The sequence below is a fragment of the Schistocerca gregaria genome, chromosome 11, assembly GCF_023897955.1.
Source record: "Schistocerca gregaria isolate iqSchGreg1 chromosome 11, iqSchGreg1.2, whole genome shotgun sequence".
Classification (NCBI taxonomy): domain Eukaryota; kingdom Metazoa; phylum Arthropoda; class Insecta; order Orthoptera; family Acrididae; genus Schistocerca; species Schistocerca gregaria.
This window is the reverse complement of record NC_064930.1, coordinates 87,268,604-87,329,551: the sequence shown is the minus strand read 5'-3', so window position 1 is coordinate 87,329,551 and position 60,948 is coordinate 87,268,604. Positions and strand designations below refer to the sequence as shown.

At 42.9% G+C, this 60,948-nt stretch overlaps 1 protein-coding gene across 1 annotated transcript; it reads right to left on the bottom strand.

Moving 5' to 3' along the window:
* Window positions 1-3,999: 3,999 nt before the first annotated feature.
* LOC126295300 (poly [ADP-ribose] polymerase tankyrase-1-like) lies at window positions 4,000-46,457 on the bottom strand. The gene is made up of 7 exons (XM_049987737.1): window positions 46,387-46,457; window positions 39,636-40,197; window positions 34,485-34,634; window positions 22,350-22,496; window positions 18,282-18,428; window positions 16,412-16,558; window positions 4,000-4,559 (listed from the first exon to the last, which is right to left on the bottom strand). Exons 2-7 carry the CDS (start codon window positions 40,184-40,186, stop codon window positions 4,073-4,075), a joined length of 1,629 nt encoding a protein of 542 aa, XP_049843694.1. The 5' UTR covers window positions 40,187-40,197; window positions 46,387-46,457; the 3' UTR covers window positions 4,000-4,072.
* Between the last annotated feature and the right edge of the window lie 14,491 nt (window positions 46,458-60,948).

Here is a 60,948-nt window from a genome sequence, read left to right as displayed (position 1 = left end):
CACCAAGGGCAGACAAGTGGTATAAACATTTCAAAGCAGGCCTTAAAGGACAGCGTTATTACAAGCATGGACGGGATTAAAAATGAACAGTTAGGAGACCTATAAACTATCCCGAAGAAACAGATCTTAAAGTGTTTCGGGAATTGGAAAAAGCACTGGCATAAGTGTGTAGTATGTAATGTGAAATATTTTGAAGAGGATAACATTGCTAAAGATTAACAAATAAAGTTCTTACCAAAAAATAAAAATTAACATCTGAAAACACCTCGTATGTCAAGCTTTTTGCTTAGAAGTTCAGAATCGGTGTACATGTTTCACAGGAAATTTCAGCAGTGTTTAGAGTAGCTATTGCGCACATGTTTTAAGCAATACGTCTTAGAATCAGGTGAACAGTGACCGAGATAGAGATTTAGTGTTCCATAGGCATCAAAGGTTTTATGTGATTTTATGTGATTTTGAAACTGTCTATTACGATGGGTTTCCTCACAAAATCATTCCAGTAAACCATCAGGCTTATTTTTCCATTTCTTACTTATGCGTCCTATTAGGTGAGGTTAACGTTTGCATGAATTGCAGCCCTTTGATTGGGACTGGTATTATTAGGTAATAGTTTTTTTTGGGTCGCTTCCTTAATACACGCTGCAATAACATTAGAGACGATCAAACGCTCGTTACTCCCCAAATACCTCCTCTTCCTCGTATTCTGTACATTTTCTTTCAATGCTAAACGATTATCCATCACTTCCGGATATCGAAGTACACAACGTTAACGCACTGACACTTTCAACTAAGATCCCACGAACAGAAACGACGTATATCACTGCACGCCGATCTACACTGTTAGACAGGTCGCGGGCAACAGATTTTGGGTGTCCCTGTAGGCCGGTGGCAGCGTTCTTCCGGGAAAGGCAACTTCCCCCCACCAAAAGCGCTGCTCGCTCTTCGGTTCACAGACAGACTATAACACTGCTCCATCATCTGCACAGTTCGTGCGAGCCGTAGTTCGGCAGACTGCCGCCTGGAGCAGTGAGGGCGCTGTCTCCAGCGGCGCCTGACCGGCCAGAATTGCTGCGCGGCGTGTTGCGTGGCGGCTCCTGCAGGCGCTGGGTGAGGGAAATACACTGACTTCCGTGGGAAATGTAGAAAGCGGGAAAACTTTCCTTAGCGCCTTGTGATGTGAGACTGAAGGTGCACGCTCCCCTGAGAGATACTAGTTTGTTTTGTAACAGCAGCATTCCAAGCTTGGGAAAGGAATGATTTCACATGTTTCTTCGATTCTGTTTAACAAAACATAAATCAATACGCTGAAGCGCCAAAGAAACTGGTATAGCACTCCCTCGTCAGGCCACGAGTGGCCTACCGAGACCATCCGACCGCCGTGTCATCCTTGGTGGTGGTTGGGGATAGGAGGAACGCGGGTTCAGCACTCCGCCCTCCCGGTCGCTATGATGGTATTCTTGACCAAAGCCGCTACTGTTCTGTCGAGTAGCTCCACAATTGGCATCACGAGCCTGAGTGTACCCCTAAAAATGGCAACAGAGCATGGCGGCCTGGATGGTTACCCATGCAACTGCCGACCACGCCCGACAGCGTTTAACTTCGGTGATCTCACGAGAACCGGTGTATCCACTGCGGAAAGGCCGTTGCCCGAAAGAAACTGGTATAGGCAGAGATATGTAAACAGACAGGAGACAGCGCTGCTGTCGGTAACGCCTACATAAGACAATAAGTGTGTAGCCCAGTTGTCAGAGGGTTGTACCAAAAGTAAGGTTACCAATTAGCTACAGCCTCGAGGGAAGGTGCTAGGCTAAGTCCGACAACAGTGCCGTTCGCAATGGTTTCCCCCACTCTCCAGCCCTCCCATTCACGATCCGCTACGTCACTCATTGTTGGCTAGGCAGCCATCAGAGGTGGAAGCTTTAAAATCGCCGCTCCCGCCAACTGCGAGGTTTCCGGTTTCCGGTTTCTCCACCCAAGGAAGTTACTGCAGTGGAGATTCATCGGCAGTTGACTGCGGTTTATGGTTAAGAGTGCATGTCTGTTCAGCACATCCGCAAATGGTGCAGGGCTTTTGCTGGGGGGTTGCACGGAAGTTCACGATGAAGAACAGAGTGGAAGACCACCGGTTTCGGATGCAATTGTGCAGAAGACGGACAGTGAGCTGCTCAAAGATCGGAAGGTCACTGTCCGTGAACTTTCTGAACAAATTTCTGAAACTTCCCATGGCACAATTGAAAGAACTTTAACAGAAACATTGGGTTATCGCTGGGTCTCCCAGATGCAGACTGACAGACACAAGGAGCAACCCCTTGACTGTGCTTGCAAGTTTCTTCAACAACGTGAGGGGAGAGGCAACAAGGGAAGTTGTTGGACTCTATCGTCACGGGACACGAAACGTGAGTGTTCCATTACACCCACAGAACAAAACAACAATCTCGTCACTGCTGTCACTCCAGTTCACGGCCACCAAAAAAAATTCTGACAAATGCAGTCGGCAGGAAAGGTTGTGGCGGCTATGATACAAAGCTTAACACCTCGTCTGGGAGCGTCAATAGCGATATTGGACTGTTGATGACTGGAAACATGTTGCCTGGTTAGACAAGTCTCATTTCAAATTTATCGAACAGATATATGTGTGCTGGTATGGAGACAACCTCATAAATCCATGGGCCCTACATGTCAGCAGGGAACTGTAAAAGCTGGTAGAGGCTGTGTAATGGTGTGGAGTGTGTGCAGTTCTGAGTGTTATGGTACCCCGATATGACTCTGACGATGACATGTATGTAAGAATTCTCTCTGATCATCTGCGTCCATACAAATCCATTATTCATTCTGACGGGCAATTCCAGTAGGACAATGTGACACCCCACACATCCAGTATTGCTACAGAGTGGCTCCAGAACCATTCTTCCGAGTTTAAACACTTTGGCTGCCCACCAAACTCCCCAGGCATTAACATTACTTAGAATATCAGGAATGCCTTGCAACGTGCTGTTCAGAAGAGATCTCCACCCCCCTCGTACTCTTACGGATTTGTGAGCAGCCCTGCAGAATTCATTGTTCAAAATGGTTCAAATGGCTCTGAGCACTATGCGACTTAACTTCTGAGGTCATCAGTCGCCTAGAACTTAGAACTAAGTAAACCTAACTAACCTAAGGACACCACACACACCCATGCCCGAGGCAGGATTCGAACCTGCGACCAGAGCGGCCGCTCGGCTCCAGACTGTAGCGCCTAGAACTGCATGGCCACTCTGGCCAGAATAATTCATGGTTTCAATTCCCTCCAGCTCTACTTCAGACATTAGTCGAGCTGATGCCACGTCATATTGTGGCATTTCTGCATGCTCACGGGGATCCTACACAAATTAGGCAGGTGCACCAGCTGCTTTGGCTCTTCAATGTAAGTCGAATGTAGATAACAGGAGCACGACGTGATGTAAGTGCTGCTACCAGTGTGACATTGTAATTAAACATGTTATGTATTTGTACACACAGAGATGTGAGATCATATTCTAACTGTATAACTTATATGACAGTAATTTGAGTATGGGGCAGCATACACTAGTGTAACATGGCACCACATACACTACTAGCCAATAGTTTCCAGTAATTAGATAATTTAGGGGACTTGTTCGAACAGTTAACGTTAGTAATGCTGGGTGATGTGTTAGACAGCTGCCGATATTTCCGTGTTTGTGTCTTAAAGGAGGTTTGATGTTCATGTTTCGAAATACATGATGCTGTGAAAAATGTCAACCGCCTTCTTGTAAGCTGTCTGAATATTTTATATGCCATGAGATGAGGAACAAAAGGTTGAGAGACTATTTTTCAATTGTTATTGAACTTCTACACAAATTGCATATGAAATATGTTACAGATTGAAACCTCTCACATTATTTTTCAGATATATTCTGTTTTAGCAATTTTTGTGGTTTTAGAAGAGTAATTAGATGCACCAGAAGATGAGGAGTACAAAGGAATGGAGAAAGGATTAAATTTTCTTGTATTCTTTATTTTTAAATATTGAAAAAAAGTACGTGCCTAGTTTTATGTCCCTTAGTACCATGTATCAGTGTTGGCTTAGCATCTCCACCAGCTGCTGTTTATTGTTCTGCCTGGCGAGGTCCAGGGGGGTCCTCCCACCGTCGTCCCTGACCCCCCTGTCGGCCCCCACCTCCAGCAGCGCAGCGGCCGCTTCTGTGTGGCCATTGACTGCAGCCCCATGGAGCGGCGTCCACCCCGATTCACCCCTAGCGTTGGGGTCGGCGGATTCTGCCAGCAGCCGCCATACCACAGCCGTGTGGCCGTGGTAGGCTGCCCAGTGCAGAGGTGTGTAGTTCCAGCTGGTCCTGACGTCCACCTCCGCACCGGCTCCCACCAGACAGCTCACTGCCTTCAGGTGCCCCCTGTATGCTGCCCAGTGCAGGGCTGTCCAGCTGTCCCTGCCCCTCGCCCCCGTGTTCGCTCCTGCCGCCAGCAACGCATGCAGCTGCTCTAGCGCCCCCTCCTTAGCTGCCTCTATCAGCCTCCTTCCTTTCTCCTCTCCAGAAAGGGTCCTGCACAAAACATTGACATTCATACTCTCTACTATGAACATATACACACCAGATAAAGGAACTCAGATGTGAAACTGCGAGCAGTTCTGAACACATTTCTGCCTAGCAATAACTTACAAATCTGGAAATGACCCATGCATGCTGCAGATTAATCAATGCAACACCGTCAGATACATGCCAGTAGCCCATAATCAAAATTTTCAGCAACTTACCAATAAAAACTCCTGCATTTCCTCTCGTAATTCACTCCACGGAATCACCTCCTTTGTCCTCATAATGCTGTTGGTACCCTATCATTGACCTACACTGAAACATACTTCTAACTCTACCTTATGTGGGTAGCAATTTCTACTCAGACTTAGGAAGGAAACACAGGTAACTAATAACAAAATGGCTCTGAGCACTATGGGACAACTGCTGTGGTCATTAGTCCCCTAGAACTTAGAACTACTTAAACCTAACTAACCTAAGGACATCACACACATCCATGCCCGAGGCAGGATTCGAACCTGCGACCATAGCAGTCGCACGGTTATGGACTGCGTGCCTAGAACCGCGAGACTACCGCGGCCGGCAACTAATAACATCTCTAAGTAATGACAGAAAAACGATTCAGTCCTGTTATTCGTAAATTTTCTGACACACCATCTCCAGATACAGAAAATTACTGCTTTGGGCATAACAAGTCCGTCGAAATATTTCAGAAATAACAATGACTCCACATCAACCCTCCCTCCTAACCACCCACCCAGTCACCCATGCACCCAGCCACCCAGCAACCCCCACCCCCCACACACACACACTGTCTGTGTCTACAAGCCACCATATGGTGCGTGGCAGAGGGTAACCTGTAACACTATTATACTCAATGGAAGTAACTTCACAACAGAAACTTCCTGGCACATTAAAACTGTGTGCAGGACCGAGACTCGAAATCGTGACATTTGCCTTTCGCGGGTGAGTGCTCTAGCTTGAGTAGAGCATTTTCCCGCAAAAGGCAAAAGTCCCGAGTTCGAGTCTCGGTCCGGCACACAGTTTTAATCTACTAGGAAATTTCATTTCAGCGCATACTCCGCTGCAGAGTGAAAATGCCATTCTGGAAACATCCCTGAGGCTTTGGCTAAGCCATCTCTCTGCAGTATCCTTTCTTTCAGAAGTGCTAGTTCTGCAGTGTTCGCAAGAGAGCTTCTATAAAGTTTGGAAGGTAGGAGACGAGGTACTGGCAGAAGTAAAGCTGTGAGGACGGGGCGTGAGTAATGCTTGGGTCGCTCAGTTGGTAGAGCACTTGCCCGCAAAAGGCAAAGGTTCCGAGTTCCAGTCTCGCTCGGGCACACAGTTTTAATCTGCCAGAAAGTTTCATTTCAGTGCACACTACGCTGCAGACTGAAAATCTCATTCTGAGAACTTCATAACACTTTTCCAATTTTTTGAAAGTTCTGGACACAAAATAAGCTACACACATTGTAAAATTATACATCTATATTAACTGTGTGCTTTGAAAAGTGGAAATGTGCACCACCTATGTTAAATTCGAGTAAAATTTCTGTTATAACACTTGTACAAAGTTACACTATCGTTTAGGGCAGCTTTAGGCCAGTCTCAAAGAACATACTAATTGCTATGGGTAAATTAAGATGTGCCAGAAGGAAATCAGGTGTTAGTAAGAAATAGTAACAAATGGTGTAAGTTCAATACTGCATGTTTACTTTCGAATATCTCGATATGTGGATAGACCTGGCATTATTCCACTTAAGTCAATGTTGCAAGAATCTGTCTTCACAGTTGATGCAGTTTAAAGGATAATCCCAAGCCTGAGAGCTTGTAGGAAGCTGTAAAGACAACTGAAATACAAATTAGAAAGCACAGAGGGAATAAAACTTATTTTTAGTCCAAAAGAATCCAAGTAGATACAACAGCAGCCATTTGGAACAACAGTAGAAACTGCTGCAGAGATACCCTGACTGGTCGAAAGCTGTCCTGCTTAACTGTTGTCATTTCCTTCTCTGTTCCATTAACAAACAGAGTGAGGGAAAAACGACTGTCTGTATACCTCTGTACGGGCCCTAATTTCTCTAACCTTATCCTCATGGTGATTTATACTGGCGCCAGAAGATTCCATCTGCATTTAGCCTCGAATGTCGGTTCTCTACATTTTATCAGTGCTACTCCTCGAAAAGAACGTCGCCTTCCCACCAGTGATATCGATTTTAGTTCCTGAAGCATATCTGCAATACTTGTTCACACCTACTGGTAACTAATCTAGCTGCCAGCCTCTGAATTCGTTCGATGTCTCTCTGTAATCTGACCTGGTGTAGATCTCGAATGTGACCAGTACTCAACAATGAGTCGTACAAGTGTCCTGCATGTGGTCTCCTTTACAGATGAACCGCTATTTCCTAGAATTCTGCCATAGCTGACAATTCACCTTCCCTATTACAATGCACACATGCTCATTCAATTTCATACTGATTTGCAGTGTCACACCTGGATATGTAATCGACATGATTGTGCAACCAGGCACTGCTAATAATCTATTCTAACATTACAGGCTTGTTTCTCCTAATCATCTACATAAAACTTACATTTTTCTACATTTAGACCTAGCTGTCATATGTTAAACCAACCAGAAATTTTCTGTAAGGCAGTGAACGGTGTCCTACATGACAGCATAAGCAGCAAACAGCAGCAGTTTACTGTTTACCCTGTCCACCGTTGCATTTATGTATATAAAAAATACCAGCAGTCCCATCACACTTCGCTGCGGCACTCCTGACGACATCCATCTTTCCGATTCGCTGTCGAGGACAACATACTGGGTTCTGTTATTTAAGAAGCCTCTGAACCACGCCCATACAGGGGAACCTGTTCTGTATGTTTGTACCTGCCTTAACAGTCGGCAACGTGCCGCTATGTCAAATATTTTAAGGAAATCGAGGAATATACAATCTACTTGTTGCCTTCGTCCAAGGTTCACATGCTTTATATAACAGTGCTGATTTGTGGACAAAAGCTTTTCCTCCTCAACGGAATTTGTTATGTTCGAGCTGAAAATATGTTCAGGGGTTCTGCAGCACACAAATATTAAAGATAATGGTCTGTAATTATGTGGGTACGTTCTTTTACCTTTATTATACACAGGAGTCAACTGCACTTTTTCCAGTCCCTTGGGACTTTCTGCTAGGTGAGAAATTCGCGATAACTAAAAGCTAAGTAAGGAGCCAATGCTGTAGATCAGGGCCTCCCAACCTTTTCAGCTGGCGGGCCCCTAGTCAGTCAAGAGCACAGTAACTATAAATTTCAGGGCAAAACCCATGGGAAGTGAAAGCTTCTTAATGCAAGTGCCATGTTCCCAATGACCCCCTCCCCTGAAGTATCAATAGTCTTTGGTTTAGACATGAATGAAAACAACTTGAAGTTAACGATCCAATTTGAATTCCCACTGTATCCAGACACTTACTAGTGGATTTACTCCCTTTGCTCAACACACTATAGCCTGATTAATATCGATCGAATGTTATTCCCAACTTTCGAGTGCTATACACATGTTTTTCAAAGAAAAAAAAATAGTGATGAATTTGATTTTCACATTTTAATTCAATAATTTTACTCATTATTTTACACGATTTGGTGAAAGGTGGCCGTGGTCCTCCTAGAAAGAGCCGGCGGACCCCTAAGGGGTCTGCGGACCACACGTTGGGAAGCCCTGCTGTGGAGTACTCTTTATTAAACCTAAGTGGATTTCCATCAGGACCAGCCGACTCATCTGTTTTAAAGTCTTTCAGTTGTTTCCCTCCACCAGTCGTGCTTATTGCTATGTCCTCCATATGGGAGTCTTTGCGACGACCGCAAGTTTCTTCGATTCTCCTGCATGAACGATTTCTTAAGTGCGAAATTTAAAACATCGGCTTTGCGTGCTTTCTCCTACTACCACACTACATTGGTCAACGAGTGACTGGATAAAAGCCTTAGACCCTCATGGCAGTTTTACGTGGCACGAGAATTTTCAATGGTTTTTGGCAAGATCTAGGGCATAAGTATGACGGTGGCAGCTGTTGTATACTTCGCTCATCCAACTTTCTACAGACGGACGAATTTATCTTTTGCAAAGAGAGTGCAACAGCATTTGGCTTCACAGCATTTTTCGAATTTCGTTGTTGAACCATGGTGGGTCTTTTCCATCCTCAATCCACTTACATGGCACATACTTCTCCAGAGTGTGATTTGCAGTCCTTTTAAACTTTGCCCATAATTCGTCTATGTCCACTGTACTGTAACTAAATGATGTCAAATCATTGTCTAATGGGATCTAGCAACTTTGTTTCTGCTATTTGTAACAGCAATATTCTCCTAGCCTTCGTGATTGGTTTAATTTTAGTAACCAAAGTCCCCATGACGTCATAATGGTTACTAACCACAGTTTCTATTTTTATACGTTGATTAGGTCAGGTTTGTTCATAGCTAAGAGATCTAAAATATTTCTATTGTGAGTAGACTCTGTTGGACTAGCACTCTTCCATGCAATCTCTCACTCAACCATTGTAGTATGCCAATGGAGATGCTGCACCTGATGAACCTAGTTTCGCCCAAAAATACTTTTTCTTTCTTTAAGACATTATATACGCATACAGGAACTGATTTCAGTGTTTGAGTTCTAACTGAGCCTATGTCAGACCAGCACCAGAATTACAATTTCCTGTTAACATGAGCATTTACCTTTACCGTTTTTGTTTAATGGTTCACACTCACAGGTAAATAAGATGAATTTTTTGTTCCTGAACCATCAGTGTCTTCAGCATTTCTTTTCCTTAAAATCGTCATTTACTGTACTGGGGACTTGTCTAAAAACAAAACTAGGTCCAACTAAGAATGCTTGTAACTGCCATCTGAAGATGGGTTTGTAAAGAAAAATCCGAAACCGGTCATGGTCTGAAGGAAATAAACCTTTTTAAACCATACATGTGGCTGCTAGCTGTTTTTTATAAATTATAAACCTTGTCTAATTATATTCAAGAATTTGCCTCTGTTCGATGTGCTCTGGTGAACAAAGCTATTTTTCCTCAGCCAGTTCCATACAGCGTTCTGAGTGATAAACGTTATTATGGGCGTTCCAGACTTGGACTTTATAGAATCCTGTACAATTTCTCTCTGGCAGCGATCATGTTGGTAATTAGATCACACGAACTACCTCTAATTCATGTGGTCACCATTGGATTATATATGCTGTTCCTTGGTATAATGGGTATCCACGTAACACTGTCGAGTAGAATTTAGCTGATGGATTATTTAGCCGTTCCTAGGGACTCCAGTGCCACGAAGAGACATTTACACACAGAAATGTGGTGCGTTTTTGTCTTCTGCGATGTTCAGCTCCATTGGTTGAGCAGAGGTACTTCTGTGTGTTGCAACATGGTTACACTAAAGACAGCCTTGAAGAGGTTTCCACAGCATACTGACCAACGAACTGCTGTCTGGGTTCTCTTAGCAAATGCGTTAGGCAGTGGAAGAGCTTCTACTAAATATTTTATTTTATTAATGTCACAGGCGTTCAGCTTCGAGGTATCAAAAATTCTCGTTTCATGGTCCTTTATCGTTGCAAGCACTGTCTTAAGCACGTTCGAATTAGCGCATCCCATGTCTCCCAGTTACTTAAACCAATTCTAATTTAGCATATTAATAAGATCATCTAACTCTTTATTATTTGTAACTGTTTCTTGCATCTGATCTTCCATTCCATTCCGTGCACACGCGTTTAGTGTCCAACTGACACCTGCTTTGCCCTTTCACTTTTCTGCGAAAAGCTGACATTTGGTCTTGACTATAGTTATTTCCCACATCTACCAGGGGATACTGAAAAGTAATACCTGTGAATCTTTTATATTAAAATTCTTAACACCTTTAATAACTCTACATCTTTATTTTTCAAGTCTACATATTTACATCTGAATCCTCGCGGTGAACGCATTTTTCCCCATGAGAGACCAGTGTGTTGCTACCATCACTCTATCACAGTGGTTCCCAACCTGGAGTAATTATCCTCTGAGGGTGAAAATGATATTTTTTAGGGGTAAAAACAAAACGATTCTGTTTCAATCATAAAACTACATTATTTTCACAGTTCTTAAGACTTTAAGACCGATTATATAAATTATCAATATTTACATTTTCAGTATTAGTACCCTTAATGCGATGGACTTTACACAATCTTCACATTGAGCACCCACTACACACGTACACTATGAGCTCAAAAGTATCCGGACACCTGGCTGGAAATGACTTACAAGTTAATGACGCCCCCAATCGGTAATGCTAGAATTCAATATGGTGTCAGCCCACCATTAGCCTTGATGACAGCATCCACACTCGCAGGCATACGTTCAATCAGGTGCCGGAAGGTTTGTTGGGGGAATGGCAGCCCATTCTCCAAGGAACGCTGCACTGAGGAGAGGTATCAATGTCGGTCGGTGAGGCCTGGCACAAAGTTGGCGTTCCAAAACATCTCAATGGTGTTCTACAGGATTCTGGGCAGGACTTTGTTCAGTCCAGTCCATTCTATTACAGCAATCTTATTGTCGTGTAACCACTCCGCCACAGGCCGTACATTATGAGCAGGGGTTCAATCGTGATGGAAGGTACAATCGCCATCCCTGAATTGCTCTTCAACAGTGCGAAGCAAGAAGGTGCTTAAAACAACAATGTAGACCTGTGCTGTGATAGTGCCACCCAAAACAACAAGGGGTGCAAGCCCTCTCCACGAAAAACACGACCTCACCAAAACGCCTCCGAATTTTACTGTTGGCACTAGACACGTTGGCAGATGACGTACACCTGGCATACACCATAGCCACACTCTGCCATCGGATCGCCACATTCTTTACCGTTACTCGTCACGCCACACAAAGTTTTCCCACTGTTCAATTGGCTAATGTTTACGGTCCTTACACCGAGCGAGGTGTCGTTTGACATTTACCTGCGTGATGTGTGGCTCATGAGCAGCCGCTCAACCATGAAATCCACGTTTTCTCACCTCCTGCCTGTCATACTGCTGATGCATAGCATGTAAGCTTTCACGGCCTGCGTCTTCTTTAATTAAAACCTCCGGGCTGAATTGACGTGATCCATATATAAAACTTCTTCTCCTTCCTGACGTTTCGTTGCCGGCTGCGGGCATCATCTTCTGAGATGAGTCGGCGACTGGCTGCTAGGCGCTGGTGGTCCCACTTATATAGAGCGCTTAGGTGGCGCCACCACTCGTCACGGGCTTTCGACTAAAACTATCTCTGGCTAGTGCCATTTCTCTCGATTACAGGTAATCGATTGTCACTTCGTTGGTACAAAGTTGATCGCCATGTGTTGTCTAATTTTAATCCTTCTTTTTTTCTATTAAAATTATTTCCGTGCTTGTAGATCTCTATAGCTTCTTTATACATGCGAGTATAATAATGTGAGGTCCTAGCTATCACGTTTGTCTCACTAAATTTTATTTCGTGATCACCGTCTTTGAAAATGTGTTTCGATACAGCTGATTTCTCAATGTGTCCCAATCTACAGTTCCTTTTGTGTTCCGTTAGACAGGTATTAACACTCCTTTCAGTTGTTCCAATATAAACCATGTCACAGCTACACGGAATTTTATACGCACCTGGGGTAGCTAAGGGGTGTCATGCGTCTTTCACCTAACTTTCTTGGTAGTTCGAAAGATTGTCTCCACTTGAAACTTGCCCAAAACTTTACCAATACAGTCCGTGATGTCATGAATAAATGGAAGAAAAACTTTTCCAGCCGACGGTTGTTGTTGTTGTGTGTTTTCGGGCACTTTTCTTCTAGGGTGGAGTGCTCGATCTATTTCCTCGACAGTGTACCCATTTCTCTTGAAAGCTGTTCGCAAATGGCTTAATTCATCTTGCAAGTAAATTGGTTCACAGATGTTATTAGCTCTATCCACTAAAGTTTTTATGACTCCTCTCTTCTGCCTAGGATGAAGATTCGAATTCTTATGTAGGTAACGATCGGCGTGTGTCTTTCCAAATACCTTGTGCCCTAAAGTCCCATCTGGCCGATTAATAACCAATACATCCAAAAAATTTAATTGTCCATTACTCTCTTCCTCCATGGTGAATTGTATCCTTGGATGAAACTGTTTATATGCACCAAAAAGTTACTCAGGTCCTCTTCAGCATGATTCCATATCACAAATGTGCCATCCACCTATCGATACCATTTCGAAGGTTTTTTTTTTTTTGGCCGACTGCAGCAGATGATGTTCGAAAAATTCCATAAATAGATTAGCAATGGCAGGGCTTAGAGGGCTACCCATGGCCACCCCATAAATTTCTTCATAAAACTCGTTGTTATATTGAAAATAAGTCGAGGACAGACAATGTCGAAACATAGCTATTATATCAGTAGGAAACATATCCGCTTTGTAAGAAACAGCTTCGTCAGCAGGGACCATGGTGAACAGGGATACTGCATCGAAACTGACAAGGATGTCACTTGGACTAACTGTGATCTCCTGCAGTTTTTCGATAAAATGCATGGAATTTTTAATATGAGTGTCAGTTTTACCTATATACGGTTGCAACGAAGAAGCAAGATATCTAGCCAGCTCTTGAGTAGGAGCCACAATGACACTTACTATTGGTCTCAACGGGACATTGGGCTTGTACATCTTAGGTAACCCATACAGTCTAGGAGCATAAGCTTCAGTTTTACAAAGTTATCTTTTATATTCTGCAGGAATGGAAGAGATTTATATTAATCGCTGGGTAGCACTTAACATTTTCGTTGTATGATCCTTTTTCAGTTTTTTATAGGTGGTAGGATCTAAGAGGTCACTGATCTTTCTGTGATAATCCTCACTCTTCAGCACGACAGTAGCATTACCCTTATCAGCAGTAAGTACAACAATATTTCTAACCGCATTAATCTCCCGTAACGCCTTCCGTTCTCCTAGGGATAAATTACTGCTGGGTGGCTTGGCTTTACGTAATATTCTGGCTGTTTCCATCCTGATTTCATCGGCATTCAGTGACAGAATGCGGTGATAACAGACGAATCCCTGCTTCTACACTCCTGGAAATGGAAAAAAGAACACATTGACACCGGTGTGTCAGACCCACCATTCTTGCTCCGGACACTGCGAGAGGGCTGTACAAGGGGTGCACGCACGGCACAGCGGACACACCAGGAACCGCGGTGTTGGCCGTCGAATGGCGCTAGCTGCGCAGCATTTGTGCACCGCCGCCGTCAGTGTCAGCCAGTTTTCCGTGGCATACGGAGCTCCATCGCAGTCTTTAACACTGGTAGCATGCCGCGACAGCGTGGACGTGAACCGTATGTGCAGTTGACGGACTTTGAGCGAGGGCGTATAGTGGGCATGCGGGAGGCCGGGTGGACGTACCGCCAAATTGCTCAACACGTGGGGCGTGAGGTCTCCACAGTACATCGATGTTGTCGCCAGTGGTCGGCGGAAGGTGCACGTGCCCGTCGACCTGGGAGCGGACCGCAGCGACGCACGGATGCACGCCAAGACCGTAGGATCCTACGCAGTGCCGTAGGGGACCGCACAGCCACTTCCCAGCAAATTAGGGACACTGTTGCTCCTGGGGTATCGGCGAGGACAATTCGCAACCGTCTCCATGAAGCTGGGCTACGGTCCCGCACACCGTTAGGCCGTCTTCCGCTCACGCCCCAACATCGTGCAGCCCGCCTCCAGTGGTGTCGCGACAGGCGTGATTGGAGGGACGAATGGAGACGTGTCGTCTTCAGCAATGAGAGTCGCTTCTGCCTTGGTGCCAATGATGGTCGTATGCGTGTTTGGCGCCGTGCAGGTGAGCGCCACAATCAGGACTGCATACGACCGAGGCACACAGGGCCAACACCCGGCATCATGGTGTGGGAAGCGATCTCCTACTCTGGCCGTACACCTCTGGTGATCGTCGAGGGGACACTGAATAGTGCACGGTACATCCAAACCGTCATCGAACCCATCGTTCTACCATTCCTAGATCGGCAAGGGAACTTGCTGTTCCAACAGGACAATGCACGTGTGCATGTATCCCGTGCCACCCAACGTGCTCTAGAAAGTGTAAGTCAACTACCCTGGCCAGCAAGATTTCCGGATTTGTCCCCCATTGAGCATGTTTGGGACTGGATGAAGCGTCGTCTCACGCGGTCTGCACGTCCAGCACGAACGCTGGTCTAACTGAGGCGCCAGGTGGAAATGGCATGGCAAGCCGTTCCACAGGACTACATCCAGCATCTCTACGATCGTCTCCATGGGAGAATAGCAGCCTGCATTGCTGCGAAATGTGGATATACACTGTACTAGTGCCGACATTGTGCATGCTCTGTTGCCTGTGTCTATGTGCCTGTGGTTCTGTCAGTGTGATCATTTGATGTATCTCACCCCAGGAATGTGTCAATAAAGTTTCCCTTTCCTGGAACAATGAATTCACGGTGTTCTTATTTCAATTTCCAGGAGTGTATATTGGCAACAATATCCTCAGTGGGAATCTATGATGCAGTGATAGCAAAATTTCCTCCTTTCTAAAGAACAGGGACTTCCTCCTTAGATAGTTCTTTCCGAGACAAGTTGATAACTGTTTGGGAATTGTCTGTAATCAATGTTTTCGGTTTTTGTAAATGCTCAAACTTCTTCTTCTGCGCTAAGTTCCATATATCTAAATGTTAATCCGTCCACCTTATTCCAATCACCCAACCGCCTAGTATTGCTAATACGTAAATGAAGATTTAACAGTTGACTACTAGTTACAGCAAGTCCTCGACGTGTTTCACGGATCCGCTCCCGCAGCATCGCCAACTCCATGCATAAATAAATACGGTTCGCTTGCGCTGTGTGGAACATTCTTCTCGCCTTCAAGAACTTCGGAACTGTCCCAGTGTCACGACAACATAGCAAGAAAAGTGAGTGAACAAAGTTGTTGAGCTTTCTTCTTACGTAGGCTCTCCAGTCGTCGAACCATAATCGACATATCCTCCCCATAGCGTCTAATCATATCATGTAAGCTTTCACGGCCGGCGTCGTCATTAATTAAAACTTCTGGGCTGAATTGCGTGTTCCATATATAAAACTTCTTCTCCTTCCTATGCGCCCTATATAAGTTGGACCACCAGCGCCTGGCAGCCAGTCGCCGACTCACCTCAGAAGATGTTGCCCGCAGCCCGCAACGAAACATCAGGAAGGAGAAGAAGTTTTATATATGGACCACTGCAATTCAGTCAGAAAGTTTTAATTAATGATCCTGATGCAGTTTGGAATTCCTGTGTGATGGGTGGGCATGTTCACAGGGTTTGCCATGGGGGCTGCTTAGTACAGATGCAACTGCTTAAGGGGCCTATCTACAGTGATAACACAACCACCTGAGATTCTCACACAGTTATATACACAATGGTTCATTCATATAAACTCAAAATGTTGTTGAATGGCAATACACAGAAACCCTGCTTTCAAACAGATGGTCTTCAAGACTAATTTGTAGCTGGCCGCAGTGGTCTCGCGGTTCTAGGCGCGCAGTCCGGAACCGTGCGACTGCTACGGTCGCAGGTTCGAATCCTGCCTCGGGCATGGATGTGTGTGATGTCCTTAGGTTAGTTAGGTTTACGTAGTTCTAAGTTCTAGTTGAGTCCCATAGTGTTCAGAGCCATTTTTTTGACTAATTTGTAAGGTACATGAACACAATCAAAAGCAGCATCTATGTTAAATACACCAACAAACAAGGAAATAGTTTCAAAATATTTAAATTCAATTTGTTTAATATAACATTTGAATGACGTTCCAATAAATAACAGCAGGAGTGCAGAAACTGTGCACGTGTAGCGACACAACTCACCAGAAGCGAGAGACGGCCGCACCATCAGGTGGTGGACTGTGACGGGCAACATTTGGCTGTGAAGCTGCAGCAGGAGTCCAGCTGTGGCCGCTGCTGGGCTTACGGCAAGTGCTGGGGGACGTCCCGCCCCATATGGTTGCAGGTATGCTGCGCACAAAGGAACTGCATGGGTGGGCACGTTAACACAGGGGGGGGGGGGGGGGCAGGGGTCTGCTGTTGCTGGGGGGACTGTCTACAGTGGAAACACAGCCGCCTGAGGTTCCCACATACATCCTTCGTATTAAGATTTTGAATGGTCGCTAATGGTGGCAGTTATGATTCGAGGGACATGAAAGGGAAGCAGTGGTTGGGAAGGGATTGAGACAGGGTTGTAGTCTCTCCCCAGTGTTATTCAATCTGTATATTGAGCAAGCAGTGAGGGAAATAGAAGAAAATTTCGGAGTAGGTATTAAAATACGTGGAGAAGAAATAAAAACTTTGAGGTTCGCCCATGACATTGTAATTCTGTCAGAGACTGAAAAGGACTTGGAGGAGCAGTTGAATGGAATGGATAGTGTCTTTAAAGGAGGGAATATGATGAACATCAACAAAAGCAATATGAGGATAGTGGAATGTAGTCGAATTAAGTCAGATTATGCTGAGGGAATTAGATTAGGAAATGAAACACTTAAAGTAGTATAGGAATTTTGCTATTTGGGGATAAAAATAACTGATGATGGTCGAAGTAGAGAGGATATAAAATGTAGACTGGCAATGGCAAGGAAAGCGTTTCTGAAGAAGAGAAATTTGTTAACATCGAGTATAGTTTTATGTGTCAGGAAGTCGTTTCTGAAAGTATTTGTATAGAGTGTAGACAAGTATGGAAGTGAAACATGGATGTTAAATAGTTCTGATAAGAAGAGAATAGAAGGTTTTGAAATGTGGTGCTACAGAAGAATGCTGAAGATTAGATGGGTAGATCACATAACTAATGAGGAACTATTGAATAGGATTGGGGAAAACAGAAGTTTGTGACACAACGTGACTAGAAGAAGGGATCAGTTGGTAGGACATGTGTTGAGGCATCAGGGGATCACTAATTTAGTATTGGAAGGCAGTGTGGAGGGTAAAAATCGTAGAGGGAGACCAAGAGATGAATACACTAAGCAAATTCAGAAGGATGTAGGTTGCAGTAGGTACTGGGAGATGAAGAAGCTTGGACAGGATTGAGTAGCATGGAGAGCTGCATCAAACCAGTCTCAGGACTGAAGACCACAACAACAACAACAATGACAATCGTCGCTACTTACAAAAGTATCCACAAAGTCATTTAAAGAAAGTTCAAAATATTTAAATACATACAGAAACAAGACATGTCCACACCCCTCGCATTAATATTCTGTTGTTGGGCTTCCTACTTCTAATTCCACTCAAAAGCTGTATCTTCGAGCGATGGTCGCTGCTGGACTGACGGCAAGTGCTGGGGCATCTCGCCCCATGTGGTTGCTGGCATCCTGCACACAAAGACACTCCACAAAGGGGTTGCCAAGGGACTGCTTACGGCAGTTGCTACTGCTTAGGGGACTGTCTACACTGGTAACGCAACCAACTGAATTTCTCACGCAGTTATATACACAATGATTCATTCATATAAACTCAGAATGTTGTTGAATGGCAATGCACTGAAACCATGCTTTCAAACCCATGCTCGTCAAGACTAATTTTTAAGCTTCATGAACACCACAAAAGCAGCATCTATGTTAAATATACCAACAAACAAGGAAATAGTTTCAAAATATTTAAATTCATTTTTTAATATAACATTTGATTGACATTCCAATAAATAACAGTAGGAGTGCAGAAATTGTACATGTTTAGCGACATAACTCACCAGAAGCGGGAGACGGCTGCATCATCAGGTGGTGGACTGTGTCGGGCAACATTTGGCTGTGAAGCTGATGCAGGAGTCCAGCTGTGGCCGCTGCTGGGCTGACAGCAAGTGCTGGGGGTTGTCCCACCCCACGTGGTTGCTGGCATCCTGCTCACAAAGGTATTGCATGGGTGGGCACATTCACAGGGGGGGGGGGGGGGGGAGGGGGTTGCAGGGGACTGCCTACTGCAGGTGCTATTGCTGGGGGGACTGTTGGAAACACAACAACCTGAGGTTCTCATATACATCCTTTGTATTAAAATTTTTAATGGTCGCACCATACGAAAAGTCATTTAAAGAAAATTCAAAATATTTAAACACATACACAAAACAAGCCATGTCCACACCTCTTGGGGCTAATATTCCGTTTTGGCCTCCTATTTCTAATTCCACTTAATGTTTCTTCAGTATTTTGCTTACTGACACGATCCATACACCTATATTCACAATGATCCATTCACTTAAGGGGACATTGTATGTCCTATGCTGCCAATGTTAAATTATCGAATTTTGTGCGGCATTGTTTTGTATTTAAGACATCAATTTACAATGTACCATAATTATTGAATGAATTTTCTAGATATACTGAACTAGAAGTATTAGTAAAATTATGTTGTGGGGCGTGTTATCTTTTTTCTTCTAACACAAAACAAAACAACTCAGGATATTATGATTTTTCTATTTCCATATCTGTTGAATCTCACATTTGCCATGCTGTCAAAATTTCATGTCTCTACCATCAGTGCTTTTTTAGAATATGGTCATTTATTGCAAAAAATGTAGTTCAGAGATATTGAGGTTTAAAACTTTTTTTATTAAAAATTCTTATACACACTTACACACTTACACTTCTGCGTCTTTTATGCTCTAGAATTGACCTGTCCCACAGTCTGCGTCTTCTTCAGTGTCACAACAGCCCAGTGCTTGCCTCCTCCTTCTCTTTCTTGTTTCTTTTGTCATCTGCTGAGCACCTAACTCTGCTTTACATACACGAAGCTCATCCAGTTCCTGCAGTCCTTTAGCTGTATTCTGTCCAAATCTAACCCCTAACTTCTCCCGAACTTTAAGTCGTTCATAGTTCCCACCATTAAAAGTTATTACAGCCTGAGACACTGCTAACTTTAGAGTCATAAGAACTACAAGTACATTTTTAGGCACCCGGCACCACACAACATTATTGAAGGACTCATTCACATTCTGCGTCTTCTCATATCAACACTTCTTTAGTAGCTCAGGATTTTCCAAAGCTCTGTAAATAGGTTTGATTGCCTCCATTACTGCCAAAGGAAAAGAATGTTTATGTGTAAATTCATGCAGGGTACCAAAAAATTCAGGTTGCGTGTATTTACACCAAGTGTTCGGTGGCGGTGGACAGAAAGCATGATGCGGCCTGTCATCGGTGTTTTCTAGTACTTCAGCAGAAAATGCAGGTCTCACATATCTGTTACCCTCAAATTTACGTTTCTTGAAGTTACTTTTACGCTTAGTCATTTTATTTAATTATAAAAAACAACGTAAGTTAATACAAAAATAGCCGGTAATCACACCACTTTCAACGAAAACTATTATCAGAAACAAAGGACTGATTTGTTTATTCGTAATGCCAACTTCTGAGACGTAGCAGTAGGCTCAAAATAAAGCAATTTACAGCCTTCTAGGCTGTGTAGTTCTCAAGATATGACTCCTCAAATATGGCAGTACATACGTGGCCCAAAATTTGACAGTCACACGTCAACATTCGAAATATTATTTCAAGGTCTCACAATTGTCTGATTTTTAACGTATTGTATACCAAAATGTTCTGGAAAGTCCAAAGTACATTATGGAGTAGAAAACAGAAAACGTCAAATTTCAACGAATTTCACGTACAATGTCCCCTTAAACTCAGAATGTTGTTGAGTGGCAATGCACTGAAACAAGACTAATTTGTAAGATACATGAACAGCATCGAAAGCACCATTTACGTTAAATACACCAATAAACAAGGAAATAGTTTCAAAAACACTTGAATTCAATTTTTTAACTATGTGATGACCTCAACCCACAGGAAAAATAATTATCAAAATCTGAACTGTGAAGTCATCCCAAATTCTAGTTGGAAAACCACACTCTTTGTTATACTTCTCAATTGATCACGACCCCACTTTGTTTATGAACTGAAAACTCTAATATTCACTAGAAACTGCTCTGAAATTAACCTGAACTCACAAAATTGTGTATATATTCTCTGAAACTTCAAAGACATCTAAGACAATATCTGAAAGGAATTAGAAAAAGAGAGAAAATTTCGTGAATCACACACAATACTGTTAATAACCGCATGAACACGGGGAGATTTCACCATACATCTACCCACTTTTGAGTATAACCAGTGTCTCTTAATACTACGACTTGTAGCAATACAATGTCAAAAACTTTTATTACTGGGTAAAAAGTGCCTACATGATTTGACAGCTGACATTTATAGTTCCCGCTCATGTCAGGAAATGTACCAATACCAGAATAGCAGCTTTTACGTTATTGGTCAGAACGCAAGCAATTATGGCGGTCGCCATAATTTTCGAGAGAAGCCATATTTCGCGACAAAATACTCTTATTAGTCACTGTCATATATCTAGTCTCTTAACAATACATAAAACTACATAAAATAACTACAATAATTTTGACATGCAAGGAGAATTAGTTCTAATGAGAGGAAGAAGTTTATATTTACTGGTGTTTCAACAATGACTACCAGGCAACTTTTAATTCACTGATTGTATATTTATTTTCGTTAGCAGAAATCAAACATAAAATAAACAAAGAATTTATTTAATTAGAGTCTGTAATTCTTATACTTTCGATAGAGAAACAAAGTTTCTAGGTCAGGGGAAAGCGTTCGGCGAAATCTCTTAACTTTTTGTTGCATACGAAGCGTTGCGTTGGGCAGCACGATATCGGCTGGTTACGATGATGAGAGCAGGATACAGGCAGTTCCGCTTGTTAATCTTCTCCGGCGAAACGCAAATAAAGTTCCGGCACAGCTGTATCATTAACCCCGTGGTGATTAACAAACCACAAGACGCCAGTATATGACCGTTGTTGACATGACAAAGTACATGACGTAGACGTCGCTCGTTTTTACACTTTATGCACTGTCCGTGACGCTTTCGTCACATTCATATAGCCTTAGCCACAAATACACAGTTCGTAGAATTGTTATTGTGTGTGAAGCACACCGTAAACATTGTCCACTCTGTTCTCGCTTTTCAAACTTCAACAACGTCATTGAAAGTCATTTATATTGCACAGTTAATTAAAGTCTTCACTTTCATGGCATGTTAGAATGTGATGTACAACAGTTCCACCACCCAAAACCAATATCAGCAAAGTTCATTCGCATAAAAGCACTGTTCGTGTCGGAGACAACAAAGTATTGTTAGCGGCACTTTCACAGTCCGGTTTATTTGCTCTTAAAGTTCGCTGGCGATGGCATTACATACCGCAGTGGTAAAGAGAATTAACAATCTGATAGTTCGGAATCACAGTCCACACAATTACGTATGCTTTTCATAAAACACAATACTATTCTCCCGCGCACGCTTCACAGACACACCATCCACCACCCCCTCTACTACACAACAACCTTTCGACTATCCATATCACTATCGCTGTCCCCTGTCTATACATGTTATATCGTTATCGTAAATTACATAGATCTTTAGAAATGTTCTTGAATGCATTTTTAACCATTAATAACATTCGAAAAGAGAAGTTTACAACCACAGCTACAAAGCAAGAAACATACTTATCCATTGGCAAACGAAATAATTCACAATTACATCTTTATATTTAAAAACCACAGTAGAATGTTACATAATCACAATTAGAAATGCCCATATGAACAAAAAAAAAAAGAATAGAAATCTAAAGAAAATCACAAAAAAAATTTATATCCGTAATTAGTAATGCCTTCACAACATTTGATTGACATTCCAATAAATAGCAGTACGAGTGCAGAACTTGTGCATGTGTAGTGACACAACTCACCGAAAGCGAGAGACGGCTGCATCGTCAGGTTGCAGAGTGTGTCGAGCAACTTTTGGCGGTACAGCTGTGGCAGGAGTCCGGCCGTGGTCGCTGCGGGTCTGACGGCGAGGGTGCTGGATGGTCCCGCCCCATATGCTGGCTGGCACGCTGCACACAGAGGCACTTTTCGAAATGACAAGCGTATTTCTCATAGTCGCCTTGACGCAAATATATATCTGAATCTGATTCTATAGTGCACTTCTGTATTACTACTACTATATAAGTACAGAGTGCAACTAAAATCAAAGATTACATTTACGACAAATCTCGTAATATCCTATATAAAGTATTTTGTTCAAAATTATGTGCAAGAAAATGTTTATACAAGGATGTGTCATAAATTCTTTTTTACCAAGAAAATCGCCAAACAGTCCTGTGTTTAGACGAGTTATTTTTACACCAAGTTTCGTCATCTCGGTAACGCAGTTTTTGTCAAGGCTTTGAAGTAAACCTCCAGAGACCAATTCACAATATCGAGATATTGATGGCAGTATGCAAGTATCGATATGTCTGATGGTCTGTACCTGGAGTGCGTAGAGTCCTGAAGATGGCATTATTGAGGTACCGAAACTGATTGTCTGAATGAAATATCTTCGCAAAACGTCTGGCTGTTTCAGCATTTTACTTGGTGAATATCTGACCGACCACTGTGCCGATTCCACAATGGATAAACAGAGATATAAATCAGGTTCATTTGAAGGACGTTTTCTCCTCAACTGCACAACTTCCCTTATCTCAATGACTACTCTTATTCCAAATACTGTCATTAAATAAAATTATAAAAGTTCGAAAGTTTTGTACAGGTTGACACGTCTTACAGAAATTGAAAGGGCACTGACGAAGCTACCTCAGACATTCAAATGCGTTTGATGCAACGCTATGCTTATCAAGCGATGTTCAGAGAAATGGTAGCTCATTTGTCAGCGACTCGTCCGTAAGCACAGACAGTAAACAGGACAGCAGGTTTTAAAGTCAGCAGGGAAGGTAAATCACAGAGATTAGAGGAGTTGCAAGGTAAGGGTTCATAACATATTGCAGCTAAACCAGTGGGATATTTAATTATCATTAAAAGCACTGTTACAGAAATTTAAACGTTTCAATAGAGCTAATTCACATGGGCAATAGAGAACTCTCCCTCAGTGGGTCAACTTCCAGTTGCGATATTGATTAAGTGAAGACCGCTAAAGACAAACAATGTATTTTAAAACCTGACACCTGATCCGAGAGTGCTGTCCCAGAAAAATAAAAAATAGATTTTATTGATGTATTCAGAGTAATTATGGTTGGTATGAAGTAGTTCGTGAGCACTAGAACACTCAGTGTTAATGAAAAAAATGACAGAGATCCGAAAGGGCAATGGAAAAATTATAATAGAATCTAGTAAATTGAGCTGTCAACTTACTGCCTATAGAGGTTGATCGATTGTTGCTATGATAGGTAACTGGACAACTAATATGCAACACTGGGATGATGAAGAACATGATGGTCAGAAATTGCAACAGGTGTCCTATAAAATATCAAGTTCTTCCATATGTTGCATCTTGCAGCTCTGAAATATTGAAGAAAATTTTTTTAACTGTTTATGCAACATCTACTAATTATTTACTGACTGAGTAATTTCGAGCTTTGTCCATTTCCCAGAGAACAAAATTTGTTATGAATGGATGCATTAAATATCGATCATAAATGTATAAGTCGTGCTATGCTCCAGATGGCAGCTGCTTATGTATCTGTGTCTGGGATATACCTAATGTCATCACGCTGTAGTCGTAGCTCAGATCTGCATTAAAACATGTCATAATTGCACTGATACTTTACTGTGGCATGTTAATGTAAGAGTATAATATATATTTATTTTAATCGTTGTACCTTCGTTATCCTGGTTGATCTGATACTCGTGAAAACGATGTATCATATGTAGTATAGTCAGGGTCGGTCTGAAAAGTTCGTAACGGCGTTGCAAGAAAGGTTGCGCTGAGAAAGAATTGTGAAAAAACAAATCCGCTACGTTGGGCTGCATCCGCGTTTATTAGCACTAAAATTTGTCAATGAGGTCGTTGCTTGAGCCAATTCATGCAGCCCGCCAGAGGCGGTGTCCTAAAACCGGACATGACAGCGATACAAAAATTGGATGCACGAGGATAGGATCGAACCCAGAGACGAAGGCTGACCAGTCTCGGGAGCGATGATCTAGGCTGTTAGAACAGCTGACACTAATTTCATCTGGTGAGCCGCTGGAATTTGCGTACACAATGCTCTGATTGGCTAATTTCAATGGTGATTAACTCGGAAGGGGTGCAACCTTGTCGAATTTTATCTTGACAATTATTTCTCAGGAGAATCTACCCTGCAACACCCTTCTAATTTTTTAGACTGCTTCTGACCACACTGTGTAATGGAGAATTTGTTCCTGTGGGATTTCATTGTGTGTCACACAAGTGTTATCGTAAATTTGACAGATACAGATGCAAAGAATTTTATTATATGGCCCTATTTAATCTCTGACATATTCAGTATACTTTGTGGTTACATTAATATCAAAGACTACATTCAATGTGAGACATAGTTTTCCATTACATTAAACGTAAAGAAGAAATTTTAGTTTTGTTTCTAGCATTATTTAAGAGAGAGTTATTATGTTATTCGTATTTCAGTGGAATATATATATATATATATATATAAAAGAACTTTGAGTGATCGGTTCCTCACCGCTTACTTGGTGAGTAACTGATGCAGGCTGGAATGCATTTCATAAGCCGATTAAAGTGAATTTTTTTGCTGCACATGTCTCTCTGTGCCAGGGGTAAGCAGCTACACCCCACTCGTTTACTGGATGTCTTGTGTTCACAACCTGAATGGAGACCATACCCTTCTCTTTGGAGCTTGATATATTTCATTTGATGGACCTCAAAAGTTGTAGCAAATTACCCCTGTATTTCCCGGGGAGATGGGGGTGGATTGATAAAATAATTGTGCTATGGTAGTGATTGGCAAACTGCACAGGTGTTCTACACAAGTGGAAGCCGGTTAAGCTACACACAGATCTGCGGTACTGTCCTCTTCTGTGACAGACGCATGCTGTGGCTGTGTGGAAGGAACGCCGGATGACGATTACACTGACTGATACGTCGCACTTTCAACACAGTGTTTCACTGGTGTGAGACGTTGAGTTTTAACATCCTCCAGTACGACCATCAATACTAATGTGAAGCTGCCCACCTGTGTTGTCACCTCACAGGGTGTTTGTGGAAGCTGGTACCGCGACGTGCTGCACTGCTGACACGTGCAGAGGTCCACCTGTCATCTCTATGCTGTCGCCTTGGCCCCTGAACTCGTTATGTGAAACTGTGATGCAGAGTTGGTGTTTTGTTAGTGAAATGCTTCACTACATCTAAAAGTAGCGTCAGATCAGCATTTACGAAATGGCCACGTGAGAAGCGGAAAATTGTGAATAAGTTGTTGCCTTCCATAAAAAAAAAAAAAAACTGGAAGCCTGCTGACCGTGACAATGTAAGTAGGCTGTTTAAGTTTTTATGTTGGTAACGCCACGTAGCGCTCCGACTGTGGTGTGTGCAGTCTGTGGCTGGTTGCCATTGTTGGAATATTTGCCATTGTAGTGTTGGTTCAAATCGTTCAAATGGCTCTGAGCACTATGGGACTTAATATCTATGGTCATCAGTCCCCTAGAACTTAGAACTACTTAAACCTAACTAACCTAAGGACATCACACAACTCCCAGTCATCACGAGGCAGAGAAAATCCCTAACCCCGCCGGAAATTGAACCCGGGAACCCGGGCGATTGCAGTGTTGGGCAGTTGGATGTGAACAGCGCGTAGCGTTGCGCAGTTGGACGTGAGCCGCCAGCAGTGGTGGATGTGGGGAGAGAGATGGCAGAGTTTTGAGAGCGGATGATCTGAACGTATCAGAGAGAGTAAATTTGTAAGACTAAATGTCATGAACTGATATATATGATGACTTCTGAACAATGTTAAGGTAAATACATTATTTGTGATCAAAAGTCATAATATATATCAGTTCATGACATCTAGTCTTACAAATTTACTCTCTCTGATGGACACACGTCCAGATCATCCGCTCCCAAAACTCCGCCATCTCTCTCCCCACATCCACCACTGCTGGCGGCTCACCTCCAACTGCCCAACGCTACACGCTGTTCACATCCAACTGCCCAACACTACAATGGCGAATATTCCAACCATGCCAACCAGCCACAGACTGCACACACCACAGCCAGTGACTTTCATACAGAGCGCTACGTGGCGTTACCAACATAAAAACCTAAACAGTCTACTTACATAGCCCCCATACTCCGCACAAAAAATTTTACAAATTGTTTTGGGCAGTGGGCAATAAGCTGACCGTGACATTTACATCATGTAGAACAAGGTCTGAACACTCGCGCAGCTATGAACTGCACCCAACCTTGTCGAACCCTGCTGTCAGTCCCGTGCCATAAGAGTCGTAATTTCCGAACTTCCGAATGTGTTTACAACAAGGAACCTCCAGGGAAGGAGGATCTGCTGAATGAATGAGCCCTAAAATGTATTTATTTATGGTATAGTGATGTAAGAATGTCATGGGTCACTTCTAAATGCCGTGTTTCACCTCCTTTTACCCTGAATAGTGCACAGATTCGACGTGCCATAGTATCAACAAGTCGATGGAAGTCATCTGCAGAAATACTGAGGCGTGCTGCCTCTACATCCGTCCATAAATGCGAATTTTGTCCACTAACTGACCTCTCGATTATGCCCCATAAATATTCGAAGGTATCCATGTTGGGCTACCTCGGATTGTCCAGAACGCTGTTCAAACCATCGTTATTTGGGAATACGTACACGATGAAAGGCTCAGTTGGAGTAGAGGACACAATCAATTCCATATAAACACAGCCCACACTATTGTGAATCCGCCACAAACTTGCAAAGTGGCTTGTTGGCAACTAGGGTCCAAGGCTCCGTGTTGTCTGCGCCACACTCGAACGCTACCATCAGCTCATGCCAATTGAAATGGGCCTCATCTTCAACAGTCCACGGTTTCCCAGTCCTCGAGGATCCAACCGATATGGTCACGAGCCCAGGAGAGGCACTGTTAGTAAAGGCACTCGTGTCGATTGTCTGTTGCCGTAGCCCGTTAACGCCAAATTTCGCTGTATTGTCCTACCGGATACGTTCGTTGTACGTCGCACATTGATTCCTGTAGTTGTTTCATGCTCATCCATTACCTGTTAGCACTGAAACTGACACTATGCAAACGCCGCTGCTCTCGGTCGATAAGTGAAGGACGTCAGCCACTGTGTTGTCCGTGGTGAGGTGCGATGCCCGAATTTTGGTATTCTCGGCGCACCCTTCATACTGTGGAACTTGGAATAACGAATAACCTAACGATTTCACAAATGGAATGTCCCATGCGTCTAGCTCATACTAGCATTCCGCGTTCTAGGTCAGTTGTTTCCCATGGCGCGACGGTAATCACGTGGGAAACTTTTTTCACATGGATCACGTGAGTGCAAATGACTGGTCAGCCAATGCACTGCCCTTTTATACATCGTGTATGCTGTTCTATCACTGTCTGTATACAGTACTGGCCATTAAAATTGTTACACCACGAAGATGACGTGTTACAGACGCGAAATTTAATCGACAGGAAGAATACACCGTGATATGCAAATGATTAGCTTTTCAGAGCATTGACACAAGGTTGGCGCCGGTGGCGACACCTACAACGTGCTGACATGAGAAAAGCTTGCAACCGATTTCTCATACACCAACAGCAGTTGACCGGCGTTGCCTGGTGAAACGTTGTTGTGATGCCTCGTGTAAGTAGGAGAAATGCGTTCCATCACGTTTCCGGCTTTAATAAAGGTCGTATTGTAGCCTGCCGCGATTGCGGTTTATCGAATCGCGACATTGATGCTCGGGTTGGTCGAGATCCAATAACTGTTAGCAGAATATGGAGTCTGTGGTGTCACCACCAGACACCACATTTTCTAGTTGGTAGCCTTTAAATCGGCCGCGTTCCGGTAGTATACGTCGGACCCACGTGTCGCCACTATCAGTGATTGCAGACCGAGCGCCGCCACACGGCAGGTCTAGAGAGACTTCCGAGTACTCGCCCCAGTTGTACAGCCGACTTGGCTAGCGATGGTTCACTGACAAAATACGCTCTCATTTGCCGAGTCGATAGTTAGCACAGCCTTCAGTTACGTTATTTGCTACAACCTAGCAAGGCGCCATATTCAGTTACCATTGATATTGTGAATCATGTACTGTCACGAGCGACGTTCATCATTAATGGATTAAAGTTAAGTATTCCACCAGCTCCGTCCCTTGTCATGTTCCAGACCTCACGCCAGCCTGCGTGAGCTAAAACGCGTGCATTTCGGCCTCCTTTAGTAACACGGTTTTGGCTCTCCTGCCAACCAGAACAGAATCGGTGGGTTCAGGAGGGTAATACGGAACGCCGTGGTGGATCCCAACAGCCTCGTATCACTAGCAGTCGATATAACAGGCATCTTATCCGCGTCGCTGTAACGGATTCGTACAGCCACGTCTCGAACCCTGAGTCAACAGTTGACGACGTTTGCAAGACAACAACCATCTGCACGAACAGTTCGACTACTTTTGAAGCAGCACGGACTATCAGCGCGGAGACCGTGGCTGCGGTTACCCTTGACGCTGCATCACAGACAGGAGCACCTGCGATGGTGTACTCAATGACGAACTTCGGTGTACGAACGGCAAAGCTTCATTTTTTCTGTTTACAGCATCATGATGGTCGCATCCATGTTAGGCGACATCGCGGTGAACGCACATTGGAAGCGTGTATTCGTCATCGCCATACTGGCGTATCACCTGGCGTGATGGTATGGGCTGTCATTGGTTACACGTCTCGGTCACCTCTTGTTCGCATTGATGGCACTTTGAACAGTGGACATTACATTTCAGGTGTGTTACGACCCGTGGCTCTACCCTTCATTCGATCCCTGCGAACCCCTACATTTCAGCAGGATAATGCACGACCGCATGTTGCAGGTCCTGTACGGGCCTTTCTGGATACAGAAAATGTACGACTGCTGTCCTGGCCAGCACATTCTCCAGATCTCTCACCAATTCAAAACGTCTGGTCAATGGTGGCTGAGCAACTGGCTCGTCACAATACGCCGGCTACTGTTCTTGATGAACAGTGGTATCGTGCTGAAGCTACATGGGCAACTGTACCTATACACGCCATCCAAGCCCTGTGTGACTCAATGCCCAGGCGTATTACGGCCGTTATTACGGCCAGAGGTGGTTGTTCTGGGAACTGATTTCTCAGGATCTATGCACCCAAACTGCCTGAAATTGTAATCACATGTCAGTTCTAGTATAATGTATTTGTCCAATGAATATCCGTTTATCATCTGCATTTCTTCTTAGTGTAGCAGCTTTAATGACCAGTGGTGTATGTACGTATCTATATTTCACGACTTCTGTCACTTCAGTATATATCTTTATACACTGATCTATAGACTTTCCCGTGCACCCTACTGAATGACTAAATGTGTGAATGAGTTTGTTTTGGAAGATCCACGTGGAGCCAGAGCTGACAATTATATGACCCAACTTTGCCTCCCTGACAGCACCCCTGCAGTGTAGAACAGGCAGGCCAGTGCTGCACCATTATGCACCCTTATGCAGTGGTTGGCACCGCAAGTAGCTTGCAGTTGTCCCCTCCTCCTCCCGTTAGGAGGCGACCAGTAAAAACTACGAACGGACAGGCGCTCTTACTCATGGCGTGTGAGTATAAGGTTCTACTCGGTACAGCTTACTGTTACATCCTAGAATCAGGTACTGGTTTGAGTTATTTCAATATGCAGCAGTGAGTAATCCATTTCTTTCACTTCGTTAATTCGTCAGGGACTGTTCGTGATTATATCTCCTATTTCATTAATTTAATTTTATGCATAGAGCGTAGTTTCGTATGAAAGGTTCATCGAAATGCAACCACGTGCATCCATCGCTCGTTGCTCTAAGTCTTTCATCAGCTGTTTACTCACCAATTCATTCGAGTACTTGCTCCGGAGGTTTTACTTAAATGCTTTTAGCAAAATTACCGTAATTTTGAACCACCGAACAGTAGTTGAGACTACCATGTCTTAGCCGGCCGTTGTGGCCGAGCGGTTCTAGGAGCTGCAATCTGGAACCGCGCGACCGCTACGGTCGCTGATTCGAATCCTGCCTCGGACATGGATGTGTGTGATGCCCTTAGGTTAGTAAGGTTTAAGTAGTTCTAAGTTCTAGAGGACTGATGACCTCAGGTGTTAAGTCGCATAGTGCTCAGAGCCACTACCATGTCGTGACATGGTTGGATTGAACCCATTGTGAACTGATGAACTGAAAACACTAGCGCTTTCAGCGCTCTGTTTCAGCCATTTCGTGATCCTTTTGTTTCGCATATTTCACACGAGTTGCGGCGTTTTTCTGAATATTGCACGCTGTCTTGAAGGGCAGTACGTTGCTCCAGTGAGCTTAGATGTAACGGTATGTGGTATGTAGTGCCACCTGCAGCATCCTAGCATACTTGGACACCTGGATGAGCGCGAGTAATTATTGTTGCCGTCGTCCTGTCCCATTCAATCCAGAGCCTAGCCACACTGCCGACAGCACCATTGCATCCATTATTCCTTACACTATTATCACGGTTGACTCCACTTTAGTTGCTCAAATACCATGAGAAGTTGACATTAAATTACCGTCTTTACTAAATTTTCTGCATATGTTAGAAGCTATATGTCCCCCCTCCGCCCCCCCCCCCCCCCAGAGATTCCATTGCTGTATGGAATTGTTCAGTAGTAAATAAACAGTCAATTTTTATAATCATGACAAACTACTTGATATCTGTTATTAATCTGTACTACATCTGTTTCCATATGGTCAACCCACTAGAAGTATGTAACTTTCACACTAATATTTTTGGAGAGGAAATGAGGGCAATGAGCCATAGACTAGACCATCCTCTGTAACTTTCTGCAGAGCTTATCTTAACACAACTGTGTTATCCATTGTGATTGTAATCAGTATGAATGTTTTCGTTGGTCTATTCCATCTTGAATTGGCAGATTATCTACAAATGTGCAGTAGAACGATGGAGTAACGCCAGCTGAGAGATAATACCATTTTCTTATCCCAGATGCCCCTGCCTGAGCTCTTATGTAAGCAGCCAACTGCTTCACACTGTAAATTCCACTTGTCGGTAATGGCCTTGTTAAACTCAGAGAAACTAGGCAATAAAAAATTTGCTTCAGAAATGCAGTTGTTCTATGAACATAATTAACTTCGTATTGATATTCATAGTAAGTGCTACTTAACACAATGAGTGTCGTGAGGTCACTGTGAGTGCAGCAGGGTTATCTGCTGTGACCATGGGCAGTTTTGTGGCAGTCAGCGTGTCAGACAACCTCCCCCCCTCCCTTACTGCTATCTTTGTGACAGACACCCTCCCTGCTGTTAGCTTTGTAACGGTCAATGTGTCAGACATGCTCCCTGCAATCAGCTTTCTCGCAGTCAGTGTGTAAGACATCCTCCCTGTTGTCACCTCTGTGGCAGTCAGTGTGTCAGACCCTGTCCCCACTGCCAGCTTCGTGGCAGTCAATGTGTCAGACACCCCACCTCGCCTCCCCCTCATCTGACGAGGCTTGCCCGGAGCACTGGTGACCGTGAGATTTTCTGTTGAAGAGCCAGATACTATGATGTCTAATTTCAATAGTTTCTTTTTCAGAAATTTCACAATTCTGCTGGTGTTGATGTGTGTTTTTCAACACCACTGAATGCGCTATGTACTGGGGAAACAATAGGTTCCACTGCTGCAAGTTATTTTATTTGCGTTTTCCTGCTTATTATTTCTTCATCGTTTCTTTCTGGGCACTGTCACTGATCTACATTCACAATTATTTATTCGCGTAACAAGACGGTTTTCTGGAGTTGTGGTGCATCAGGACCCCTTCAGGCATAACGAAACACTTATGTTAAAGCGAGTCTCAGATATTAGCAACATGGTGACAAGACCTACAGCCTGTGCAGGAGGAGGTGAGGAGTTGCCAGCCCGGCGTTTTGTTGACGTGCCTCTGTGTTAGCCAGTCAGGAGTCACATCATCAGTTGCTGTTGGCTAAGAAGGGCTTCACTATACATAATAGTACGAAATTTCCTTTTCTGAGACTGGTGGAAACGCTGGAGCCAGAAGCTCGTTGGTGTTGACAGGAACTCCGGTGTCAGCTAGTGGAGAATCCAGTTGAGGTAGCCAAATTAATTGGTCGTGTGCGGTTCGCCACGTGTAGAAACTGAAGAATATTGTAAAATATTCTTATATGTTTACTAATGAAAATATAGCGGTGAGGACTAGGTAAATTTTCGCGACTCTGATGGCAATAGCCGGTTGCTATGGAACATTACATTGTAAAATGTGTCTTGATCGAACGCTAATGTGACAGCCCAAGCTAAACGGAGCCACATGGAATTAGTTTTGATTTAGGCGCACCAAGGACTATGATATTACTGTAGACTAGGTATGATTCGAATAATGTAGTGGCGAATGACACGCGTGACTGTAAAGAAATAGCGTAGAAATAATTTATCCTTGAACACAGTACTGTGGCAAGACCTACAGACCATAATAAATTGTGGCATCCCTTAAAACATTTGATGTGCGCTTTGATGATGACTAGCTCCTCACTTTCCTACAGTGTTAATCTCACAGCGCTACAGCATCTCAACGAGGCCAGACAGAAAATGATCGTAGAAAACAGAAAATCACCAAACTATCCTTGAAAATTGTTTTCTGCCATGTTTCCCACATAACCGCATCAAGTGGCCTATTTGTTTCACACTGAAATTAACGCACACTTTGAACATGGAGAAAGATTTAGACACTGGTCCCCATCTGTATTGTATTGTATTGTATGTGAACCAGAGACCTAGAAACGACGGAGAGGCTCCGTCCCTGCTGCAGCCACAGTGGTCCACAACCAGAAAACGACTACCGCAGTCCACTTCACCCTTCTGCCACCCCACAACGAATCCAGGGTTATTGTGTGGTTTGGCCCCCTGTGGACCCTCCAGGGAACGTCTCACATCAGACAAGTGTTTCAGTGGTAGAGTAACGGTGGTGCACACGTATGTGGAGAACTTGTTTGCGCAGCAATTGCTGACATAATGTAACTGAGGAGGAATAAGGGGAACCAGGTAGATGGAAAACCGCTTAACAATCATCCACAGAGTGGCCGGTTCACCGGACCTCGACACAAATCCGCTGGGCGGATTCCTGCTGGGGAACGGGCGCTCCTTCCCGCCCGGAAAGCCGTGCATTAGACTGCAGGGCCAACCGGGCGGGCTTGTCCACACCTACTCGAACATCAAATTTCAGCACACCAAAATTTAGAAGCAGGGTGACTTTTTCTGACAACTACAAGACCCTCTGTATAAGAAGACGTGATGTAGTGAAATTCGAGTTTTGGGCCATAACACTTGATTATTACCCCCTAACTATTGTTGTTGTTGTGGTCTTCAGTCCTGAGACTGTTTTGATGCAGCTCTTCATGCTACTCCATCCTGTGCAAGTTTCTTCATCTCCCAGTACCTACTATTCATCTCTTGGTTTCCCTCTACGGTTTTTAGCCTCCACACTGCCCTCCAATGCTAAATTTGTGATCCCCTGATGCCTCAGAAAATGACCTACCAACCGGTCCCTTCTTCTTGTCAAGTTGTGCCAGCAACTCCTCCCCAATTCCATTCAATACCTCCTCATTAGCTATGTGATCTACCCATCTAATCTTCAGCATTCTTCTCTAGCACCACATTTTGAAAGTTTCTATTCCTTTCTTGTTCAGACTATTTATCGTCCATGTTTCACTTCCATACATGGCTACACTCCAGACAAATACTTTAAGAAACGACTTCCTAACACATAAATCTATACTGGATGTTACCAAATTTCTCTTCTTCAGAAATGATTTCCTTGCCATCACCAGTCTAACCCCCTAACTAGTGAACCAGTGCTATGAATATGCAGACTGTAAACACAGAGTGACGCAACTCACCGAGGGCGAAAGACTGCTGTGCCACCAGGTGGTGGTGGAGTGTGTTGGGCAGCCGTGGGTGGCACAGCTGCGGCAGCTGTCCTGCCGTGGTCGCTGTGGGGCTGACTGTAGGTGCTGGGGCTGGACGCACCCCCTGTGGTGGCCGACGCACTGTAAAGTGGTTCAAATGGTTCTGAGCATTATGGGTCTTGACATCTGAGGTCATCAGTCGCCTAAGAACTACTTAAATCTAACTACCCTAAGGACATCACACACATCCATGCCCGAGGCAGGATTCGAATCTGCGACCGCAGCGGTCTCGAGGTGCCAGACTGTAGCTGCTACAACTGCTCGGCCACAGCGGCCGGCGGCGCACTGCACACAGAGGCACTGTGTGGGTGAGTGTGTTCACACAGAAGCCAAGAGACTGATTACTGCAGGTAGTACTGTTGGGGGACTGTCTATGGTGGTAACACTCTGCTTATGATAGTAGTGTGTTAGGTACAACAGTTGATTTTCTGGTGAGCCAATCACTTTATATACTCCTTCTTCTGAGTTCCCCATAGATTTAGCTTACCAAACAACAGGTTGTTCTAAATAAAACACAAATTAAAGATATGTACTGGGGCAGTCATACTGGAGTGGTACAGGAACTACTGGGCAGGACAGTCTGAATATATTATGACAACAATCACGTAGAATTTACAATGGAACTCTTTATAACACACTGTAATCATCTAATGGCGTCTGAAGACCTAGTAGCTCATTTGTCAGGGTCTAGCTGTAAGAGGCAGAGACCCTAAACATTTCAGAGAATGAAATGGCACAGAAAGGTGGCGGTCAATGGTCATCTTATTAGCAGTGGACCAGTAACTACGATAGTCTGCTTAGGGAAGGTCATAGGGTGTGTCTTAATAGAAGGAAATAGCGCAGCATACATTGGACAGCCTTTAGTAACGCCACAGACAACTTCAAGCAAACTGGATGGGCAGAGGTTTGACCATGGTACTGCAAGAAGACAATAGAGCGTTTTGACTAACTGAACCAACTCTCTGTGTGGCGTAGAACGGACTGTATCGAACTACAGCACACCTGACCAGAAAGGAGAAAGAAAACTTAGGGAAAGGTTCAAGACTGTTTGGATGTGTCTGGAGCAGTTGCAAGAACTAGTCTGTTCTCTTTTCGGGTGACCAGAGATTGTGTGAGACCTAAGCAGCAGTACAGTGCTGCACATGTTGTGCTTGAGTCACATTGTTTCCTGGATGCTTTCTGTATATGCTCTGAATATGAACTATGCTCTTCTGCTAGGAACGTAGTGTTGTTGTTGTTGTTATGATCTTCAGTCCAGAGACTGGTTTGATGCAGCTCTCCATGCCACCTCATCCTGTGCAAGGTTCTTCATCCCTGAGTAACTACCGCAACCTACATCCTTCTGCATCTGCTTAGTGTATTCATCTCTTGGTCTGTCTCTACCATTTTTACCCTCTACGCTGCCCTCCAATACTAAATTGGTGATGCCTTGATGCCTCAGAACATGTCCTACCAACTGATCACTTCTTCTAGTCGTGCCACAAATTCCTCTTCTCCCCAAATTCTATTCGGTACCTGCTCATTAGTTATGCGATCTATCCATCTTATTTTCAGGATTCTTCTGTAGCATCACATTTCGAAAGCTCCTATTATCATCTTGTCTAAACTATTTATCGTCCATGTTTCACTTCTATACATGGCTACACTCCATACAAATACTTTCAGAAAGGACTACCTGACACTTAAATATATACTCGATGATAAGAAATTTCCCTATTTCAGAAATGCTTTGGTTGCCATTTCCACTCTACTTCGACCATCACAGTTATTTTGCTCCCCAAATAGCAAAACTCATCTACTACTTTAAGGGTCTCATTTCCTTATCTAATTCCCTTAGCATCATCTCATTTAATGTGACTACATTACATTACCCTCGTTTTGTTTTTGTTGACGTTCCTCTTATATCTTCCTTTCAAGACACTATCCATTCTGTCCAACTGATCTTCCAGGTAACTTGCTGTCTCTGACAGAATTACAATGTCATCAGCAAACCTCGAAGTATTTATTTTTTCTCCATGAATTTCAATTCTTACTCCGAATTTTTCTTTTGTTTCCTTCACTGCTTGCACAACCTAGCACACTTCTTAAAAGTTTTAAGTAATTCCCTGGTACTGTTCTAGAACAAGAAACCAAGTTTGATACTGGCATTGCAGTTGTATTGCACATATGTAGTGAAAGAGTGGTGTTCAACACAACATAGTTCTAGTACCAATTTGTGAATAGCTGTTACTTTGATGGTAAGCTTTACTACAACGCAGGCGTACAGTGGTCGATAGTTGTACCACTGCAGTACCAGAAAGGCAAAGCTATGACTAAGTTGCTGCTGTCCTTGAAATCCAATGTTCCTGGCACTGGTAAGAGATGACACTCTCTCTCCTCATCTTTAACTTCTATTTATGCACCGTGGCAGAAGCTGAGAAGCCAAACCATTTTAAATGCCATTTTTTTTTCTATACAGGTTTACAGTGACCAACATAGTGTGCAGTATGAGAAGCAAGAACTCAGCAGTCCTTGATGCATCATAAACATCACTCTGTCTCATTCTGCAACGAGCAGCACATCTTTGTGTTAACAGTGAAAATAGCTCATGTTATATTTACAGTCAATCAGACCTTTATTGACAGGTACACATGCATTTTACCAGAAATTATATCTGCAAATAAGCATGCATCGCTAAGGTGCCAAAACAGATTATTTAGGTGCAAAAAGATTTTTCCCTACATGATTTTGTTTACTAACTTCGCTGCTTATAAATGGGGATCACTTTAGAGATTCGATGAACCTGTTTCAAGATGGTGAAGAAACAGCTGAGGGATACCTGCACATGGCGTGTGTAGCTGTCAGTAAAGGAACGTTTCATATTATAGAGATCATTGAGGAAACTCTCTTGGAAGGGATATCACAATACCGGGTGATCAAAAAGTCAGTATAAATTTGAAAACTTAAGAAACCACGGAATAATGTAGATATAGAGGTAAAAATTGACACATATGCTTGGAATGACATGGGGTTTTACTATAACAAAAAAAAACAAAGTTCAGAAAATGTCCGACAGATGGCGTTGGACAGCAAAACGTCAGTGACTGCGCATGACAATCGTGTATAAAAGGAGCTGTAATGACAGAGAGAGAATCAGATGCGCCAGCAGTCGCAGCATGTTGACGTTACCTGAAAAGGCGCTTTAGTGAAACTGTATTATCAGAATGGGGAATGTGCTAGTTCAGCGTTACGATCATATCGCCATAGGAAGAGGATTCCGTTGACAAATGCAGCTGTAGAGGGAATGATTTCGAAGTTCGAAGCCACGGGTTGTTTAGACGATAGACTCCGTAGTGCCGGACCGAGCACAAGGCGTAATGCTGCTGAGACAGTTCAGGAAGAAGTGGAGACTGTAGCGGGTTCGTCTATGCACGGGGAAGTCAGTGCTCGTGCAGTCGCACGTCGCACCTGCATGCCATACACTATTGTTTGGTTGGCACTTAGGCGTACCCTCCGATGCTATCCGTACAAAATCCGTCGACATCATGAACTGTTACCTGGCGATTTAGTGAACCGGAGGGCATTTGCGGTGTGGGCATTTGAAAAGATGGCGGAAGATGACGATTGGTTGAGTAACGTGTTGTGGAGCAACGAAGCTCATTTCACGCTCCGAGGGTCTGTCAACGCCCACAACAGCAGCATTTGGGCTACCGAAAATCCTAGAACTGTCGTGGAAACTCCATTGCACGACGAGAAAGTCACAGTATGGGTTGAATTTACCACATCTACCGTTATCGGGCCTTTTTTCTTCGAGGAGATGCGTGATTCTGGTTTTGGAACTGATACCGTGACGGGTGAGGGGTACGTAGATCTTACAGAATCGCTTCACCCCCAGCCTGGCTGATAAACACCTGCTGGAACGTATGATGTTCATGCAGGATGGCGTTCCACGCCATATTGCTAGGCGTGAAAGATTTATTGTGCCCGTCGTTTTGTGATGATCGTGTGCTCGGCCGCCACTTTCGTCATGCTTGCCCCCCCCCCCCCCCCCCAGGTCCCCAGACCTCAGTCCGTCAGATTGTTGACTTAGGGGGTTAGCTGAAGTCGCAAGTGTATCGTGACCGACCGACATCTCTAGGGATCGTGAAAGACCACATCCGATGTCAATGCCTCACTATAACTCGGGACATGCTTTACAGTGCTGTTCACAACATTATTCCTCGACTACAGCTTTTGCTGAGGAATGATGGTGGACATATTGTGTGGTGTCACCGCCAGACACCACACTTGCTAGGTAGTGGCCTTTAAATCGGCCGCGGTCCGTTAGTATACGTCGGACCCGCGTGTCGCCACTATCAGTGATTGCAGACCGAGCGCCGCCACACGGCAGGTCTAGTCTAGAGAGACTCCCTAGCACTCGCCCCAGTTGTACAGCCGACTTTGCTAGCGATGGTTCACTGACTACATACGCTCTCATTTGCAGAGACGACAGTTTAGCATAGCCTTCAGCTACGTCATTTGCTACGACCTAGCAAGGCGCCATATTCTTCAATAATGTGTTCTGAACTGATAATATTGTGAATCATGTACCGTCAAGAGCGACGTTTATCATTAATGGATTAAAGGTACGTATCAAACTAATTACGTCCGCTTTCTGAATTCTAATTCCTTGTCCCAAACCGCACGTCAGTATAGTTCTTCCCTCCTCACGCCAGCCTGCGTGAGGTAAAACGCGTGCATTTCGGCCTGCTCTCGTAATACGGTGTTGGCACTTCTGCGAACACAACATATTGAGCATTTCCTGTAAACAACATCATCTTTGCTTTGTCTTACTTTGTTATGCTAATTATTGCTATTCTGATCAGATGAAGCGCCATCTGTCGGCCATTTTTTGAACTTTTGTATTGTTTTGGTTCTAATAAAACTCAATGTCGTTCCAAGCATTTGTCAATTTGTACTTCTCTATCTACATTATTCCGTGATTCATTCAGTTTTCAAATTTATACTGACTTTTTGATCACCCGGTATATTGATGTCTGTACACTTGTAGGGAGATACATGTACAGATTTCGGAGAACAGAACAACGCCTTGTTCATGCATACCTGTTTTCTGCTGGTGGCCCTACAATCAGAGGGACCAACTCCAGCAGCTCCTGCGGGTATTTCTGCTTTGCATCTTTCCAGCTCTGTGTCAGCACCACCTGGTGCGTGTGGTCTTTTACAAACGCAGTGACAGCCTGCAGGAGTCTGGGGCAGGAGTGCCTCAGTGCGAGCACACCCAGAGCTGCCGCGTTCTCCAGTTCCAGCTGTGCGACCACCTGCTGCTCGCATGTGTCCTTCAGATCTGACAGCTCGTAAGCATTGGCAGCTTCCAGCAGTTGGGCGGCCATGTTGGTATGTTGGGGCGCCTGGAGGGTGTACGTGTAGGTCAGTAGTAGCCTGAGCACTGGGCCCTCCACGTTTTCCACCTTGACGTCTAACTCGTTGTTGTCGAACATTGACCTGAATACTGGGCTCCTCTTCTGCAGGACGGCCCTGTGTGCAGCCAGCCGCGTCTGCCCCGCCACTAAAGTCACGACGGCGCCGTCACCTGCATCCAGCAGGGCACCCAGGTCCGTGGCGGTGGTACCTGGAACTTCCTTCACGGCTGCCATGGTGGCTGATTCTGAAACACAGTGCGCTGCTCAGCCTATTGTCCTTACATAGAAACCTCAGTACTTATACGGGGCATAAACGGACATGTGTCAAGCAAGGACATGTGTCAAGCAAAAGTTAGTCAATGTTGACACTCACAAGTGAATTCTAACTATAGTGTATCCTTGCTGCCTCAAATTGATGCTACAGCCAAATAGCTCCAAATTTTGAACAACACTCTTTTAGAGTTCTTTTTCGTTTCAGCATCAATAGAGACCTCTTTTACTTTTATATTAATTTTTTTCTACAAATACCAACAAGACCAGAAAGAGCTATGGTAGTACTTTATTCAGCGAGTTTTCATTCTCTTTTCTCCCCTCGTTTAGGGAAACAACGATATTTCACAACTGAAACTTGTGTTACCGTGCTCTTACCCTTTACTGCAGTATGTTGTCTTGCTAGAGCACTGGCCGACCATCTGCGTTGACGCGAAATACACTCCTGGACATGGAAAAAAGAACACATTGACACTGGTGTGTCAGACCCACCATACTTGCTCCGGACACTGCGAGAGGGCTGTACAAGCAATGATCACAATCACGGCACAGCGGACACACCAGGGACCGCGGTGTTGGCCGTCGAATGGCGCTAGCTGCGCAGCATTTGTGCACCGCCACCGTCAGTGTCAGCTAGTTTGCCGTGGCATACGGAGCTCCATCGCAGTCTTTAACACTGGTAGCATGCCGCCACAGCGTGGACGTGAACCGTATGTGCAGTTGACGGACTTTGAGCGAGGGCGTATAGTGGTCATGCGGGAGGCCGGGTGGACGTACCGCCGAATTGTTCAACACGTGGGGCGTGAGGTCTCCACAGCACATCGATGTTGTCGCCAGTGGTCGGCGGAAGGTGCACGTGCCCGTCGACCTGGGACCGGACCGCAGCGACGCACGGATGCACGCCAAGACCGTAGGATCCTACGCAGTGCCGTAGAGGACCTCACCGCCATTTCCCAGCAAATTAGGGACACTGTTGCTCCTGGGGTACCGGCGAGGACCATTCGCAACCGTCTCCATGAAGCTGGGCTTCGGTCCCGCACACCGTTAGGCCGTCTTCCGCTCACGCCCCAACATCGTGCAGCCCGCCTCCAGTGGTGTCGCGACAGGCGTGAATGGAGGGACGAATGGAGACGTGTCATCTTCAGCGATGAGACTCGCTTCTGCCTTGGTGCCAATGATGGTCGTATGCGTGTTTGGCGCCGTGCAGGTGAGCGCCACAATCAGGACTGCATACGACTGAGGCACACAGGGCCAACACCAGGCATCATGGTGTGGGGAGCGATCTCCTACACAGGCCGTACACCTCTGGTGATCGTCGAGGGGACACTGAATAGTGCACGGTACATCCAAACCGTCATCGAACCCATCGTTCTACCATTCCTAGACCAGCAAGGGAACTTGCTGTTCCAACAGGACAATGCACCTCCTCATGTATCCCGTGCCACCCAACGTGCTCTAGAAGGTGTAAGTCAACTACCCTGGCCAGCAGGATCTCCGGATCTGTCCCCCATTGAGCATGTTTGTGACTGGATGAAGCGTCGTCTCACGCGGTCTGCACGTCCAGCACGAACGCTGGTCCAACTGAGGCACCAGGTGGAAATGGCATGGCAAGCCGTTCCACAGGACTACATCCAGCATCTCTACGATCGTCTCCATGGGAGAATAGCAGCGTGCATTGCTGCGAAAGGTGGATATACACTGTACTAGTGCCGACATTGTGCATGCTCTGTTGCCTGTGTCTATGTGCCTGTGGTTCTGTCAGTGTGATAATGTGATGTATCTGACTCCAGGAATGTGTCTATATAGTTTCCCCTTCCTGGGACAATGAATTCACGGTGTTCATATTTCAATTTCCAGGAGTGTACGTTCTCAGGATAGTAGGTGCAGTTGGACAGCAGCTTCTCCTCAACTATTCTGACATATTCCAACAGGATATCAGCCACCTATGCACAGAATTATTTATCAGAGCGGGTCATAGAGAATATGTCTTCCTTTCAGCTACCACATGTGCTACAGGTTTGTAACTGATGCCAAACTGCCACAGTGTAATGCAGGGTACTGATAACAGAAAGGAGTGTGACCACTGTAGATATAAAATCGCAGCAAATTATCCGCAGTCTGTAAATGGGTGAAGCATTTACAGCAGTCAGTGAGCAGCTGGACATAGGTATAGAAACACAGGTATTTGACCTGAAAGTTCGAAATGGTTCAAATGGCTCTGAGCACTATGGGGCTTAACAGCTGAGGTCATCAGTCCGCTAGAAGTTAGAACTACTTAAACCTAACTAACCTAAGGACATCACACACATTCATGCCCGAGGCAGGATTCAAACCTGCGACCATAGCGGTCGCGCGGTGCCAGACTGAAGCGCCTACAACCGCTCGGCCACCCCAGCCGGCTTACCTGAAAGTGAACAAGATACCAATTTCAAGTTAAATACAGTGGTTAAAGTATTGGGAAAGGCATACAACGTCTAAATATATAATTGTAAATCAAAGTTAACTATCTGTGACAAAGGAGGAAAAGCAAATGTTTGATTACATGTATATGACAAGCTACTGCTACAAGATGACCAGTTTGTTTTTGAAGTGGGATCACTACACATGTAAGAACCAAAGAAGAAATAGGAAGCACAATTTTCCAAGTCGAAAGAGCCTGCTATAGATAGAAAAACATATTATCCTCTAGAATTAAGTGCCCAAGAATCAGAGAAAGGTTTCTCATAACATGTGTGTGTAGTGCAGCAGGCTGTGAGACCTGACTCGAGAGGTTGGGGAAAGCACAAAACTGAATTAGTGTAAGGTGTGGTCATACAGGTGCATACTGAAAATCAAACAGACTGAAAAAGCCACAAGTAATGGTCACCTCAAAAAGCGTGAGATAAGACAAGTTTATGGGACACGACTGTAAAAATGATAATAAGATTATTATTGATGTGTTGAAAAATCATGTGAACCTAAAAATAATGTGTTGTGGAAGGAGAATGCCAGAAAGGCCATGCCTACAGTGCATGGGTCAAATTATAAAAGATGTCTTCACTGAGGAAAGACTTGAGAACTGAAGGTGTGCTGCTCGTTCTGGGGACTAAAGAAGAAAGAGAAGAAGAAGAAGAAGACCATAAATTCATTGCAAATGGGAAACTACGTAATTGACATTGTGACATTTTACCTGTAGCAGCTCTCATTACTAACTGTATGTGTCATATATTGTCATTTCAAAGTTTCTCAAATCTCACGTCAGCATTCATGATCTGTGTGTTTCTGGCAGCTGCAGTGTTGTTTTTCGTGGGGCACACAATTTTTCGGCTTAATATTCTCATTCTTACTGGCCTTGTTAGTGTTATCAGCTGCTATGATTTCTCTAAACGCGTGAATTTTACCTTTCACAACCAGTACTACCTTTTATGTACATTATCTTAACCACTTATTGTAAAATATATTTTTATTCTATTATATGAAGAAATTAGATTTATACTACTGTGAAAGAGAATTGTTGCTTCCAGAAATCTGAATATCACCAATCCTAAAAATTCATATTGGGGGTCTCCCTCATATTTGCCTCTTAAAAAAATCGTCTGATCCACATGAGTATAATGCTGATGTGTATCAAAAAATTCGACAGAAATAGATATATTCTTTATTTGTACTAAATAAACATTACTTTCTTCTTTTAAAGTTTTTGTCAGTCAATTTCCAGATGGCTAAATGTGAAAATGACAAGGCAATAAACTTCCACCTATCTTAGTGCCAGATCATCGGTACTTAAGCACAGGTAATGGCTCTTCTACCTGTCAAGAAATTTCTCCTTCATTATCTCACACATTACTGCAGTGTGATGCCTCATTGCGAGACAAATTCCAGTACTGCAGTAAGCAGTTCTTTGTTTTGATGTCTCAGTGAGTGGATAACTTCACAAATGATAAAAAAACATCTATGTTAGGGTGAGACCGTTATCCATTTACTGCAGTGCTACACATATTTACAGAGGTTTCCGCCACACACACGTTCCAGGTGAACTACTGAATTTCTGAGGCTTGAATAGCAGCTGTTAAGCCGATTTTCAGCTTTGAAGTGGATGAAATACCACTTTCTTAATGGGGTTGAAGGCACTCTATTGACATGTTTTAAGATGTTTCTATTTTGTCTCAATGCATCTACGAGGTATGTTTCCACATAGGATTATGTTTATAATGTGAGATGCTACCTCTATACCTGCAATTCTGTCAAGTTTGTTTGTACATACACTGACATACTGAGTACTGTTATAATTTAGCAGTTCCTTTTCTTTTCTTTTTGCAGGCTTGTGGAGTGAGTACTGCTGAATTCAGTCCATTTGGAATATGCGTGTAAGCTGCAGAACATAAAACAGTAGCTAATTGTTCGTTACTACACTATGTGATTAAAAGTAACAGGACACCTGGCTGAAAATAACTTACAAGTTTGTGGCGCCCTCCATCGGTAATGCTCGAATTCAATATGGTGTTGACCCACCCTTAGCCTTGTTGACAGCTTCCACTCTCGCAGACATGCGTTCAATCAGGTGGTGGGAGGTTTCTTGGGGAATGGCAGCCCATTCTCCACGGAGTGCTGCAGAGAGGAGAGGTATCGATGTCGGTCGGTGAGACCTGGTGCGAAGTCGGCGTTACAAAACATCCCAAATGTGTTCTATAGGATTCAGGTCAGCATTCTGCGCAGTCCAGTCCATTACAGGGATGTTATTGTCGTGTAAACACTCCGCCACAGGCCGTGCATTATGAACAGGTGCTCGATCGTGCTGAAAGATGTAATCGCCATCCCCGAATTGCTCTTCAACAGTGGGAAGCCCGAAAGTGCTTAAAACATCAATGAAGGCCTGTGCTTTGATAGTGCCACACAAAACAATAAGGGATGCAAACCCCCTCCATGAAAAACACGACAACACCGTAATACCACCGCCTCCAAATTTTGCTGTTGGCATTAAATACGCAGGCAGATGACGTTTACTGGGCATTCGGCATACCCATACCCTGCCACATTTTGTACCGTGATTCGTCACTCCACACAACATTTTTCCACTGTTCAACCATCCAGTGTTTACGCTCCTTACACCAAGCGAGGCGTCGTTTGGCGTTTACCGGCGTGATGTGTGGCTTATGAGTAACCACTCACCATGAAATCCAACTTTTTTCACCTCCCGCCTAACTGTCATAGTACTTGCAGCAGATCCTGATGCAGTTTCGAATTCCTGTGTGATGGTCTGGTTAGATGTTTGCCTATTAACACATTACGACCCTCTTCAACTGTCGTCGGTCCCTGTCGGTCAACAGACGATGTCAGCCTGTACGCTTTTGTGCTGTTCGCATCCCTTCACGTTTCCAATTCACTATCACAATGGAAGCAGTGGGGCTAGGGATATTTAGGAGTGTGGAAATCTCGCTACAGATGTGTGACACAAGTGAAACCCAATCGCCTGACCACGTTCGAAGTCCGTGAGTTGCGCAGAACGCCCCATTCTGCTCTCTCATGATGTCTAATGACTATTGAGATCACTGATATGGAATATGTGGCAGTAGGTGGAAGCACAATGCACGTAATATGAAAAATGTATGTTCTGGGGGGTGTCTGGATACTTTTGATCACTCAGTGTATGTAAGTGGGACAGGAGGGCCCCAGGAGGTTCCTAGGCTGGACTACTATAATTTACTACCCTTTTTTACTTGCGTTCTACTTCAAGCCAAAACATAAATTTTCCAATTCTGGGAGCATAAACCAGTGGCTGAAATACTATGCATGTTAGCGCTTCAGTGTGAAACCGCGCGACAGCTACGGTCGCAGGTTCGAGTCCTGCCTCGGACATGGATGTGTGTGATGTCCTTAGGTTAGTTAGCGTTAAGTAGTTCTAAGTTCCAGGGGACTGATGACCTCAGATGTTGAGTCCCATAGTGCTCAGAGCCATTTTTTGAACTATGCGTGCTAGGCAAGAAAGCATGAGGCATCTGCAGAACTTGGACACCGAGACTGTGAACCTGTCGCAGGCAGCAATCTGTCTATATTACAGCCTTTCAGGGCTGCCCCATCCAGAGATAGAGAGAGGAATTATCGACTGACAGAACAATACAGCCCCGTCACATGGAGAAACTGTGAACGCAAACAAGAGGAGCAGCTCGTGCAGAGCCTCTACTCACCGCAGAGCCAGGAAGGAGTGACGTCACGAAGTGAGCTCAGCACGGTAAGCTGCCCGAGAGCCGCTGGACTCTTTCAGTGTCTGCGGCTTATATGCCTTACGGCGGCGGCTGCGGCCACGTGACGTCACCGCGTCATGCACTTGTCTCACGTGTCACAGTAAGGAGGTGACGCGTGTAGGTTCATCATTTATCTGGAGTGTTTACTGCAAGATACGAGAGGCTCAAACCAAGACCGCGGTGCTCGATTAAGATTATGTAATCTATGAACATTCCTAAATACGTCTGGTATTGATAAATGCAAAACATCGGAATTTTTTTTGTATCATAAAAAACTCGGCCCTAGGTGACTGAAAATACTGTCGTGATCTGGATTTGAACGGCATCGAACAGTCCAACAAACTACCTTTGGCTTCTGCCTTTGGTTCTTCAACCGACGTTTGATTGCCAGCACAAGTGACTGGGATAATCAAAGTTTCACCCTTCATTGTTGGTGGAGGGTTCAAACGTGTAGCTTTGAGAATCCTAGCCACTCGACTTGCCGAAACGTAAGTGAAATCGTCAAACAGATGTCAGACAAAGAATCTGAGAGAGAAAATAACAACAAGTAGCAAATTTATGTCAAGCAGTCTGTTTCATCATTTTCTGCACAATGGGTATGTTTGTATCTCTGATGCTTTTTGGTCAGTACTGTTCTACTTGAGTGAATAGTTTGCTGTGAAATTTAGAAGGCAGCACATACTTCTCATGAAAATTTACTGGGTGACCAAAAAGTCAGTATAAATTTGAATACTGAATAAATCACGGAATAACGTAGGTCGACAGGTACAAACTGACACATACTTCTAATTACTTGGGGTTTTATTAGAACCAAAAAAGTACAAACGTTCAAAAAATTTCCTACAGATGACGCTTCATCTGATCAGAATAGCAATAATTGGCATAACAAAGTAAGACAAAGCAAAGATGATGTTCCTTATAGGAAATGCTCAATATGTCCACCATCATTCAAAAATAGCTGCCTAGAGGAATAATGTTGTGAACAGCACTGTAAAGCATGAACAGAATTATGGTGAAGCATTGGCGTCGGATGTTGTCTTTCAGCATCCCTAGAGACGTCGGTCGATCACGATACACTTGCGACTTCAGGTAACCCCAAAGGCAATAATCGCACTGACTGAGGTCTGGGGACCTGGGAGGCCAAGCATGACGAAACTGGCGGCTGAGTACACGATCCTCACCAAACGACGCGTGCAAGAGATCTTTCACGCGTCTAGCAATATGGGGTCGAGCGCCATCTTGGATAAACATTGTAAGTTTAAGCAGGTGTTTATCAGCCAGGCTGGGGATGATGCGATTATGTAACATATCGGTATACCTCTCACCTGTCACAGTAGCAGTTTTGCTGTCCAGCGCGATCTGTCGGAAATTTTGTGAACTTTTTTTTCTAGTAAAACCCCATGACATTCCAAGCATGTGTGTCAATTTTTAGCTCTCCGTCTACATTGTTCCATGGTTTATTAAGTTTTCTAATTTATACTGACTTTTTGATCAGCCTGTATATGTTTTGACGGTATGTTCAATTATTCTACACTGTTGCCCATTAAAATTACAACAGCGGGAACGTCCCTCGCCTGTGCATTATGTTTAACTGATCTCGAAAGACAGCTATAGATAAGCTGCTCCGTTCTGTTTGAACTCTGCACCAGAGATGGTCAGTTGTAGTGGCCAGCCTCCAGTCTCGGGACACCACAAGGCCAGACGTCTCCAGTGGCTGAGATGTCTTTGGGATGCGCCAGCCAGGGGAGTCAAACACCTACTCTGAAAAGGTAGGTCAAAACAGAACAGGCAATATGCACTCTTGGGTTATCTTGTTCGAAGGTAATGAGCCATGGTGGCTCCCTTTTGCCAAATCTCCTGCTGTGAGCACAAGAGTACTAGTGTTCTTCCTCACCACAGAGAGCCCCTTCCAGCTAGATGGCGTGGCCATGCTGCCTCGAATGGCTGGGCGGTTGAGGTCAGCGGCAGTATGGTTTGTGGCATCGAGCTCGGCCCTTCTGCAAGTGATGGGCTGAGTGGGTACCAGGTTTGGTCACGTCAGCTGCTAGTATTTGGTGCGAGGCCTGTTCACACGAGTTCTCCGACGTTATTACTGAATGTGCATTACATTAAATGATCTTGACCCATTGTGTTCCTTGAGTGCCATAATTTGTTTCATTTGTATGTCTAAGTAATTTTCTTCTCATTTGGGGATTCATTTTGTATGGATAAATTTAGAGACAGGCTGGAGTTATGGAGATTCTGGTTCATTAGGTGGTTTGGCGTTTGGATTATGGGATTAGTGTGCTCTACATCAGCTTAGAGCGATTGGGACCGATTAAGCACGATAGGCTGGCTAAGGAGAAGGCGATATTGATGGTGTCTCGGTTTCTTTCCTGTCCCAGTACCTTACCACCCACTGCTGAGCACAATCGAGTGGCTGCAATGCCTGAGATGTGGTGCTAGTAATCGTTTTGTTAGTTGTTATGCTCAGCAGGAAATCTGACAGGGTGAAACATTTAAAATTGTATAAATGATTGGTTACTGCTTGTATGGAGAACTGTCGATTCCTGTGGACGTGGCGCCTGCTAAGGAAATCCTTTCCTGAAGGAACATACTATTACAGGAGACTGTGAAATGGACTACTGGTGGCGCAACTTTGACGCTCGCTTTATGTGTTCCAGCATTACGGCTGCTGTGAAACACGCAGAGGCCGCCAAACATGTTGCCTCCACGGTTCTCTTGTGCACAGGACGCCTGTGTGCATCGAATGCCGATATCACCTTCGCCAAGGCTGCTGTCTCCTGCATCACCTCATCGTGCAGCCTGCCTCAGTGGCCGAGCGGTTCTAGGCGCTACAGCGACCGCTACGGTCGCAGGTTCGGATCCTGCGTCGGGCATGGATGTATGAGATGTCCTTAGGTTAGTTAGGTTTAAGTAGTTCTAAGGTCTAGGGGACTGATGACCACAGCAGTTAAGTCCCATAGTGCTCAGAGCCATTTCAACCATTTTTCATCGTGCATATAATTAAGTTATGTAACTTTGTTTCGGGATTCTCTCGCAGTAATTGTGATACTTTTGTTCTATTTTCCTTTTTTAAAAAGGCATGTTAATCCATTTCGTGCATCAATTCGCATGAGTTTAAGAGTTTCACTCTGTTGGGTTAATGTTTCGCAGAACCGTGGACGGCCGTCTCCCAGGTTGTTAAATTTGATTATCTGGTCATGTATTAGTTTTTGAAGTGACATTATTGGCCTTTTCTTAATTTCTTTAATTTTTTGTAAGATTTTATCATTTTGTACTGGCTACGTTTTCTTGATTAAAGTCGGTTTTAGGTATATCGGCAATCCGCCAATGGGACGCATTTATAAGAATTGTCCATTATCCATAATATTCTTTGATTTACACTGAACAAAGAAACTGATATAAGCTTGAATATTCAAATACAGTTGTATGTAAACAATCTGAATACGGCGCTGTGTTCGGTAATGCCCATAAGACCACAAGTGTCTGACCCAGTTGTTAGACCAGTTATTGCAGCTACAATGTCAGGTTATCAAGATTTAACTGAGTTGAACGTGGTGTTATTATCAGGGCAGAAGCAATGGGACATATCATCTCCGAGGTAGCAATGAAGTGGGAATTTTCCCGTACGACAATCTCACGAATGTACTACGAATATCAGGAATCCGGTAAAACATCAAATCTCAGACATCGCTCCAGCCAGAAAAAGATCCTACAAGAACGCGACCAATGACGAGTGAAGAGAATCGTTCAACTTGACACAAGTGTAACCCTTCCGCAAATTGGTTGCCAATTTCAATGCTGGGCCATCAACAAGTGTCAGCTAGCGAACCATTCAACAGAACATCATCGATATGAGCTTTCAGAGCCGAAACCCCCACTCGTGTACCCTTGATCACAGCGTGACACAAAGCTTTACTCCTTGACTGAGCCTGTCAACACTGACCGAAAACATGTTACCCTGTTGGACGAGTCTCGTTTCAAATTGTATCAAGCGGATGGACGTGTACAGCTATTGAGATAACCTCGTGAATCCATGTATCCTTCATGCCAGCAGGGAACTGTTTAAGAAGGTGGAAGCTCTGTAATTATGTGGGATGTGTGCAGTTGGAGTGATATGGGACCCCTGATACGTCTAGATACGACTCTAACAGGTGACACGTACATGTGCATCCTGTCTGATCATCTGCATGTATTCATATCCATTGTGCATTCAGACGTGGTTGGACAATTCCAGCAGGACAATGCGACACCCCATGCATCCAGAATTTCTAGAGAGTGGCTCCAGTGGAGATCAAACCCTTCCGCTTCCTACAGAACTCCCCAGACATGAAAGTTATTGAGCATATTTAGAATGCCTTGCAACGCCCTGCTCAGAAGAGATCTTTGCCCCCTCTTAGTCTTACGGATTTATGGACAGCCTTGCAGAATTCATGGTGTCAATTCCCTCCAGCACTACTTCAGACAGTAGTCGGGTTCATGCCATGTCGTGTTGCGAGACTTCTGTGTTCTCGCGGAGGACCTACTCGATATTAGGGAGGTGTACCAGTCTCTTCAGTGTACATTAGTAAGGATCCAGATTGTAGATTTGAATTGTCGTATAAGATTCTAGAAGGCCAGCTGATCTACTTTATCGGAATAATTACGCCGCATGTTGGAACTTACATTTCATTTCATTTTTTTTCCTTAATGAGTAAACGCAGAGGAAACTCAATTACTTCTGGTTCAAGTTCGATTTCAGTGGCCTGTGGCCTTATTCTTAACCTTCCGTCGCTCCCGGCTGTTCAGTTTGATAGAATTTTGCAGCAACTGGCAGCACTAGCGTCTTCTAGCTAGTAGCTCCCCTTCTCCGAATGCTTTCCAGTGTTGCGTGCTTCAGTATCAACGGGACTGCTCTGTTATCGAGGTACTTGCTGTTTGCTCAGTTTGATACACCGCGCCCGTTCCCGTTACATTTCAACAGGTAATTTCCTTGATTATCAACATAACTTAGTAAATAGTGGAAAGCTAATTTAGAATGTAAAATGCACTTATATTCTTTTTGGAGCGTTTAGTGGTCTTTTTCAGTTGTCTGAATACCGAGTATCAAATTAATCCACCGCGCCCGATTGCGTTTTCTATAGGAATTCTATGGTTTTAGGTGGAGTGCATTTCATGATGGCAGGCTACAATTATATAACCTGCTCGACCCAAATGATGTTGCAGAAATCCAAAAGATGCTATTCGAAGAGGATAACAATGAATTTCAAGAGGATTTTGATGACGAATTGTACACAGATGGTGATGACTTAGTTGAAGTCCGGCCAGATGATTCAGAAACAGAGGAAGAAGACAGTGAAGATGGCGAGGAAGTTCTTGAGGAAAACGTGCATTACTATATTGGAAGGGACAAAGAGACAAAATGGGATTTCCACCATCGCAGAGAGTACGATTCAGGGCTCTAAATACTATTCGGAAGTTACCTGGACCTATAGGTGTGGCAAAAGCAGCGAAAACGCTTTTGGAAAGCAGAAATGGCCTCATAGACGACGAAATTTTGTCTGCTATAGTTTTATGTACAATTCGGTATATTGATAGCGTCAAAGCTCCATTCCAGTGTGAGACAGAGGTAACACAAATCGAAATTATTGAATGGAAAGCCTTCATCGGTCTCTTATTTTTAGCTCGAGTAAACAAAGTAATACAAGAGACTTAGGATTTGTGAGGGAACTGATGAGGATGGCATTGAGAAATTTCGCCTCGTAATGAACGTAAAACTTTTCAAATTCATTATGTGATGTCTTAGATTTGACAAAAGTGCAACTCGCGACGAAAGAGGACGATTAGACAAGGTAACAGCGATTCGGGAAATATTTACTATATTCGTACAGAACTGACAGAACTCCTATACCCTCAAAGAAAATGTTACAGTAGATGACAAACTGGAAGGATTCCGTGGAAGGAATACCTATCAAACCAAACAAATATGGGATTAAGATATATGCTCTTGTGGATTCCCAAATATTTTATCTGTATAACTTGCAAATATACGCTGGGTTGCAGCCAGAACGATTATATCACATAAGCAGTAAACCTTCTGATATTGTTCTGCGACTATGTGAACCCATTTATCAGTCAGGTCGAAATGTGACAGCAGACGACTGGTTTACTAGCATTGGCTTGATAGAAGAGGTACGAACGAAAAATCGTTCTTTCATTGGAAAAGCAAAACGAGGATAATGTAATGTAGTCGTATTAAGTCGGGTGATGCTGAGGAAATTAGATAAGGAAATGAGACACTTAAAGTAGTAAAGGAGTTTTACTATTTGGAGAGCAAAATAACTGATGATGGTCGAAGTAGAGAGGATATAAAATGTAGACTGACAATGGCAAGGAAAGCGTCTCTGAAGAAGAGAAATTTGTTAACATCGAGTATAGATTTAAGTGTCAGGAAGTCGTTTCTGAAAGTATTTGTATGGAGTGTAGCCATGTATGGAAGTGAAACATGGACGATAACTAGTTTGGACAAGAAGAGAATAGAAGCTTTCAAAATGTGGTGCTACAGAAGAAAGCTGAAAATTAGATGGGTAGATCACACAACTAAACAGTGGGTATTGAATAGAATTGGCGAGAAGAGGAGTTTGTGGCACAACATGACAAGAAGAAGGGACCGGTTGGTATTCTAAACATTAATGGTGGTGTCTGATTGTTCTATATCGTGTCTCCCTACCACTTTCGCTCTGAGCGTGTTTTTTAGGGAATTGACTAGTTTGAACCTGGGACCTGTTGCTGGTAAGGAGACGCCAGACCACACATGACGTGTAGAATTCAGAAGAGTTCAGTGAGACTAGCGATGATATAACCAAATACTTAATTATTTCAGCGTCAGCTCCACTGCACTCCCTGTAAAAGAATCTTAATACTAACTAAATTTAGTGGAAGGGGTTCAACGCTTTCCTATTTTTAGTTAGCTGGTAAAATAACGTCGAAAAAGCAGTTCAGTTTACTATTGGAAATTTTATTCTACTCAAAAAACATTGTTTATAAATTGCACTATTGATAAAATGAAATGTTTCAATACAGGATGGTGAAAACCAACTGCGTTCAACAAAAATGTGAACGAATATTCCCTGAGTGGGTTTCCAAGTTCTACAATGGATCGAAGGATGACCTATGCCATATCACGTCTATAATCTAGGTTTAAATTAAGTTTCACAAAAGAGAAAACTATCAAAATGGTCTACAGTGACCCTCAATTATCTTTAATTACTTATCTAACTTGTCGTAAATTAGAGTGGCTGATGTGGCTTCTCAATAACTATGTAACAGAAAAATCATCGCGTTTCAGATCTTAACTTCAAGTGGCAAATGTGAACACCATGAATTTTAATTAACGATCGACACTAGTATTACCCAAAAAGGGGGTGTAACAGATGAGACTTCTGCAGTTCTGAGTGAAGCCTTATGCGCTCAAAAATGCGGCATCGTGTGTGTTTATTACCTTGTCGGTGTTTAGGCAGCGTCAGAGCGGCAGCGGCCGCCGCAACAGCCATCCAGCTCGCCCTCTCGGAACTAACTCTTTTCCTAACTTCTCCTTACTACAATTTACAGAAGTTGGTTTAAAAAAAACTATCTGGCTGATTTCATCTGACCAATCAGGATCTCACTGTTAACCTTAAGCTCCGCCTACAAAAATTCTGTCTATCCAATGAGAAACGTTATGCTTTTCGTGGTGGGGCAATGTTTTTAAAGTTTGCAACGTAACAGAGACGCGAAAAAGTCTCACGCTAAAACTTTCAGGTGGTGTGGCCCTTTTTGTGTTATTGTAAGATATGTACTGATTTTCTGGAGGGATCTAGCTTTTAACATGGGCTGGGGGGGGGGGGGGGGGGTAGTCGTTGACATAACAGAGACGCAAAAAGTTTCACGCTAAAACGTGCGGGTGGTGTAGTCTTAGCGGTAGGCTGGCAATGTGGGTGTCCAGTCCGTCCCTTATCGTAGGGCCTTCTAGTTTAACATGGTTCTGCTCTCGGCTTCTGTTCTTGTTTCTTCCCTCGGAATTGCGTCTGTCTCACGGTGGGAAGGTATGTAATGCATTTAGGCATTCTTGTGTTAGTCTGTGGTATTCCCATTTGCTCACTCGTTACTCGTAATACTTTGGTTAATTTAATGTCACCATTTATTCGGAGCTATGTGACATACTGCTGGATTTACTTATCATGTCAGGGTTTTCATGGAAGGCGTTGGATTTGCCTGACACCTTACATATCACCACCCTTCAAACTTAATTTTTGCACTGAATTTTGCAATGATTGAATCGTTGTCTAAGTCAGTCAAAAATTTTCTAATTTATCTAAATTTTGTTGCATACTGTTCAGCCACATTATTTTGTTCTATGCTAGTTTGTATTGCTAATTTATATTTTTATATTCTTCCACATTATAATTAAAAATGACAAGAGAAGAATATTTTATGTTATTATCAATTTCTTATAATTTTATTTCTTTATTTAAGCATGAAGTTTGTTTTTTAAGAAGTTTGTTATCGAAAGTGAGGATTCTTTCACATCGATTTTCTTAGAAATATTGTTTTTATAAATGTAGTAATTAAGTAAAATCTATTCCTAACACCTTTTCTAAATATCATGTACAAGTAAAATGTTTTTGTTTCTAGTCACTCCTTTCAACAAATAAGAATTATTTCCAAGAATTGCTTTGACAACGAAATATACATACACAAGTATTGAGACATTATCCTAACAAATGGTACAAATGTTAAAAAAAAGGGAAAACATCTAACAAGATAAATTTTCATTCTTTGTTTTTATAAGGAGAAAAATTAGTAAAATATAGTTATTCTTTCATTTTTATGAGGAGAAAATAAGTGGCACATTGTTTCTTTATATACTGTCCATTTCAGAAGTAATGACTTGTTTTTATCGATAGTCTTTTTTTTACTTAAGTCCATAGCCAATGACTGTTAAGAAGTAGTTTATTAGCTGTCTGGTGTCCTTAACTTATTTAGTTTTTCACACGCTTCTTTTGCACAATTCCTACATCACATAATTCGATTTCACACATTCACACAATCCTATGAATGTTTAAGCATGAGGTTGGCGAATGTTTTTGCACAAAGGTGATGGACTTGAGCGAGATGGATGTGGGCAAGTATTTGATGTACAGCTTCGTTCATCGTTCCTTGTTGGCTTTGCAAGTGTGTGGGTTCTGTTGTGGAGGTCCCATAATGGAATGGAGCTGTGAGTGCAGAATCTCGTGGTTTACTGGCTTTGTATGCGTGAAAGTCATCGTTATGTGTCGCTGAAAGCGGTCGTTTTTCGTTGTAATACTTCACAGACGACTAGTTTACAATAGGATTGGGATTTGGGAAGGTATGTCGTCTATTCTTCACCCATCTTCTTTCTTGGTCTCAATCTTGCGAATCTTCAACTTCTGTTCTTCCTGCTTTTTCTCTGCTTCTTACTTGCTTCTTGGTTCTTCTCTGTGCAGGATATGGAAATATTTATTGATAACTAGTCGCTTTGAAGTTGTCCTCCTAGTAACAGTTTGATAAATTCTTTGTGCGTTGTAACAACCCCACCAAATAAAATAACATGAATAATACTCTCATTTAGCGTAACTACACAACAGTGAAAATATAATACAATGTGACAAACATATAACCTTCCAATAATTGACAGTCAATTTAACCTGGTAAATTTTGAACGTCAGCAATGCTGCGTCATGGCCCTGATGAATCATTCTGAATAAACTGAAAAATATTACCTTAATTACATCGCCGGATAACGCGTTTATATCTGCTCCTATAAGAAATTTTCCTGGCGCAGCTAAGTACAATGCTGGCCGATAGATGTGTCTTATAAAAAAGGAAAGAACTGAATTTTCTTTTCAATTATCGGGATTGCCAAGGATTGGAGAAATTAGTGAATGCTTTAAATTGAGATTAATGTCAAAAGTTACTTTTTTATGAGAAAGATTATTATTAACAGATTTTTTAAAACATTTACATGGGACTTGATGTAACAATAAAACATATGCGCGAGGTTGCTTTTACCTTATCCTATAACGCTCAGGCTCCGCCGTCGCTGCACACGACTGGCCCAGCCAACACGATACACCAGACCAGACTGCTCGCAAGCAACAACATACTGCTACACAGTTCCTATTGCAGTCAATACTGCTCTTTGGTCTCAGATTCTCTTCTAGCTTACATATCGCAGGCAGCGCGTGAGCAATACATCGAAATTACATCAGCTCGATTGCGCTAGCAACAAATTCTTTAATTGTGGACCTCTTACATAACCCTCCACTGGGGGGCAAAAATTTGGCAGCAATGGTGAGTCAATTGGACTTGCCATGAGCAACAAATTTTTCTATAATCTATTTAGTTACTGTGTTTACAGTCACAGAGTATATACATCATTGATAAGTGCAGAACATATTAAGAAATAAACAGAGTGCACATGCACTAAGTACAAAACATATTCAGAAATGACAAAGTATATACGCAATGAGAACAAAATATATTAACAAAATAAAGTGCACACGCACTGAGTACAAAACATATTCAGAAATGACAAATATATACACAATGATTACAAAATATATTAACAAAATAGAGTGCACACGCACGATAAAAGTTTTTATCATTTTACAGGAATGAAATGCACTGTATAAGCCTTTACTATTTTGCAGGAACTAGGAAAGGAATGGGAAGGATTGCATCATGGTTGTAGCACAGTAGGTTGCACATAGCTGCACTGAAAGTCCATATCTTTCTACAGAAGCACAACACCAAGTGAGACCATCTGAAGTTCTCTTCCCTGAAGTATTTATCAGTGTAGCCAAGACACTGAAATGTTGTATTAATATTCAATGTCATCATTTTGGTAGTACATTAGGTACACCAAACAGTGGGACCATAATAACATCTCCATCGTTCAAGGTGGTGGACAGCTTGATATGTCAACACCATATTCTTGTAGAATCCATACTCTTACAGCAATATAGTGCTCCATGATCATGAGGATGGCCAGAATAAACGGATATTGCTGTAATTGCTGGTAATTAGGTCAGAATGTGAAGGACATTAACTCTTATGCTAGTATCACAGAATTACACTAGTGTATCAACCGATTTGAATAATTATTGGCACTCATTGGTTAGTTACTGAACATTTTTCTGCATTATTCAGAAGTCGTCATTCAAAGCCAGACTTAATTAATGGCATAGCATTTATGCATAAGTCATCATATTACAGTAATCAGTGGCATTCATTGGCCAGTTACAAAGTATTCATATAGTGTTACAAAACATTATTCAGTGTTATTCACAAGTCATCATTTAAAACAGGAGCTACTGAGTGTAGCATCAAGCTACTGGTGTTTATATATGAATCATGTAAGTGACGTAAGACATATTTAAAATATAAGACATTGGAAGTATTACTCAAGGTCGGTAGTCCAATAATACATAGACATAATGGAATCAATACATAGAAAATTTGCATTATCTTTAGGACTAAAAATATATCTTAACCTGGTAGCATTATTTAGTTGTATACTGGTAATAGTTGGGACTCGTAATAATTTATTTATTTTTGCTAGCAATGCATTGCACTGGCATAGATAATTAATTGCTGGGACATGAAAATATTTGCTTTTGACTTATTGCTGGAAATAAGGATTATTAACGTCATTCGTCATGAGTCAGCTGTAGCAAGGTTATGAAACAAGAACAGTATATGTGATCACATTCATAAATAATAGACACAACTGGGTAAAAAAAATGCAAGTACTAGAACAGGTTTAATAACTAACTACTTATAGCATATTATGTCAGGAAAAGCTTCTCCTGGAAAAAAATACAAAATGGATTATTGAGCTGAAAGAAGAAATACATATTATGCTAAAAAATAGTGAACTTCTAATTAACAGGTCATGAAACGTGTACTTAATATCTATGTACTCTAGCTGTCGTTCCCAAAACATTCAGTCATTATACTATGCGACATAAAACATACTGTCAAAAGGAACTGCAACAAATACTTAAATAACTACATAGCATTTCTTAACTAACAGTAAATATATAAATCTCATCATTATCATCATCAGCAAAGAAAAACTTCATTATTCATATTAGCATATTCTTTATGTAACTATTCATCATCATTTATTGTCATCTGCAAAAAATAGACACTTCATTATGCATATTCATATTACCATTTACTGCATACATTACTTCATATAGTATACAGTTTCTTACTCCTAGCATATTTCATCACTAAAATTAACATCTGTAGTTCTGTCTGACAGTCTGCATCAATCGCCTTGTATTCTGAAAGAAAAATAATTACTCAAGACTGCTATCATACGATGTGTACAGTATATTCTGGTTAATGCTTGTTAATTCTGATCCATTTACTCTTTATGACATAGTATTGCATTTTCTTTCCTTCATTCTGATGGTAAAATTTCCATTTCATAGTAAACCACTGTGGTTGTTTAATTCATTTCTTTTACACGGTATTGCTTTCTGAAAAATGATGAATATGGATTAATATCTTGCATTTAATTCATATAGCCATCAAATAAAGACTTGTTCCTAGTAAAATATTTAAGCATACAACATAGCATGACAGAAAACATATTAGGTCAAAAACATAGACAGTTTTCAAGTGCAAAAAATGTACACACAATATCATAATGTAGCAACAAAAAATGTAAAATAGTCAAGATGTTGAGATATCATAATGCAAAATGTCAATGTCAACTGGTGTTTGTTACATCGTAAACATTTCAAAGTGTATACAGACAAAAACTCTACTTTCGATAGGAAAACAATCATACATACACAAAAAATCGAAAATGTGCACTGTCTGATATATAACGACAAGAAAAGCGACCTGCTAACCTTACCTTGCCGGGCACTTGTCAGAAAAAAATATGATAATCTTCAGTAAATAATCACATAAATATAATTGCGTGAGTGGTCATATAAATATCAGGAAATGGCGGTACAGTGTGATAAATCGTAAAGTATGTTCATTCAATAAAGGGTTTAATGTTGGAAATATGGTGATTGCCCTTGCTTTTTCTGGTTCTCAAAGTTTCAACATGTACCACATTGGGATGAGGAATTCTGCGAATTCTGTATGGACCTGCGTATAGAAGTTCAAATTTACTGCATCTACTCTTTCCTCTGTTGGATAAATAGTGTGTGCGTACTAATATCTTCTGTCCAATGTGGAAGTCACCGCGTGTACAAACCTGTTTGTGCTGTCGTCTCCGGCGCTCTGCGGCACGTTTGATGTTGTTGAGCGCAATCTCAATTATTTCATGGTGGCGTAGTCGACCAGATGTAGGAAAGAATACTAATTCTTTAATTTTGTTAGGTGGTTCAACATTTTTCAATATAACAGTCGGAGATAGCATAGTGGATTCATTTGGTATGGAGTTAATTACATCCTGGATGAGAGTATTTGTGTATCCCAATCAATATGTCTTTTATGGCAGTACATTCTACACAGTTTACCAATTTCTTTCATCAGTCGTTCACAAGGGTTCGAAGAAGCGTGATACTTGGATATATAGATCGGAGAAATGTTTCTAGCTCGTAATATACGTGTCCATATCGCAGATCGAAATTGTGGTCCATTGTCGGAAATTACTTTCAATACATGCCCTACATGAAATAAAAAATGTTTTACAAATGCATTCGAAATAGATTTAGCAGTAGCTTTGCGCAACGGAGTGAAGGTAACAAATTTCGAAGTGAGTTCAACAGCGACAAAGATGTAGCAAAAACCTCTATTATTTCAGGGAAGCGGTCCAAAAATGTCTACAGCGGCCATGTGTCTCAGTTTAACAGGTACAATGGGATGTAACGGAGGAATATGTGAAGTCGTGTCTGATTTAGCTTTCTGGCAGGTTTTACATGACGCTAAAACTCGTCGAATATGTTTCTCCATGTTGGCAAAATAACAGCTCTGTCTCAGTATAAGAAAACTTTTCTGGCTCCATAACGAGCGTAACTTAAATGAGTATACCAAATTAATTTGTTAACAAGTTCGTCAGGAATGCATAATAACCAGTTGTTGCCGTCAGGGTGAGAGCGGCGAAACAGAATGTTATTGCGTACCGTGTAATGGTTTCTAATGGTAACGTTATTCTTATCTTGCCAAAGGTGTTTAATTTCTTTCCATACGTTGTCTTTACTCTGCTCTTGTGCTATGTCTCGTAATGACGATGAAATGAAGTTTTCAAATGCGTCTTGTTGAATATACATGAGGCTAGAATTTGCTTGGCAGAAGTTGGTTGCGATGTCTTGCTGATTGTTGCAGAGAGAACGGGATAGTGCGTCTGCTACAATATCTTGTGTACCGGGAATGTGAACAATTGTAAAATTAAATTCCTGTAAATAAAGTTTCCTTCTGCTTAATCGGTCATGTGTAAATTTAGCGGAAAGTAAAAACTGGATAGCTCTGTGGTCTGTGTAAACGGTAGTA

Excerpts from the sequence above, each read along its gene's own strand:
- LOC126295300 (XM_049987737.1), bottom strand. The coding sequence starts at position 40,186 with ATGGCAGCCGTGAAGGAAGTTCCAGGTACCACCGCCACGGACCTGGGT. Across the intron at positions 22,497-34,484 it reads ACAGCAGTCTTTCGCCCTCG|CGTGCCAGCCAGCATATGGG; the intron begins GTGAGTTGCGTC and ends CTCTGTGTGCAG. Across the intron at positions 4,560-16,411 it reads GCGGCCGTCTCTCGCTTCTG|GACCCTTTCTGGAGAGGAGA; the intron begins GTGAGTTGTGTC and ends TGTTTTGTGCAG.